The sequence below is a fragment of the Salvelinus fontinalis genome, chromosome 8 (genome assembly GCF_029448725.1).
Source record: "Salvelinus fontinalis isolate EN_2023a chromosome 8, ASM2944872v1, whole genome shotgun sequence".
NCBI lineage: Eukaryota > Metazoa > Chordata > Actinopteri > Salmoniformes > Salmonidae > Salvelinus > Salvelinus fontinalis.
Window position 1 is genome coordinate 11,146,919 of NC_074672.1, and position 72,089 is coordinate 11,219,007.

A 72,089-nucleotide genomic window follows, 5' to 3' on the forward strand; every position below is an offset into this window, starting at 1 on the left:
GCCGTTTTGTCATTGTGCTGTGGACATGAATGGCTGTCAGTTTATCAACCCTCCTACCAAATCATGTTAAACCTACTGGCAGGTCTCACTGGAGACCAAAGCTTACATCTCATCCTTTAATTCCAACACAAAGTTCCATCCTTCCCTCCAGCTATTTACACGTCCTCTCATTCCATGGCTCCTTTCATTTCTCTGTTTTTACATTTCTCTCGGCTTTTCTTCCTCACCCCCTCACCATGTGACGATGTGAGGCGCATGTGGATTTCTGTCTGTTTGTTTGTTTCCATCCAACATGCTAGGATTTCCTGTAGTTCCCCTTGAAGCTTCATATAACACATCAAGGGACACACATTATGTGGGCAGAGTTCAAATGGCTCTATGGGTATCAGCTCTGTTTGATACAAGCATGGCCTCATCTTCTTCATATGAAGTTAATTCTCTGAATCTGAGTTCACCCGCATTCACAATCGAAAACCACAGTCAGAACTCTTGGCTTGTGGAATCCAATTAAAAACTGGTCATACAAAATTCCTCTACTTTATGCCACGACTTGAGTACAGTAGTGAGGAACAGTTTTAAATATACACCAGAGTTGTTTCTACTCTATGATAAAGATAAACTAAGTGACTGGGGAGATCATTTTAGAGGGGATCAATCGAGTAAAAAAATACAACGCATACAGAACTTCTAGTAGTGTTCCCGAAATACATTATTATTATTATTAAATACCATTCTGAGACCAAACCCTTATCAGTGTGCCTACTCCTTGTCCAAATCCTTTATCCTATTTGACTAATTTGAACTTTACTGATTTTCAAAATGAACATCATAAAAATGTCAATAGTGGGTAGCTAACGATCAGCGTGGTTATACATTATTCTATAGGATTGAAATCCACAGCAAAAAACGAATACAATTTATTTATTTTTTAAACACGCAACAAGATATAGATTTATAAAAAATGGCTGTTAATGCAGATAAGGCTTTTGACAATCCTGATTTTTGTATTTTACCCCCTTTTCCCCGTAATTTTCTAGATCTTGTCTCATCGCTGCAACTCCCCAACGAGCACGGAAGAGGCGAAGATGGAGTCAAGCGTCCTCCGAAACATGACCCGTCTAACCGCGCTCCTTAACAACCGCCAGCTAACTGCACCAATGTGTCGGAGGAAACATCGTTCAAACTGGCGACCGGGGTCAGACAGCAGGCACCCAGCCCGCCACAAGGAGTCGATAAAGCCTACCCTAACCCAGACGACGCTGGGCCAACTATGCGTCGTCCTATGGGATTCCCGGCCACAGTCGGTTGTGGCATAGCCCAGGAAATGAACCCGGGTCTGTAGTAACGCCTCTAGCACTGCATGCGATTCAGTGGCTTAGACCGCTGTGCCACTCGGGAGGCTCCTGAATGGCCTTTTCTATTAAAAACTTTGGAAGCTTTCAACTTTCTAGCTGAAATAATACATTTGTGCCCAACCCGCTCAATTTGGTCTTATGTAGCAAAAAGTAGAGACTCAGAGCTAGAAAATTGTACAGTATATCATACACTACAGTTGAGGAACATTGGAAAAGTAATTCTGCTTTGAAAGTTGATAAACTGGTAACCTCACTTTTGAGGAAATGGTCTTGAATGTTTTGGTAAACCTACTGGAGAGCTCTTCCTTGTCTACACCCACTCAGCATAGTTCATACCCTCTTAAGAATGGGTGTAGACAAATAACAGCTCTCCACTAGCTAGCTAATAGTAACCTTTAACTTGAAATTAAAACTACTATTTGACAAAATTAGAAACGTATACTATCTGAAAATGTAGCTTGCTAGACTATCTTACTCGTTCGTATACATCAAATCAAATCAAATGTATTTATATAGCCCTTCGTACATCAGCTGATATCTCAAAGTGCTGTACAGAAACCCAGCCTAAAACCCCAAACAGCAAGCAATGCAGGTGTAGAAGCATGGTGGCTAGGAAAAACTCCCTAGAAAGGCCGAAACCTAGAGAGGAACCAGGCTATGAGGGGTGGCCAGTCCTCTTTTGGCTGTGCCGGGTGGAGATTATAACAGAACATGGCCAAGATGTTCAAATGTTCATAAATGACCAGCATGGTCAAATAATAATAATCACAGTAGTTATCGAGGGTGCAGCAAGTCAGCACCTCAGGAGTAAATGTCAGTTGGCTTTTTTAGCACGTCCGGTGAACAGGTCAGGGTTCCATAGCCGCAGGCAGAACAGTTGAAACTGGAGCAGCAGCAAGGCCAGGTGGATTGGGGACAGCAAGGAGTCATCATGCCAGGTAGTCCTGACGCATGGTCCTAGGGCTCAGGTCCTCCGAGAGAGAGAAAGAAAGAGAGAGAAAAGGAGAGAATTAGAGAGAGCATACTTAAATTCAACAGGACACTGGATAAGACAGGAGAAGTCCTCCAGATATAACAAACTGACCCTAGCCCCCCGACACATTAACTACTGCCACATAAATACTGGAGGCTGAGACAGGAGGGGTCAGGAGACACTGTGGCCCCATCCGATGATACCCCCGGACAGGGCCAAACAGGAAGGATATAACCCCACCCACCTTGCCAAAGCACAGCCCCCACACCACTAGAGGGAAATCTTCAACCACCAACTTACCATCCTGAGACAAGGCCGAGTATAGCCCACAAAGATCTCCACCACGGCACAAACCATGGGGGGGCGCCAACCCAGACAGGAAGATCACGTCAGTGACTCAACCCACTCAAGTGACGCACCCCTCCTAGGGACGGCATGAAAGAGCACCAGTAAGCCAGTGACTCAGCCCCTGTAATAGGGTTAGAGGCAGAGAATCCCAGTGGAGAGTGGGGAACCGGCCAGGCAGAGACAGCAAGGGCGGTTTGTTGCTCCAGAGCCTTTCCGTTCACATTCACACTCCTGGGCTTGACTACACTCAATCATATGACCTACTGAAGAGATGAGTCTTCAATAAAGACTTAAAGGTTGAGACCGAGTCTGCGTCTCTCACATGGGTAGGCAGACCATTCCATAAAAAGGGAGATCTATATGAGAAAGCCCTGCCTCCAGCTGTTTGCTTAGAAATTCTAGGGACAATTAGGAGGCCTGCGTCTTGTGACCGTAGCATACGTGTAGGTATGTACGGCAGGACCAACTCGGAAAGATAGGTAGGAGCAAGCCCATGTAACGCTTTGTAGGTTAAAAGTAAAACCTTGAAATCAGCCCTTGCCTTAACAGGAAGCCAGTATAGGGAAGCTAGCACTGGAGTAATATGGTCACATTTTTTGGTTCTAGTCAGGATTCTAGCAGCCGTATTTAGCACTAACTGAAGTTTTTTTAGTGCTTTATCCATGTAGCCGGAAAGTAGAGCATTGCAGTAGTCTAACCTAGAAGTAACAAAAGCATGGATTCATTTTTCTGCATCATTTATGGACAGAAAATGTCTGATTTTTGCAATGTTACGTAGATGGAAAAAAGCTGTCCTTGAAACAGTCTTGAAATGTTCGTCAAAAGAGAGATCAGGGTCCAGAGTAACGCCGAGGTCCTTCACAGTTTTATTTGAGACGACTTTACAACCATCAAGATTCATTGTCAGATTCAACAGAAGATCTCTTTGTTTCTTGGGACCTAGAACAAGCATCTCTGTTTTGTCCGAGTTTAAAAGTAGAAAGTTTTCAGCCATCCACTTCCTTATGTCTGAAACACAGGCTTCTAGCGAGGGCAATTTTGGGGATTCACCATGTTTCATTGAAATGTACAGCTGTGTGTCATCCGCATAGCAGTGAAAGTTAACATTATGTTTTCAAATGACATCCCCAAGAGGTAAAATATATAGTAAAAACAATAGTGGTCCTAAAACGGAACCTTGAGGAACACCGAAATGTACAGTTGATTTGTCAGAGGACAAACTATTCACAGAGACAAACTGATATCTTTCCAACAGGTAAGATCTAAACCAGGCCAGAACTTGTCCGTGTAGACCAATTTGGGTTTCCAATCTCTCCAAAAGAATGTGGTGATCGATGATATCAAAGGCAGCACTAAGGTCTAGTAGCACGAGGACCAATGCAGAGCCTCGGTCTGACGCAATTAAAAGGTCATTTACCACCTTCACAAGTGCAGTCTCAGTGCTATGATGGGGTCTAAAACCAGACTGAAGCATTTCGTATACATTGTTTGTTTTCAGGAAGGTAGTGAGTTGCTGCGCAACAGCTTTTTCAATTTTTTTTGAGAGGAATGGAAGATTCGATATAGGCTGATAGTTTTTTATATTTTCTGGGTCAAGGTTTGGCTTTTTCAAGAGAGGCTTTATTACTGCCACTTTTAGTGAGTTTGGTACACATCCGGTGGATAGAGAGCCGTTTATTATGTTCAACATAGGAGGGCCGAGCGCAGGAAGCAGCTCTTTCAGTAGTTTAGTAGGGTCCAGTATGCAGCTTGAAGGTTTAGAGTCCATGATTATTTTCATCATTGTGTCAAGAGATATAGTACTAAAACACTTAAGTGCCTCTCTTGATCCTAGGTCCTGGCAGAGTTGTGCAGACTCAGGACAGCTGAGCTTTGGAGGAATACGCAGATTTAAAGAGGAGTCCGTAATTTGCTTTCTAGTGATCATGATCTTTTCCTCAAAGAAGTTCATGAATTTATTACTGCTGAAGTGAAAGACATCCTCACTTGGGGAATGCTGCTTTTTAGTTAGCTTTGCGACAGTATCAAAAATACATTTTGAATTGTTGTATACATGGATGGACGCTTCTCCCTGCCATGGTTGCCCTTAGTTTGAAGAAGTAATCCAGAGACAGGTGTTTTATAAACAGCCTTCTGTGTGTTCTCTTTTCAACTCCCTCTGCACATTTGCAATCAAACGCCAGAATCTTCTCCATCTCCTTAGCTATCATACTCTAATTCCACCGGCCGTTCCACTGATTTCTAAAGTCGGTCCTCCTTGAGGGTATCTTATTTGAGCCAGAAAATGTTCATATGATAGGTAAGATATACAAAACCTTGCAGAGAGCATATCCAACTGACAATCTCTAAGAAAGAAATATAAACTATTGGAACCAAGACTTCAAAATAACTGATGTTGGCACAAGATTGAAGGAATGTTGAAGCATAACTAACTGTAACGGTTTTCTTCCTGGGATGAAGGAGAGGACCAAAACGCAGCGCGGCTAGTGTTCAACATGTTTAATAACAAAGAGACGATAACTTGAACACTATACAAAATACAAAATAACAACCGTGAAAACCGAGACAGTCCTATCTTGTGCAGAACACAAAGACAGGAAACAACCACCCACAAACCCCAACACAAAACAAGCCACCTAAATATGGTTCCCAATCAGAGACAATGACAAACACCTGCCTCTGATTGAGAACCATATCAGGCATACATAGAAATAGACAAACTAGACACACAACATAGAATGCCCACCCAGCTCACGTCCTGACCAACACTAAAACAAGTAAAACACACAAGAACTATGGTCAGAACGTGACACTAACAAAATTACAGTTAAGGAAAATGTATGCTTAATCCAGTATAAACTAATGTATAGAATTTATTATACAAGAGACAAAATTCACAAATTCTACAGCACAATGGCAGAGTCATGTCTTATTAAGTGTAAAACTAAGAATGACTCAATAATCCATGCATTCTGTGAATGCTATAAAGTCTAAAAGTTATGGGCAGAGTTAGAAAGTTGTCTGTCATAAGTTTTACGACGTAAACTTACTTTTATTCCGTCTGTCTGCATATTTCAAGACATGGTATATGGTGGTGTAGTGTCATATGGGGTTGTAGTGAGACACCCAATGGGCTGGACGATTCTCTTCTCATCACTCATATTTTTAAACGTATACTAACAACCTGGAAATCAATCACTCCGCCATCATTAACATAATGGAAAAATTAAATGATTTATTATTTAAATATTGAAATAGAATGGGGGGAAAAAACGAATTAGTACAATTTAAGGCCAAGTGGCAAACAATCATACAGGCACCAGGGATGGAGGGTGAGATCATGTGGGTCTGGGCAGATGAGACGTAGTCATTGTTTGTGTGCGTCTGTAAGTTGTTGTTCATATGTATACGTTTGTATCTGGTGTAAATAATATATATGTATATAAATATATAGCGTTCAGAAATATAAGTATTCATTATACATTATACTTTTTTTGTAAAGACAATGCGGCAGTAAATTATGTCGTATAAATAGGAAAGCTTTAAAAATTCAAAATAAATTACCAAAAATGTATGTGGACTTAAAGAGAGAGAGAGAGAGTAGAACATCCCTCAGTATGCCTGACCATGTCTCAGAGCTTGGAATGGAGGAAGAGGGGGAAAGCAAGGGATAACTGGACAGACCAGGAGGGAGACAGGGAGCGATTGAAGAAAGAGGAGTTAAAAAAACAGAGTGAGAGACCGAGACCAAGAGAGAGTGAAAGTGAGAGCGAGAGTGGAGCATTGGACAGGTGACAAATAGTGATTAATAAATGTGGTCTGGGCCAGCAGTGTGTAGGGAGGAAGGGAGAGAGAGAGAGAGAGAGAGAGAGAGAGAGAGAGAGAGAGAGAGAGAGAGAGAGAGAGAGAGAGAGAGAGAGAGAGAGAGAGAGAGAGAGAGAGAGAGAGAGAGAGAGAGAGAGAGAGAGAGAGAGAGAGAGAGAGAGAGAGAGAGAGAGAGAGAGAGAGAGAGAGAGAGAGAGAGAGAGCAGGGCGTGTAGCTGGTATTATTAATAGGGAGAATGAGAGTGGCTGTGCAACTCAATCTGCACACTGTCACTCTGCATCAGGCCTCCTAATCAAAGTCTAATGGAACAGCACAGCACAAACATGTTGTACACACACACACACACACACACACACACACACACACACACACAAACACACAAACACACACGTGCTGTGCGGGCAAGTGTATACCTTCCCTTTTCCTGCCTTAAGAATTCTCTTTCCTTCCATACCGTTGATCTCATTGTTGAGAGGCCATACCAAACTGGGAGGTATTGACCCTATTTCTAACTAACACCATATCAAAGTTAGGCAAGACATCCTCTCCATCTTTATTTGGAGGTCAGGTCATGCCTTCCTGACTTACTTTCTTTTGTCACTAACCACTTGTAGTATAGATGTCCCACGTTCTGTTTCTTTCTCACCCCCGTTCCCACAATCGTTATATTGAGTAATAACTCTCTCCTGTCCGTCGTTTGGTTTGTGTGTGCGTGCATGTGTGTGTGTCGTTCTGGCCTGTCCTCAAACAACCCTGTAGAAGCCGTTGTATCCCCTGTATCCTAATGACCCCCAGATTGATTGCTATCTGTCCCCCTGGCAGTGGATGAGGATTAGATAGTTGGATCTGTGTTTAGTGGTAGTGTGGGTCGAGCTGTGGGTAGCTGTGTTGCTGAGGAGTGGGACCCTAGGGAGTAGCAGTGGTGGCCATCAGACATCCAGCTGTGACCTGCCTCTAGGGGATCCAACAACCATCCTTCTGATGTTATCACTCCACCCTTCACCATCCCCTTCACCCATCTCTCCAACACCATCCGTACATCCCCCTCAGACTGGAACTCACAGTGATGCTGATCTAATATGTGGAACGTTCTCGCTGAAATCTACCTCGTGCTGTATCGTCAAGCAGGTTTGCATATTTTGACTTTACAATGCAAGTTGTAAGACTATTGCATTCTGTGGCCTGCTTCTTTGAAATTGAGGTTCTGATATCGTCTTCAATTAAATATTAAACGAGCCTTGAATTCTCACAATGTCTAAATTCAAATCGTGATACGGTAGTGTAGTCAAGAAAGCACACACAGACAAATGCGAGAAATATTCCATGAGTTATGTGACCATAAAATAGGTTCCTGCTCTTTCTCTTTAGACAAAGAGGAGAGAAACGACTGAGCCTAAATCATTGGTTAGAGGGAGAGAGAGAGAGAGAGAGAGAGAGAGAGAGAGAGAGAGAGAGAGAGAGAGAGAGAGAGAGAGAGAGAGAGAGAGAGAGAGAGAGATTCTCCTTGTTGCACCACGATATATGAGGCCGATTAAACAAACAACTCAAAATGTCTTCCGACCCTAGCTACAGTAAATGGAATGTCCTGTTCACACCTCTGCTACCAGAAGCATGGATGCACACTGCTCAATAACGCAAATAAAAGGAACTCTTCTCACAATAAATACAAATCTAACAAGGACAAGTAAGGGTAGATAGAGCATGGGAGAGAGAGAGAGAGAGAGAGAGAGGGAGGAAGGGAGGAAGAGAGATGGAGGGAGGGAGAAATACAGAAGGAGGGAGTGAGAGAGAGACAGACAGCTCAGAGACATATGCAAATTTCAATATTAATGAGCTCAGTAATATTTTAACAGCCCCTAAAAATCCAATTCGGACTATATTGCCTCTCACTGCTGGCCATGATTATCTATCTGTTGTCCTGTCTGTGACTGAGACTGCCTCTAGAGCTCTGAGGAGTGTTCTATTATGTTGTAATGTTCTAGAATTCTAATGGTTTTAATGGCACTGGCAGACTCCCCAAGCCACAAAATGAGACTGACACACCATTTAACACAACACATACCTGTGTTGGATAGGACTGGGCTGCACATGTTAAGATCTCAAACGTTACCCCATGGAGCCCTAGGAACCTAATCTAGCTTAGTCTCACACCCACCCTTTTCCTTCTCTTAACGTTCCATCCGAATCTAGTCTCACGTTGTCATATGTTCTAGACTTTGACATATTCAGTAGGCTAATAGCGAGAAAGCTTAACGCTTGTTAGGCACAATTTTTACCTTCTGTTTTTTTCTCTCTGCTTCTCCCTCGCTCCCTTGACAGTGGTCATATCTAAAGAAAGAGGGATAGAGGTAGAACGATTGGCAATTGATGAAAAAGAGTCATCATCAATATGTATTTCCCCAGAGCCTCCCACCAGCTCCCATCTCAGTCAATAAACTTTAAACATGCAGAGGTGTGATTACGCCTGTCATGGAGAGAGACACAAATCTCGGGGGATACAGAGGTAAAACCTGCATTTAAAAACAAGTTATTAAAGCCATTAAATATACGAATACCTTTATAATTATGCATACATTTATTTTACAACTATATCCCTATACTGTTTTGACCACAATTGTTTAGTGAATGAATTGGGCAATTGAGATGCAGTTACTGTAAATTACTATTATTGCAATTATTTGAAGTTATTTCTTTTATTATCATATAACTATAATAACACCTGATAACAAAAAGAACGGAGAGCAAAAACATGTATCTTGGAAAACAGTGTGTGTTTGTGTGTATGGGTGTATGCATGTGTGTGTGTAAGAGAAGAACAGTTCTCTGTGTGGCTCAGTATCTCTTCCTAATGAGGCCTGATAACGACAGAAAGCGACTCACACAGACAGACAATAGTCTAGGCATGCGTGCGTGCGTGCGTGTGTGTGTGTGTCACTCAGACAAAAGTCTAGGGAACATTTAGTGTCTTCTCTCCATTCCTTACCCATACGTACAACAATAATTATACTTAGTCATCCTCGCCTTGTTTCTTCCTCCTTCTACCTCTCTTTCTTGCAGGATTGTGCCTACCATTTAATGGTTTTGCCACAGAAGTCTTACCAACAGGTAACAACAGGTGGGTTAAGGACATGTGATGTAGTTGTAGAGAAGCATTAACAAGTAGGCAAATTATAGGTATTTATTTTGTGTCCTATTTGAAAAGAAAAATGGTTAAAAACTATGGAAGCCCATCTCTGCCACCATTTTTTTTTATGTCGATACTATCTCAACATTTCAAGATAGTTAGTAAAAATGTTGAGTAACGTAAGTACAAATTTAACTTAATTTGTAACATTTTGTGGTGATTTCAGAGGCGGTACCACAGGAGGGTTTTCCCGGGGCCCAGAGTTTTCCCTAATCTGGTAGGTTAACATAACCAGGTAAAACTCAGAACCCTAGCTGTAGGGTGTGACATGGTAATAAAGCAGCTGTAAAACGGTTTTATATGGGCTATGATGGGACCAGATTTTTCTAATCAGGTCATATTGTAAAAAAATAAATAAATAGACAACAACTGTGAATGGATAAAGTAACTAACAGAGCTGAGCTTGATTTATGCAGGGTTAGTTCTATTGTCCATTGCAGTTGTTTTCTAGTTTTTTTTAACGTAGTGTCCACTGTTGGAACATTGCAGAGGGGACTTGCTTCCATTCAGCCACAAAAGCATTGAGGTCAGGCACTGATGTTGGGCGATTAGGCCTGGCTCGCAGTCGGCGTTCCAATTCATCCCAAAGGTGTTTGATGAGGTTGAGGTCAGCGGTCTATGCAGGCCAGTCAAGTTCTTCCACATTGATCTCGACAAACCATTTCTGTATGGACCTCAATTTGTGCACAGGGTTATTGTCATGCTGAAACAGGAAAGGGCCTTCCCCAAACTGTTGCTACAAAGTTGGAAGCACAGAATCGTCTAGAATGTCATTGTATATTGTAGCATTAAGATTTCCCTTCACTAGAACTAAGGGGCCTTGACTGAACCATGAAAAACAGCCCCAGACCATTATTCCCCCTCCACCAAACTTTACAGTTGGCATTATGCATTCGGGCAGGTAGGTAGCTCTAGCAGGACAAAAATTTGACGAACTGATTTGGAAAGGTGGCATCCTATAGCGGTGCCATGTTGAAAGTCACTGAGCTCTTCAGTACGGGCCATTCTACTGCCACAGTTTGTCTATGGAGATTGCATGGCTGTGTGCTCGATTTTATACACCTATCAGCAAGGGAGTGTGGCTGAAATAGCCAAATCCACTAATTTGAAGGGGTGTCCACATACACTATATATACAAAAGTATCTCAAACTTTGAACTTAGTATCTTGACATTTTTAGATAGTATCTCGACATTTTTATATAGTATTGACATAAAAAATTATAATTGGAGGTGGGAATGGGCTTCCATATAAAAGACATTTCATTATTTTCCCCTATAATAGCCCAAGGGCTATATTTTGTAATAAAATGCTTGCAATCAAAAACATAAGGATAGAGAGAGAGCGAGAGTGGGAGAGAGAAAGAGAGAGAGAGAGAACGAGAGAGAGAGAGAGATCTTACAGGTGTTGCCTACACAGGGAGGGAGTGGGAGCTTTTTTAACCCGGTTTGTTGGAGATAGAACAAAATCAGTTCCTCAAAGTAACTCGGTTCTTATAAACAAAAGGATGCTCAGTGTTCAACACTCAACAGCAACTTGGACAAGCTAACGAGGGCGACAAAAAAACATTTCTAGCAACTTCGGGTTGGTTATTTCCCTAATTAATTGAGATCTATGTTGGACTTCATAAGTAACCGCACTGTACTGATCTCAGTCGAAACGGGAAATTACCGTAGAAGTGGTGGTGAGGAGTGATTTTTTATTCCTTCTCTTCACTTCCCGGGCTTCTCCTGCTTAAAAGTGCGCGCGCCCTCGGCTATTTATTTGACACGCGAAGTTGTTCGCGGAGTCTCATCGCACCGGGAGGATTCGTACCTGGATACACTCGATTCAAAAACGCCTGGTGGAGAAATCTTCTTGACTCCAGTTTCATTACAGTAGGAAGACAGAGAGTGAGTAACAATACGGTGCAGTGCATGCTTTTTGATTTTATGTGTCCGTTCCCCAGATTTATCATGGAGAGAGTGAGACATATTTTGAACAGGGATAAAAACGAATACAAATACTGTAGGCTACCTATAAGCTACTAATAATTCGATAAGTATATAACAAATATCATTACTTGATAATTGGAAGTGAATTAAATTCCTTTAAAAAATGCTGTTAATTAAGTATTTAGGGATTTCTTGGGATAAACATAAAACTACATTTTGTCAGATTTTGTAAGATTTTGACCTAGTAAGATCTCATAAACGATTTCAATAATTGCCTTATTTGTGCATTTATCTTATCAAATCTGAAAAGAGGACCGAAAATGAATCAGTGTCATCCATGTAGAAAGAACCAGTTGTTTTAAATGAGAGTGGTCAGTGTCAAACCTCAAGGAGCGTTTGATTTGTAGCTTGCATAATTATATTAATTGGATGGTATAATATAAAATAATAGAAATATAAACACTATATGAATGTATTTTTTTCCCTTCATCTTTCCACAGACTTTGTGCGTCCCAGAATAGAGGAATATACCTTGGATCACAAAATAAAGATTTTATTGGTTTCTCTCCCCGGACCCTCCAATTAGACCAGGACACCCTATAATACCACTACCATCCTTTAAACACAGAGGACTAAAATTATTCTGACAGGAAGGGAACTCTGAACACATCAACTTTATTTTTTCCTTCTCTTCCCATCTTTTCCTTCTCAGCCATGACACATATAGTGCAGACACCTCTATTAGGTGAGATGCAGTCCTTCTTAGGGGGACATTAAGTAAAGCAGAAGCGTTCTATTTAAGAAGAGACTGTGAATGACTCTTTATTAAACAAAAAACAATTGCCAACATAATTAGCACATAATTAGCTGAATTTGGCACCTGATGTAGAATCAGTGAGCTCTGGATAAGTTCTGATGCCATAAGTTTAACTATTGTACCGTCTCTTGGGCTGGGTTTAGTTGATGTTTGATGCACAGAAAAGAGAAGGAATTTGATCAAAGCAGAGACTAGAAGAACTCAGGAAGACAAGAACTGGGGGAAAAACGGGTGAAAGAGGCTTAATGAAATAAATGATGTTTTCTGTAACCTATCCAACACAATCCAAGCCAGATCTTTGTCCAGATGAACTACAACACAGTGTTGTCTGAACACTGATTTTAAAAGAGTTAAATCCTGCTCCTTCAACGGCCCTTTCCCTTCGTCATCCCCCTGTCCCCTGTTGTTCCTCTCTTCCCTTCGTCACTGATCTCTCCGTCCGCCATCTTCCTTTTCTCGCCCACATTCTACTCATGGTGTCTCAACGGACCCTCTCTATTGGCTGCCTGTGGTCCTAGTCTGAGCGCACCACATTCATACAGCAGCCAAACCTCTCTATACACTCCTTCTAGTCTTTCATTCACCCATCCCTCCTTCCACTCTTTCATATTCTGTCTCTCTGTAGTCCAACCTGGCACCCGGCACCATTCCGTCTAAAGGGGAGGAGGATTTTCTGACCCTGGCCGCCTCTCGGCTCAGCCGCTGGAAGTGTGTCATCGGAGCCGCCGTGGGTGTGGCCATGGTCCTACTCCTCCTGATCGCCATCCCTCTATTGGTCCACACCGCCAAAGGTGGAGGAGCTAACCCAGGAAGTGGCGGAGGGGGGACCCATTATGAGATGCTGGGGAGCTGCAGAATGGTCTGTGATCCATATAGTACTGCCCAACCAGGTCAGGAGCTGACAGCCGTGTCTCCCCAACCGGACTACCCTGGGCGGAAGAAAACGGGGTACCGCGGGGTCCCTGGCATCTCTGGTCCTCCGGGCAACCCAGGGCCCCCTGGGGAACCAGGCAAGCCAGGCCCACAGGGGCCTCCCGGCCCTGGACCTAATGGTTACGTCCCCTCCTTCTACAGCCCTAAGATTGCCTTCTATGCAGGGCTAAGGAAACAGCATGAGGGCAGCGAGGTGTTGAAGTTTGATGATGTGGTGACCAATGTAGGGAACTACTATGAGCCTAGTACTGGGAAGTTCACCTGTCCTCTACCAGGTATTTACTACTTCACCTACCATGTTCTGATGAGAGGTGGAGACGGGACCAGCATGTGGGCCGACCTGAAGAAGAACGGACAGGTAGGAGAGATAGAGAGTGTGCGTGTGCGTGCATGTGTGTTTGTCTGAACAACACATCTCCACTGACCATTACCTCAGAGTCACTAATTGACTCACTTTCACCTTTGCTATACAAAATCGGTCACTTTCAATTCACATCACATTCCCATGTACCTATAGGCCGCAGCAATACGGCAGCAAAATATAGCTAAGAAAATATTTTCCCTCATTAAAGAGAAGTCGTGCTTTAAAATCACCATTTACACTTTCAAATCACAGCTACTAATATTTGTATTCCCATAAGCCGTAGCCAAATGACAAGTGGCAGTGTGCTGCCGTCGGTCTTCGCCAAAGGAAAGTAAAATTAGTCGATATCATAGACCAGAATTCTGTCCCAAATGACACCCTATTCTCTATATAGTGCACTATATAAAGGGCCCATAGAAATAGGGTGCCATTTGGTATTATACTCCAGGACTTAAATATCTCCTAAATGTAAATGCTAAGGAGCACTGGAGAAATGTCTGTCCTCAGTGTGTGTACCAAATGGCACCCTATTCCCTACATAGTGCATTACTTTTGACCAGAGCCCTTTGGGCCCTGCACTGATCAAAAGTAGTGCACCATAAAGGGAATAGGGTGCCATTTGGGATACAGACTGTCACAACGTGGACTAGTCAGCTTACACGTCAGATAGATAAATAAATAATGAAAGTGAAACTGACAGGCCACTCATCCACTCATCCCTCGTTCCCTGTTCTCTCGTTCCCCTGGTACTAATTAAAGATAGAGGGCCTGATGGTGGATTGAGGAACAAAAAATTGGAGAGAAAAATAAGAGGTGTGGGATAAATCACAGGGATTTAATTTGAGGACTTTAACACTGCTATGTTTTCATCTTAATTAATCAGACAGTCACCACACTCTTTATTTTAGAAATGTGGCATTCAGTCCTTTAAATATGTCCAAAGCCTGAGTGAATGTATTTGGCTACCAGTTAGCGATATCAGATATATTGTCATTCTAGTCATCTCATCACCCTGTTAAATCATTCATAACTCCTAGATTAGATCCCCTGAAACACCACCCCCACCCCCCACTTCTGCCTCCGCTCTACCCCCGTATGCCCCTCTCCTGCCTCTACCACCCTCTACACCCTCCTCTCTCTACCCCTCTCCTCCACTCCTACCCCCCTCTCCCTCCTCTCGTCATTGTCCATTGATTGTCCATAAATTATAGTTTCACTCAATTCAATTATTTAACGTCACAGAGACCCACGTCCATCTCACAACCATCAGGTGGCCCCATTTATTTTAACAGTTTATATAGAGATCAGATCTCATAATAGAAATCGGTTTAAAGGGACACTTCACCACTTTTTACCCTCTTATTCATTATCTCCAGCACAATATCAGTGTTTATGTTCCACTCAAAATATCGAATTACCTCGACTGCAGCCTAGTCAATTTCCAAAACAGTTTGTCGGGATATGTATTTTGCTTACTTAATCTCGGAAACACAGAACTAAAATATTGCCTAGTTGCGTCTGATGCTCAAGTCCTGTGGGGAGATGTGTTATAAAAGTTACCAGAAAGAGGGGCGAAAGCAAGGCGCTTGCCCCACCCTTCTCTCTCTCCGCAAGTTGCTGGCAAGTCTATGGGCCAAATGTCCCCTCCTCTTCTGAGATTGGAAAGATGCAAGTACCTGCGAAATCATGATTTGTCCAAATGGTCAGTGACGAAAAACCAACGCACCAGGACAATCTTCCTTGTTAGTCGTTGCTTCCCACAGTTTGTTGACAGATGCTATGATACCAGTTATGGTACGTGCATCTGTCCACGCAAGAGATTAGATGTATGTAGATAGTAGTGTTTAGTGTAAATGAATCACTACTGTTTTGCTGCATGGTCTTATTCTTGTAAGAGTTAAAATTAGAGTTGATGATCATTGATTAGTAATGCCTGACCTGTGTCTATATATTCCTCTTTGTAACGTAAACTGATTGAGATGGTGGTTGCCTGACCAAGAGTAAAGTAATGTCCTGTTGAATTCCGTATGCTGTCTCGTGTCCAAGTCTTATCTTTCATTTACCTGATGTTAACTCTTCGTACCCTCCAAACGGTGCATTACATTCTGAACACCTGAGGCAGAAGAGCTCTATGCCTGAGGCTATATCCCTATCAGTGATGGTACAGTATCTACAAAATGGCCGCTGTGTCCAACATGCTGTATTCCTCCTGACTTTAGAGTCAAAGGACCTCTTCTTCTGTTGCCGCAGGTGCAGCAGTATTGCAACTTTGTGAGAAAGTTGTGTCCCCCAAATGGCAACCTATTATCTCTATAATGCACTTTTGACTGCAGCCTATAGTGCTCAAGTAGTGTCCTATAGGGCTCAAGTAGTGTCCTATAGGGCTCAAGTAGTGTCCTATAGGGCTCAAGTAGTGTCCTATAGGGCTCAAGTAGTGTCCTATAGGGCTCAAGTAGTGTCCTATAGGGCTCAAGTAGTGTCCTATAGGGAATAAAGTGACATTTGGGACACGCCCCACAGTGTCTGTCTATAGCTGTGGCTTTAAAGGGTTATAAACACAAAATATCAAAGTCGTGGAAATTACTTCTTCATAGCCACAAAGGCATTGAGTTGGTCTGACTAATAATGAAATGAATCAAGTAAAAATATAAACTTGGAGAAAATGTGTTCCATCCTGAAAATCTATGTGAACGCCCACACCCCCACCATGCTTCTCTCATTTGTGGTGCTACATTAGAACTACTTCTTACTCACCATTTACATAGTTATATTCTGTTTCCAGACATCAATCAATGCCTCAGTTATTTTCCATGCTCTGGTCAGCGTCCGTATGGTAGTTGTTTCTAAATGAGACGCAGGTCACGGAGTCCACACAGGACATGAAGCATGTCTATAGCCAGCCAGCCAGCTAGAGGTGCAGCTAAGCCCTGTGTGTCTGCCCAGTGTCCACTTTAAGGCAGATTGATTAAGTGTGTGTGTGTGTGTGTGTGTGTGTGTGTGTGTGTGTGTGTGTGTGTGTGTGTGTGTGTGTGTGTGTGTGTGTGTGTGTGTGTGTGTGTGTGTGTGTGTGTGTGTGTGTGTGTGTGTGTGTGTGTGTGTGTGTGTGTGTGTGTGTGGCATAACTTTATTAGATCTTAGACATGTTATAGAGTCAGCGACTGTATGTGGCTGTTAGTAGTGGTTCTAAATGTGGTGGTTAACAGTTTAAAAACCCATCAGATTAATTCATTGATTAATTTACTCCTCTGGAGTGGTATTATCTTGTGTTACCATAACATAACCATTTTGACCAAGGTAATGATATAGACAAAAGTAATATAGGCTATATATATTTGCTCTTAGCAATGTGTTTTCTCGTAGATCATTTAAAAAAACAACAACAACGATTGATTGTCATCTGGAAAGGTTAGCTTGTCATTCTGCTAGACGTCCGTAGTGACAAGCCAATATTACATTAGCATCTCATGTTGCTGATGACAGTGATGCTGTGTTGCTGTGACTTCCCATTGACACCCAGCATATGTCATCCTCCTCATTATTTTGGGCAAACTGTGAAGGGGTGCTTTTTTCCCTCAGGCATATAGTCGGAGGGAAGCTCAAGTTAAAAACGCTGGCATGTGGCCACTTTTGATTTCCCCAATTATTCAAAGAAGGAGCATTCAACAGTATGAGTCTATTATTTTGTAAGATTTTTTAACATAATTTATTATGCATGTATAAAGCATAGTATTTGGGTGCAGGGGCTTTTATGGTATAAATATTGCTCCAATATGTGAAATTATTATTTACGTAGGTCTGCTATTTTTGCAGGTAATGGTGAAATGACAGAGAGACAAACAGTTGTGAGGGAGGCATGGTAGGATTATGAAGGAGATTAATGTGGAGGTGGGGGTTGAGTGGGAGCAAGAAAGAGAGAGTCAGAGCAGAGAGAGAGTGGGAGTGAGAGAGTGACAGAGTGAGTGACAGAGAGAGAGAGAGAGAGAGAGAGAGAGAGAGAGAGAGAGAAACAGGGAGATGGAGATGGCCAGGAGAGGGGGAGTGAGCTCTTCCATGTGAGGCCGCCACACTGAGCTGATCCTGGGGCTGCGAGGAGCAAGGGGGCCCCTGGGGCCAGCCTAGAGCCTGGGGCTGTCTCTCTTCCTGTGTCTGGCTGGGCCTGGCCCTTTCAACACAGAGTCTGTGGTAAACGGTCCTGGAAAGGAGTGAGGGAGGCAGCTGCACTGTCATTTCATATACAACCTGGGATGTGTGAACGTGTGTGTTGAAAGAGTCAGGCAAGGGTAGACAAAAGGAGAAACACAAAACAGAAGGACCAGAGGGATGAGAGGAGGAGAGTGGTGGTGAAGGAGGGCCGGGGGGGCTAGGGTAACTAACTGATCAAGCACAGCTATTCTGTGAGACCAGCAGGGAGATGTGAGGGTATACAAAGCCTTGTTTTTATCTGTAGTGCCTTGGTCCAGTGGTAATAAAACTGACAGGATTCATTGGCTGTGATATACTGACCTATTAGAGCGAAGCCAATAGAAAAGTAGCTCTTAAGAGAGGGGACTCTCTCTCTCTCTCTGCTGCACATGGCAAGACAAGACAGGCAGGCAGAGAGCGAGAGAGGGGTGAGGAGAAAGCAGTAGAAATAGAAGATTTATTGAAAAGGTTTTTGTTGCCCCAAGAGGACTCTTGGTTGAGTTTTACAGGGAAACAAGCTACTTTAGCATTGCATTGTTTTCTAGAGTTTTGTTGGCATTTTACATGAATGAGGGTGAGTGCTAACAACATCTAATGGGCTACCTTCTTATAAATACAGTTTACTATGTTAGTGGCATTACTGTGATATGCAAAAAATTTAATTTACAAGATATTATACTTTGGGCTAAATTGTACATTTTGATAACATATGTCAAGGTTTCTCTTCTTCTCACAGTTTGTTTTTGGCGTTTTACATAAACAGTCTTATACAATAACAGTCTAGACTACAAGGTCTGTATATGTAATTAAAATCAAATCAAAGTTTATTGGCTGCGTACACAGATTTGCAGATAAATGTGCATTCAGAAAGTATTCAGACCCTTTTCCTTTTTCCACATTATGTTATGTTACAGCCTTATTCTAAAACAAATTAAATTAATTGTTTTCCTCATCAACCTACACAATACCCCATAATGACGAAGCGAAAACAAGTTGAGACATTTTTCCAAATGTACAACATTTTTAAAACAGAAATACCTTATTTACATAAGTTTTCAGACAGTTTGCCATTGATCCTCCTTGAGATGTATATTTGTATTATTATAATTTTTTTAGGGGGTAAATCAGCTTTTATATTGCAGATAGATTGTAGCTTCCATCAATGTAATGTCTGAATCATTTCCAATCCCTCATATATATTTTTGTAAATTTATACAGTACAGTTTCATTCAAAAGTTTGGACACACCTAATCATTCAAGGGTTTTCCTTTCTTTTGAGGGAGTCACCTGGAATACTTTTCCTTGTTGGCTGCTTTTCCTTCACTCTGCGGTCAAAGTCATCCCAAACCACCTCAATTGGGTAGAGGTCGGGTGATTGTGCAGGCCAGGTCATCTGATGCAGCACTCCCACTCTCCTTCTTGGTCAAATAGCCCTTACCTAGCCTGTAGGTGTGTTGGGTTAGTGTCCTGTTGAAAAACAAATGATAGTCCCACTAAACGCAAACCAGATGGGATGGCGTATCGCTGCAGAATGCTGTGGTAGCCATGCTGGTTAAAAGTGTGCCTTGAATTCTAAATAAATCACTGACAGTGTCATCAGCAAAGCACCCCCACACCATCACACCTCCTCCATGCTTCACGGTGGGAACCACACATCCGTTCACCTGCTCTGCGTCTCAGAAAGACACGGCGGTTGGAACCAAAAATCGGACATTTGGATTTGTCAGACCAAAGGACAGATTTCCACTGGTCTAATATCCATTGCTCGTGTTTCTTGGCCCAAGCAAGTCTCTTCTTATTATTGGTGTCCTTTAGTAGTGGTTTCTTTGCAGCAATTCGACCATGAAGGCCTGATTCACACAGTCTCCTCTGAACAGTTGATGTTGAGATGTGTCTGTTACTTGAACTCTGTGAAACATTTATTTTGGCTGCAATCTGAGGTGCAGTTAACTCTAATGAACTTATCTTCTGCAGCAGAGGTAACTCTGGGTCTTCCTTTCCTGTGCCGGTCCTCATGAGAGCCAGTTTCATCATAGCGCTTGATGGTTTTTGTGACTGCATTTGATGAAACTTTCAAAGTTCTTGAAATTTTCCGGATTGACTGACCTTCATGTCTTAAAATAATGATGGATTGTCATTTCTTTTTGCTTATTTGAGCTGTTCTTGCCATGATATGGACTTGGTCTTTTACCAAATAGGGCTATCTTCTGTTGTCACAACACAACTGATTGGTTCAAACACATTAGAAAGAAAGAAGGAAAGAAATTCCACAAATTAACTTTCAACAAAGCACACCTGTTAATTTAAATACATTCCAGGTGACTACCTCACGAAGCTGGTTGAGAGAATGCCAAGTGTGTGCAAAGCTGTCATCAAGGTAAAGGGTGATTTTCTTGGAAGAATCTAAAATAGAAAATATATTTTGATTTGTTAAACACTTTTTTGGTTACAACATGATTCCATATGTGTTGTTTTGATGTCTTCACTATTATTCTACAATGTAAAAATTAGTAAAAATAAAGAAAAACCCTTGAATGAGTCAAACTTTTGAATGAGTCAAACTTTTGACTGGTACTGTACATACAGTGCATTCGGAAAGTATTCAGACCCGTTGACATATTCCACATTTTGCTATGTTACAGCCTTATTTTAAAATTGATAAATTGCTTTTTTCCCCTCAACAATCCACACACAAAACCCCATAACGACAAAGCAAAAACAGGTTTTCCTAATTGTTTGCAAATGTATAAAAAATTAAATAATGAAATATCACATTTCCATGTTCTATGTTGCTCTGTCTGTATGCTATGTCTTGCTTGTCCTATGTTGCTCTGCGTGTGCTCACTGTCACGTCCGTCAAAAGGAGGAGACCAAGGCGCAGCGTGGTATGCGTACATTCTTCAATAAAATGCAAATGAATTACTTAAAAATCAAACAATGTGGCCTCCCGGGTGGCGCAGTGGTCTAGGGCACTGCATCGCAGTGCTAGCTGCGCCACCAGAGTCTCTGGTGTCTCTGGTTCACACCAGGCTCTGTCGCAGCCGGCCACGACGGGGGGCGACGCACAATTGGGCTAGCGTCGTCCGGGTTAGGGAGGGTTTGGCCGGTAGGGATATCCTTGTCTCATCTCGCTCCAGCGACTCCTGTGGCGGGCCGGGCGCAGTGCGTGCTAACCAAGGGGGCCAGGTGCACGGTGTTTCCTCCGACACATTGGTGCGGCTGGCTTCCGGGTTGGAGGCGCGCTGTGTTAAGAAGCAGTGCGGCTTGGTTGGGTTGTGCTTCGGAGGACGCGTGGCTTTCGACCTTCGTCTCTCCCGAGCCCGTATGGGAGTTGTAGCGATGAGACAAGATAGTAATTAGTAGCGATTGGATACGACAAAAATTGGGGAGAAAAGGGGAGAAAAAAAAATAAAATAAAAAAAATAAACAAATCATACAATGTGATTTTCTGGATTTTTTTTATTTTTAGATTCCGTCTCTCACAGTTGAAGTGTACCTATGATAAAAAATTACAGACCTCTACATGCTTTGTAAGTAGGAAAACCTGCAAAATCGGCAGTGTATCAAATACTTGTTCTCCTCACTGTATGTATACCTAGACCTACAAAACCCCTAGATATACAAAAGCCCTAGACAAGACAAAACTAGCATACCCACCCTAGTCACACCCTGACGTAACCAAAATAATAAAGAAAACATAGATAACGAAGGTCAGGGCGTGACACTCACTGCCCAATGATTGTCTGTATTGTAATTATTAATTTTTAATAACCTGCCCAGGAACTGCGGTTGAAAATTAGCCAGCTGGCTAAAACCGACATTTTAACTGAAACGTTGATTAATGTGCACTGTCCCTGTAAAAATAAACTCAACTCAACATTAGTATTCAGACCCTTTACTTTGTTGAAGCACCATTGTCAGTAATTACAGCCTTGAGTCTTCTTGGGTATGACGCTACAAGCTTGGCACACCTGTATTTTGTGAGTTTCTCCCATTCATCTCTGCAGATTCTCTCAAGCTCTGTCAGGTTGGATGGGGAGCGTTGCTACACAGCTATTTTCAGGTCTCTCCAGAGATGTTCGATAGTGTTCAAGTACTGGCTCTTGCTGGGCCACTCAAGGACATTCAGAGACTTGTTCCGAAGCCACTCCTATGTTGTCTGGCTCTGTGCTTAGGATCGTTGTCCTGTTGGAAGGTGAACCTTTGCCCCAGTCTGAGGTCCTGAGCACTCTGGAGCAGGTTTTCATCAAGGATCTCTCTGTACTTTGCTCCGTTCATTTTTCCCTCGATCCTTACTAGTCTCCCAGTCCTTGCTGCTGAAAAACATCCACACAGCATGATGTTGCCACCACCGTGCTTAACCGTATGGGTACGGGTCAGGTTTCCTCCAGACGTGACGCATGGAATTCAGGCCAAAGAGTTCAATCTTGGTTTCATCAGACCAGAGACTCTTTTGGCAAACTCCAAGCGGGCTTTCACGTGCCTTTTACCTAGAAGTTTCTTCCGTCTGGCCACTCTACCATAAAGGCCTGATTGATGGAGTGCTGCAGAGATGGTTGTCCTTCTGGAAGGTTCTCCCATCTCCACAGTGAAGGTCTGTCAGAGTGACCATTGGGTTCTTGGTCACCTCCCTGACCAAGGCCCTTCTCCCTCGAAGAAGGGTCTCTGAAGAGTCTTTGTGGTTCCAAACTTCTTCCATTCAAGAATGATACAGGCCACTGTGTTCTTGGAGACCTTCAATGCTGCAGAAATGTTTTGGTACCCTTCCCCCGATCTGTGCCTCGACACAATCCTGTCTCGGAGCTCTACGGACAATTCCTTCAACCTCATGGCTTGGTTTTTGCTCTGACATGCATTGTCAACTGTGTGACCTTATGTAGACAGGTGTGTGCTTTTCCATATCCTGTCCAATCATTTTAATTTGTGGAAAACAGAAAGGAAAACGCCGCCCACTGCTGCTCATGCTTGTCAAGAGAATTATGTTCTCATGTTCATTAACCAATTCAATTAAACTACTCAGTCTGCTATATCAGGATTTGTAGGATACTGATAGAAATGAAAACAGACAGATGCCAGTCTACAATAGTCAGAATGTTTATTTACGAGAGCTCTAACCATCCTTTCATGTACATTGGTTTATATACCTCTCATTTCATCATAACTGTCCCTCCTCCTCTAAGACAATAACAATATAGTTCACAAGTCTTCTCATTCTCATACATTGTCTGCCACCTGTTATACAATCTACTACAAGCCCAAGGTCTCTCCCCTCCCTGGGTGGGGACAGAATGTCCTGAAAGGAACATAGTAGTAGAGCTTGTCTGTCGATAGCTCCTCTTATCATTTGTTTCACACTTGCACCCTGCTTACATACTAAAAAGGAACAAAAAGTCATTGTTCTAATTCTGACTAAAACTACACACATCAGATGTATAGATTTATGATTCTAATAAATATCATACAATCATACAGTGACAGGGTAGAATTCTGTTAGTTATAGTTCTACGTTAAATGTATACATAATTTAGTCATTATTCATAAAATTCATAACAATGCTCCCAGATGATATTTATTTACGACAAAGTTTCGACCCTTAGGTCTTCATCAGGTATCAATGTCCCAGGTGGGGGTTGAAGGTCCTATATATAGGGGCAGTACTCAGTGACATCACTTCCTAAAACAGGAGGTAAGAAAAATGTATAACATAGTTTCCCAATATTAACATTCAATGTATCAAAATACACTGCTCAAAAAAATAAAGGGAACACTTAAACAACACAATGTAACTCCAAGTCAATCACACTTCTGTGAAATCAAACTGTCCACTTAGGAAGCAACACCGATTGACAATAAATTGCACATGCTGTTGTGCAAATGGAATAGACAAAAGGTGGAAATTATAGGCAATTAGCAAGACACCCCCAATAAAGGAGTGATTCTGCAGGTGGTGACCACAGACCACTTCTCAGTTCCTATGCTTCCTGGCTGATGTTTTGGTCACTTTTGAATGCTGGCGGTGTTCTCACTCTAGTGGTAACATGAGACGGAGTCTACAACCCACACAAGTGGCTCAGGTAGTGCAGCTCATCCAGGATGGCACATCAATGCGAGCTGTGGCAAGAAGGTTTGCTGTGTCTGTCAGCGTAGTGTCCAGCACATGGAGGCGCTACCAGGAGACAGGCCAGTACATCAGGAGACGTGGAGGAGGCCGTAGGAGGGCAACAACCCAGCAGCAGGACCGCTACCTCTGCCTTTGTGCAAGGAGTAGCACTGCCAGAGCCCTGCAAAATGACCTCCAGCAGGCCACAAATGTGCATGTGTCAGCATATGGTCTCACAAGGGCTCTGTGGATCTCATCTCGGTACCCAATGGCAGTCAGGCTACCTCTGGCGAGCACATGGAGGGCTGTGCGGCCCCACAAAGAAATGCCACCCCACACCATGACTGACCCACCGCCAAACCGGTCATGCTGGAGGATGTTGCAGGCAGCAGAACGTTCTCCACGGCGTCTCCAGACTCTGTCACGTCTGTCACATGTGCTCATGTGCTCAGTGTGAACCTGCTTTTATCTGTGAAGAGCACAGGGCGCCAATGGCGAATTTGCCAATTTTGGTGTTCTCTGGCAAATGCCAAACGTCCTGCACGGTGTTGGGCTGTAAGCACAACCCCCACCTGTGGACGTCGGGCCCTCATACCACCCTCATTGAGTCTGTTTCTGACCGTTTGAGCAGACACATGCACATTTGTGGCCTGCTGGAGGTCATTTTGCAGGGCTCTGGCAGTGCTACTCCTTGCACAAAGGCGGAGGTAGCGGTCCTGCTGCTGGGTTGTTGCCCTCCTACGGCCTCCTCCACGTCTCCTGATGTACTGGCCTGTCTCCTGGTAGCGCCTCCATGCTCTGGACACTACGCTGACAGACACAGCAAACCTTCTTGCCACAGCTCGCATTGATGTGCCATCCTGGATGAGCTGCACTACCTGAGCCACTTGTGTGGGTTGTAGACTCCGTCTCATGTTACCACTAGAGTGAGAGCACCGCCAGCATTCAAAAGTGACCAAAACATCAGCCAGGAAGCATAGGAACTGAGAAGTGGTCTGTGGTCACCACCTGCAGAATCACTCCTTTATTGGGGGTGTCTTGCTAATTGCCTATAATTTCCACCTTTTGTCTATTCCATTTGCACAACAGCATGTGCAATTTATTGTCAATCAGTGTTGCTTCCTAAGTGGACAGTTTGATTTCACAGAAGTGTGATTGACTTGGAGTTACATTGTGTTGTTTAAGTGTTCCCTTTATTTTTTTGAGCAGTGTTTATGATCATACACAGAGAACGTGCTCAATATTTACAGTAATATACAGACACATACAATATTAAATTAGGATAAAAAAAAAAAACACAATTTGGACATATTGAAACTATAAAAACGGTTTCAAGTCAAACTCCTCGTTAAGGCCAAGAGGAGACAGTGTGTTCAGCCTGTGGATCCAGAAAGATTCCCTTTGAAGAAGTTTCCTCTCAATGTCCCCTTCCCTGCGTGACATCTTTACCATTTCTATTCCAATGTATATCAGAGAACTAATAGGATGTCCAGCTTGTACAAAATGAACAGCAACCAGATTTTTTGTCTCACTTGTTGCGGTGCTCACTGATCCGTGTCTTAAGGCTTCTATGGGTTTTCCCTATGTAAGACAGACCACAAGGACATTTCAACATGTAAATAACAGTGGTGGTAATCAGGCCCTTGATCTTAAATCGTTCTCCTGTGCGGGGGTGGGTAAGCTGCATTGAGAACATTGGCCACATTGTAATTACCTTCCGGAACCTTGTCCAAGAAAGTTTCCTTTTTCTCTGGTGGCTAATCCGATTTAAACACAATATCTCACACGTTTGGGGGTCTTTTAAAAACCATACGTGGGGGATATTTAAAAATGTGTTTCAATTGTGGGTCAGTATCAATAATGTACCAGTGCTTCCTGATAATGTCCTTAAATGCCTTCCCCAATGGTGAGAATTGGGTAATGCATGATGGGACATGTTCTGCTTTTTCTTTGACTTTTGGTTGAAGGCTTTCCAACTGTGTTAGTCCTTCAAAACGATCATTGGCATGTTTTACCCAATTGTCGTTGTACCCCCTTTGCTTAAATCTTTGCGTGAGGTCCGTGGTCTGTTCCTGACAAGAAGCATCAGAACTGCATATTCTTCTGATACGACTGAATTTACTTATAGGGAGACTTTTAATAAGTGGACGTGGATGAAAGCTGTCACCTCTAAGAAGGGTATTCCTGTACGTAGGTTTCCTAGTGGTTAGAGCGTTGGGCCAGTAACCGAAAGGTTGCTGGATCGAATCCCCGAGCAGACAAGGTAAAAATCTGTCGTTCTGCACCTGAGCAAAGCAGTTAACCCACTGTTCCCCGGGTGCCCGAAGACGTGGATGTCGATTAAGGCAGCCCCCCGCACCTCTCTGATTCAGAAGGGTTGGGTTAAATGCGGAAGACACATTTCAGTTGAAGGCATTCAGTTGTACAACTGACTAGGTATCCCCCTTTCCCCTATAGAGATCTGTAGAGAGGGAGGTTTTGTCCTTAATAACCATCACATCAAGAAGACTGATTTGTGATCGGTCATAGTTATTGGTGAAGTGAAGGTGTTCATTCATAGAGTTTAGATAAGCATGGAATTCCAAAAGTTCTTCCTGGGTGCCTAATATAGATCACGGAAATGTCATCCAAACATCTCCGAATGAGGAGAATGTTGAAGAGAAATGGGTTACGGTCTGGATTCAACATCACCTGTTTCTCAAACATTCCTAGATATAGGTTAGCATAATGAGGAGCCATAGTGCTCCCTGTCACTGTCCCTTTGGTGTGGAGGAAAAAGGCTCCTCTGAAGATAAAATAGTTGGAGGTTAGTACAAGTTCAGCCAAGTCCACAATGCAATTGGTGCTGGGTAGAGCATTAGGGGTAGAACTTGAGGGCCTCTAGGCCGCCCTGATGGGGGATGTTAGTATATAGACTGGTAACATCAAAAGTACACAGAATATAATTTTCAGGTGTATGGTCCACTGATTTAAAAAATATATATAAATTCAATAGAGTCTCTAGTATACGTGGGGAGGGAGATCGCCCAGGGTTTCACAAAATGATCTACAAATGTAGAGATATTCTCTGTCAGAGATCCGTTACTACTCACAATGGGCCTGTCTGGTATAGGTGGTGTCATGCTCTTGTGAATTTTGGGTAGAGCGTATATGACAGGTGTGGTTGGGCAGTCAACTTTCATAAACTCATATTCTGTCTTTGTAATTTCCCCTTCATTCCACATTTTTGACAATTTATAATGGATCAGAGACTTGAATTGATTAGTAGGGTCCTTTGGGAGTCTTTTGTAAAATTCATCACCACTAAGTTGTCTCAGAATTTCCTTTTCATAGTCTACTGCATTTAGTATCACTATTGCACCTCCTTTGTCGGCAGGTTTTATAATGCTTTTTCGGTTCCATAAGAGTTCCATAATATATTCTTTCTCTGCTTTGGACATATTGTGGAATAACTTGTATTATTTATTCTTAGCCAGGAGATTATGTACATCTTTCTCAACTAGGCGGCAATATGTTTCAAGAGAGGGATTTATTTTGGGTGGTAAAAACGTGCCTTTCCTCTTAAAATATGTATTTTCCCTTGTCATGTCCTCAGGGCGAGAGTCAGGTTCATTGTCATTCAGGTTATCAATGGGAAAAAACTTTAGCACTGTTTCCTGTCTGGTTGCTAATATATTCAATAGATTAACATTGGCAGGTGCATAGGGAGCAACCCCATTACCAAAAAACTCAGTCAATCTCAAACTCATACCAAAGGCTCTGAATACTTATGTAAATAAAGTATTTCAAGTGTGCAAAAATTTCAGTATGGGGTATTTTGTGTTTTTATTTTATTTAATCCATTTTAGAATAAGGCTGTAATGTAACAAAATGTGGAAAAAGTCAAGGGGTCTGAATACTTTCCGAATGCACTGTATACAGTTTATATATATAATGATGTGTATAGACAGTATGGACTGTATATACATATAAAAGATGTGTACAGCAGTAGTTATATAGGATGAGCCATGAGTAGAATACAGTATATACATTGAGTTAACAAAACATTAAGAACATTTTCCTCATATTGAGTTGCACCCCCTTTTGCCCTCAGAACAACCTCAAGGCTTACAGACCCTTCTTTAACCTGTCTCCTCCCCTTCATCTACACTGATTCAAGTATATTTCACAAGTGATATCAATAAGGGTTCATAGCTTTCACCTGGATTCACCTCATCAGTCTATGTCATGGAAAGAACAGGTGTTCCTAATGTTTTGTGTACTTAGCTTAAATTTAAAGTGGGTAAAACAATACGTAAACATTATTAAACTGACCAGTGTTCAATGATACTATTTACATAGGGCAGCAGTGTCTACGGTTCAGGGCAGGGTACTGGGCTGGGTAGAGGCCGGCTAGTGGTGACTGTTTAACAGTCTGATGGCCTGGAAATAAAAGCTGTTTATCAGTCTCTTGCTCTTAGCTTTGATGCACCTTTACTGTCTCCGCCTTTTAGATGGTAGCGGGGTGAACAGGCCTTTACTGTGTACATACCTGATCACTAATTACTCTGGCGTGAAGGATCAAAAGATCTCTATTTTGAGAGATTTATATTACATAATCATGAACTCTTTTATTGGTTGCCTTGAAGGCTCAAACACAAACAGTCTCAAACATCACTTCTTCAAAGAGTCAGGCACCGTACATAGGCAGAGCTTCCTTCGCTATAGTACTCTGAAGGCTAATTATATTATATTTCAGTAGCTCTACCATACACCGTACATAGGCAGAGCTTCCTTCGTTATAGTACTCTGAAGGCTAATTATATTATATTTCAGCAGCTCTACCATACACCGTACATAGCCAGAGCTTCCTTCGTTATAGTACTCTGAAGGCTAATTATATTATATTTCAGCAGCTCTACCATACACCGTACATAGGCAGAGCTTCCGTCGCTATAGTACTCTGAAGGCTAATTATATTATATTTCAGCAGCTCTACCATACACCGTACAGAGCCAGAGCTTCCTTCGATATAGTACTCTGAAGGCTAATTGTATTATATTTCAGCAGCTCTACCATACACCGTACATAGGCAGAGCTTCCGTCGCTATAGTACTCTGAAGGCTAGTTATATTATATTTCAGCAGCTCTACCATACACCGTACAGAGCCAGAGCTTCCTTCGTTATAGTACTCTGAAGGCTAATTGTATTATATTTCAGCAGCTCTACCATACACCGTACATAGCCAGAGCTTCCTTCGTTATAGTACTCTGAAGGCTAATTATATTATATTTCAGCAGCTCTACCATACACCGTACATAGGCAGAGCTTCCTTCGTTATAGTACTCTGAAGGCTAATTATATTATATTTCAGCAGCTCTACCATACACCGTACATAGCCAGAGCTTCCTTCGTTATAGTACTCTGAAGGCTAATTATATTATATTTCAGCAGCTCTACCATACACCGTACATAGGCAGAGCTTCCTTCGTTATAGTACTCTGAAGGCTAATTATATTATATTTCAGCAGCTCTACCATACACCGTACATAGCCAGAGCTTCCTTCGTTATAGTACTCTGAAGGCTAATTATATTATATTTCAGCAGCTCTACCATACACCGTACATAGGCAGAGCTTCCTTCGTTATAGTACTCTGAAGGCTAATTATATTATATTTCAGCAGCTCTACCATACACCGTACATAGCCAGAGCTTCCTTCGTTATAGTACTCTGAAGGCTAATTATATTATATTTCAGCAGCTCTACCATACACCGTACATAGGCAGAGCATCCTTCGTTATAGTACTCTGAAGGCTAATTATATTATATTTCAGCAGCTCTACCATACACCGTACATAGCCAGAGCTTCCTTCGTTATAGTACTCTGAAGGCTAATTATATTATATTTCAGCAGCTCTACCATACACCGTACATAGCCAGAGCTTCCTTCGTTATAGTACTCTGAAGGCTAATTATATTATATTTCAGCAGCTCTACCATACACCGTACATAGGCAGAGCTTCCTTCGTTATAGTACTCTGAAGGCTAATTGTATTATATTTCAGCAGCTCTACCATACACCGTACAGAGCCAGAGCTTCCTTCGTTATAGTACTCTGAAGGCTAATTGTATTATATTTCAGCAGCTCTACCATACACCGTACATAGCCAGAGCTTCCTTCGTTATAGTACTCTGAAGGCTAATTATATTATATTTCAGCAGCTCTACCATACACCGTACATAGGCAGAGCTTCCTTCGTTATAGTACTCTGAAGGCTAATTATATTATATTTCAGCAGCTCTACCATACACCGTACATAGCCAGAGCTTCCTTCGTTATAGTACTCTGAAGGCTAATTATATTATATTTCAGCAGCTCTACCATACACCGTACATAGGCAGAGCTTCCTTCGTTATAGTACTCTGAAGGCTAATTATATTATATTTCAGCAGCTCTACCATACACCGTACATAGCCAGAGCTTCCTTCGTTATAGTACTCTGAAGGCTAATTATATTATATTTCAGCAGCTCTACCATACACCGTACATAGCCAGAGCTTCCTTCGTTATAGTACTCTGAAGGCTAATTATATTATATTTCAGCAGCTCTACCATACACCGTACATAGGCAGAGCTTCCTTCGTTATAGTACTCTGAAGGCTAATTGTATTATATTTCAGCAGCTCTACCATACACCGTACAGAGCCAGAGCTTCCTTCGTTATAGTACTCTGAAGGCTAATTGTATTATATTTCAGCAGCTCTACCATACACCGTACATAGCCAGAGCTTCCTTCGTTATAGTACTCTGAAGGCTAATTATATTATATTTCAGCAGCTCTACCATACACCGTACATAGCCAGAGCTTCCTTCGTTATAGTACTCTGAAGGCTAATTATATTATATTTCAGCAGCTCTACCATACACCGTACTTAGGCAGAGCTTCCTTCGCTATAGTACTCTGAAGGCTAATTGTATTATATTTCAGCAGCTCTACCATACACCGTACAGAGCCAGAGCTTCCTTCGTTATAGTACTCTGAAGGCTAATTGTATTATATTTCAGCAGCTCTACCATACACCGTACATAGCCAGAGCTTCCTTCGTTATAGTACTCTGAAGGCTAATTATATTATATTTCAGCAGCTCTACCATACACCGTACATAGCCAGAGCTTCCTTCGTTATAGTACTCTGAAGGCTAATTATATTATATTTCAGCAGCTCTACCATACACCGTACTTAGGCAGAGCTTCCTTCGCTATAGTACTCTGAAGGCTAATTGTATTATATTTCAGCAGCTCTACCATACACCGTACATAGGCAGAGCTTCCTTCGCTATAGTACTCTGAAGGCTAATTATATTATATTTCAGCAGCTCTACCATACACCGTACATAGGCAGAGCTTCCTTCGCTATAGTACTCTGAAGGCTAATTATATTTTATTTCAGCAGCTCTACCATACACCGTACAGAGCCAGAGCTTCCTTCGTTATAGTACTCTGAAGGCTAATTATATTATATTTCAGCAGCTCTACCATACACCGTACATAGGCAGAGCCAGAGCTTCCTTCGTTATAGTACTCTGAAGGCTAATTATATTATATTTCAGCAGCTCTACCATACACCGTACATAGCCAGAGCTTCCTTCGTTATAGTACTCTGAAGGCTAATTATATTATATTTCAGCAGCTCTACCATACACCGTACATAGGCAGAGCTTCCTTCGTTATAGTACTCTGAAGGCTAATTATATTATATTTCAGCAGCTCTACCATACACCGTACATAGGCAGAGCTTCCTTCGTTATAGTACTCTGAAGGCTAATTGTATTATATTTCAGCAGCTCTACCATACACCGTACAGAGCCAGAGCTTCCTTCGTTATAGTACTCTGAAGGCTAATTGTATTATATTTCAGCAGCTCTACCATTCACCGTACATAGCCAGAGCTTCCTTCGTTATAGTACTCTGAAGGCTAATTATATTATATTTCAGCAGCTCTACCCATGTTTGTGCCCCAAATGGCATCCTATTTCCCATGTAGTGCACTTCTTTTGACCAGAGTCCATTAGGGCTCTGGTCAAAAGTAATGCACTATGTAGGGAATAAGATGCCATTTGGGAAGCAATCCATGTCACTTGGAGTTAATACAGGTGCTGGTCATTACAAAATGGGCCAGGGGCCTGACATTTTAACACGGCCGTATGAAATCACTTGACCTTTCAGGTGATCTATTAAAAGATTACGGGATTAAAGATTAAAAAGACCCAGGGATAGCTTCAATCAGAGGGAGTGAAGGCAGTATGTCCATATTGCACATTGTATTGAGGTCCCTACCACTTTGCCCATTATTTCCAGATGATGTACAGATCGTCAGCGCGGGACTATAAATGAATAGATTAACGATAGCACCACCACAAAGTTAATGAGAGGTTAGGGGAGATGATGCGTTTAAGAAGTATAGCATGACATATTACCCCTCTGTGACACATTATAAAGCATAGCTGCATTAGTATAGACAAGACCATTGCAAACGTGGTGGAACGTTAAATACTAAATCTCTATTACTTTTGATGGCAAGGGCAGGGGAAAAACTGCTGTCACTATGTCACCCCCATAACCTCTAGCTCCAACCACATGTAATGTCCCCTAACAGCAATGAGGAAAACTACCACTAACACAGACACATACAGGTGGAGTTAACATGGGAAATATCCCCTGGATAAATCACGTCACATGATTCATTAATTAGTATACTGATTTCACTTAACTCAAACAGACATTGGCATGGTTTAGACCAGGGGTCTCCAACCCTGTTCCTGCACAGCTACACTCCTGTAGGTTTTCGCTCCAACCCCAGTTGTAACTAACCTGATTCAGTTTATCAACCAGCTAATTATTAGAATCAGGTGCGCTAGACTAAGGTTGGATCAAAAACCTACAGGATGGTAGCTCTCCAGGAACAGGGTTGGAGAGCCCTGGTCTAAACCCATTCTCTTTTTCTCTCTCTAATGCTTTGTTCACTTCTCTGGCCATCAAGACATGTTGCATGTCTTGTCTATACATCTGTCTTGTGGTGTGATCTCAGTCTGGCCCTCACACCACCCATCTCCCTATTGCCTCGTCCCTCAGCCCACACATCTATATTCCTCTCCTCTCATTCCCTGATTTCTTTCTCTCTCTCTCTCTGTCAACCAACGTGTCTTATTTTGTCATCCTTTTACTGTCATGTTTTTTCTAAGTGGTGCGTCTCTGTCATGTTCTTTTTCTTTCGTCCTCCATTCCCCTGGCTCACTGTAGGACTATCCTTCCATAATTCTATTCCTCTGACTGCCCACTGAGCATAGATGGTGCAACAAAAAAAATGACAAACAAGCCGGCATGATCTGCCGGTAGCCTAGCGGTTAAGAGTGTTGGGCCAGTAACTGAAAGGTTGCTGGTTTGAATCCCTAAGCTGACTAGGTGAAAAATATGTCCATCGTGCCCTTGAGCAAGGAACTTAACCCTAATTGATCCTGTAAATTGCTCTGGATGAGAGCATCTGGTAAATTTCTGTTGAGTATGCCTTATACAGAATGTGGGGCCAGTGTTCTCTTGTTAGTGTCTGTCCTGAGATTGGAAGGTTTGGGCTTCAATCCCCGGTTGAGTCATAATAAGGACTCTAAAAATGGGACCCGATGCCTCTCTTCTTGAAACTCAGCATTAAGGAGAGGGATTGGGGGTAAGGCCCTATGGGCCATTCTGGCTCAGACAAGGCTTACTTACTAATGATTACCCAGGTATGTACACTCTTAGAAAAAAGGGTTGCAAAAGGGTTCTACAGCTGTCCCCATAGAGAACCATTTTGTGTTCCATGTAGAACCTTCTGTAGAAAGTGTTCTACATGGAACCCAAAAGGGTTCTACCTGCAACCAAAAAGGGGTCTTCAAAGGGTTCTCCTATGGGGACAGCCAAAGAGACCATTTTTTCTTATAAAGCATTATTATACCTTTCAGCCTTAAGTCAAGTGTTATCAATGACACAGTACAGTGGTGGGATTGAGAGTCATGTTAGTTGAGCTGCAGATCATATTCTGAGCCTGTCGTGTGGTGCGGTGTCTTGGAGATGTGCGTCGGTTGTCTGGAGAGCTGACAGCGATTGAGTGGTCTGTGCTCAGAGCCGTGGCTGCCTGGACATGGAGCCTGATAGATCCAAGGACAGTTAGGCCACTGATGCCAGACAGACATATGACTACAGAGTTGAGATAGAAATCTTATATACTCACTCCTCTCTTTTTTTTAAGACTGTGATTATAAGATAATGTACTTTATTGTCCATTAACCCCCCCCCACGCACACACTGTTATTGGTCATCAAAGAGCTGCTGTAGCTGTGTATGGGGCACTCAGGCATGTGTAATGAAGCAGAAGGCTGATTGGCTAGTGTAGAATAGATGAAGAAGAGGTTCACATGGGACAATGGGTAGTCTATGGGGTTGGAAGTCATCCATTCAGGTAGTTAGATCCAGAAACAGCAACAGTATCTTCCACCACCAGCTATTGACCTGGGTACGGTTTCCCAATAACGATGGAACTTAGGCTTACGAGTGTTTTAACGATGCATCTTTCCTACAATGGCTGAAGATGTAACATACGTTTCCCAAAACACCATGCAGAGGGAACGTGCGCAAGTCCTTGAGGAATGTGTTGATACTGATAGGATCGAAAGAAAGGCAATGCTGCCCTCGGGTCAGGTTTCTCTATTTCAAATCTTACTTTAACATTAGAATTGTTCCACAATTCTGACGACAGATCAGCTCCTAGAAAGATATTCTAACCTATGGCTGCAAATATTGAGGAGGTTTATTCTAACCATAGACATTAAAACCAGTAGATAGTGATAGCGCTGACGTCATCCACGGATTCCTATAGTCGTGACGTGACTTTTCATTAATGTGAAGACTGTATATCTAATCAATTCTCTAGGTGTTAATATTATTACGTGATTAAACTTATCATGTAAACATTAAATAACTAAGAAGTCGGGGCACCACGGGAAAATGTTGTTTAAAGAGTTACTATTTCCCGTATTTAACTCTCTTCAGATATTTTCATATCTTATCGATTACAGTCACTTATTAATGTATTATTACCTCATCAGTCATTCTGAACGTCATCATTTCTTGTAGTCTGCACGAACCCTACTTTATTGATGAATCAGCGATACACAAATTGGCTCAATTATTTATTTACGAACTAATTAAACAATTACAGAATACACAAATACACACTAACATTATACAGTAAATAGTCTCTAGAAGACTAACAAAACAGGACAGTTTGGTTATAACACGGTGGTGAATTCAGAGAGAGGAGGGGGGAAGGGAGACAAAGGAGTTACTCTATTGGACTTTGGGAAGCTACGCTCACGAACATACCAAATCTTAAATCTAATAGCCACTCATTCAGAAAAGAGAATGCAATTTATGTATTTACGATTGAACTGTCCTTGATTGTCTAAATCCTTTGGTCACGGAGATGTTGGGTGTACGACTCTGCTTCGGCCACCAGAGATCACCATGTCCTTAAATGCTTCAGAGGTTGTCGGTGTTCTCGTCCTAGGCTACGTACGTTTCCATCTACAGATTGATAACGTGAAGTCTAGGATTTGCTTCTTCTGTAGTGATCGATAGTTTCAGAGTTTATAACCATTTTGCAACATTCGCCTTACACGTCAGTATGCTTGGTCTATAGAGTGGTAACCATTTCAACGTGGGGACCAGCGTCCTGGGGACCAGCGTTCATCAACTCATCCCTGACCGCTGGCTACGTCCCTTCCGTCTTCAAGAGAGCGAGAGTTGCACCCCTTCTGAAAAAACCTACACTCGATCCCTCCGATGTCAACAACTACAGACCAGTATCCCTTCTTTCTTTTCTCTCCAAAACTCTTGAACGTGCCGTCCTTGGCCAGCTCTCCTGCTATCTCTCTCAGAATGACCTTCTTGATCCAAATCAGTCAGGTTTCAAGACTAGTCACTCAACTGAGACTGCTCTTCTCTGTATCACGGAGGCGCTCCGCACTGCTAAAGCTAACTCTCTTTCCTCTGCTCTCATCCTTCTAGACCTATCGGCTGCCTTCGATACTGTGAACCATCAGATCCTCCTCTCCACCCTCTCCGAGTTGGGCATCTCCGGCGCGGCCCACGCTTGGATTGCGTCCTACCTGACAGGTCGCTCCTACCAGGTGGCGTGGCGAGAATCTGTCTCCTCACCACGCGCTCTCACCACTGGTGTCCCCCAGGGCTCTGTTCTAGGCCCTCTCCTATTCTCGCTATACACCAAGTCACTTGGCTCTGTCATAACCTCACATGGTCTCTCCTATCATTGCTATGCAGACGACACACAACTAATCTTCTCCTTTCCCCCTTCTGATGACCAGGTGGCGAATCGCATCTCTGCATGTCTGGCAGACATATCAGTGTGGATGACGGATCACCACCTCAAGCTGAACCTCGGCAAGACGGAGCTGCTCTTCCTCCCGGGGAAGGACTGCCCGTTCCATGATCTCGCCATCACGGTTGACAACTCCATTGTGTCCTCCTCCCAGAGCGCTAAGAACCTTGGCGTGATCCTGGACAACACCCTGTCGTTCTCAACTAACATCAAGGCGGTGGCCCGTTCCTGTAGGTTCATGCTCTACAACATCCGCAGAGTACGACCCTGCCTCACACAGGAAGCGGCGCAGGTCCTAATCCAGGCACTTGTCATCTCCCGTCTGGATTACTGCAACTCGCTGTTGGCTGGGCTCCCTGCCTGTGCCATCAAACCCCTACAACTCATCCAGAACGCCGCAGCCCGTCTGGTGTTCAACCTTCCCAAGTTCTCTCACGTCACCCCGCTCCTCCGCTCTCTCCACTGGCTTCCAGTTGAAGCTCGCATCCGCTACAAGACCATGGTGCTTGCCTACGGAGCTGTGAGGGGAACGGCACCTCAGTACCTTCAGGCTCTGATCAGGCCCTACACCCAAACAAGGGCACTGCGTTCATCCACCTCTGGCCTGCTCGCCTCCCTACCACTGAGGAAGTACAGTTCCCGCTCAGCCCAATCAAAACTGTTCGCTGCTCTGGCACCCCAATGGTGGAACAAACTCCCTCACGACGCCAGGACAGCGGAGTCAATCACCACCTTCCGGAGACACCTGAAACCCCACCTCTTCAAGGAATACCTAGGATAGGATAAAGCAATCCTTCTGCCCCCCCCCCCCCCCCTTAAAAGATGTAGATGCACTATTGTAAAGTGGCTGTTCCACTGGATGTCATTAGGTGAATGCACCAATTTGTAAGTCGCTCTGGATAAGAGCGTCTGCTAAATGACTTAAATGTAATGTAAATGTTCTCTGTTCTTGTCCTTTGGTTGTAGTTGTAGTTTTACGCCTTAGTCTGCATGGTCTATGGAGTGGTAGATTTCTGAACCATTTGTAACGTATTCAGCTGGTGCTGCACGTAACTGGTCTTTATTTACATTCTTCAGCGCGTCCTTTTAAACACTTTGGGGAAAAGGGCTTCCATTGCGTTTTGCATAATCTCTGTGCTCACGTGGGAGTGGTTACTGACTTGATAAACTTTACATGAAAAAACATTTTCTCATTTAGAAGACTAAAATCACATTTCTATTTTCTCAAAAGTATTCTGATACTTAATCATTCATTTGATACAACATTCAGATGCAAACCTCATAAATGAGAAGTGTAGACAAATAGATATAGTTATGTGGTTCTACCGTGAAAGACGTCACAACATCAAAACGAATTCAACATGAGGGTTCTTTTAGTCTCAAAAATAGAAATGTTGCTTAATTCAGAAATTTAGGGGAGGTAGGAGTTTTGGCGGGAGAAGGTACTTAGTTCTACTAAGGTCTCTCCCTCTATACTGCTTGGCAAGGGAAGGTATTACAAGTCATTACACTATGGAAAACTCCCGATGGCACATGAAACCAGAAGTATTTGAATTTTAAGGGCGCCATATTTCTGAATAGGGCTGAATGGCACCAAAAAATTGCTAGAGATCATGGTGAAAGTGGCCGTAAGTAGCAAAGGATCATAGTCAATGTAGTAATTTTCTTCCTGCCTGAGAGAGTAAATTTATGAGCACATCACACCCCCTTAGGTGCACTTGCAAAGAGCGTGCATGAGGGCGAGAGCCTCCACGAAGCCTGTCGGCCCATGATTGGTCTGTGTCAGCGCGTGGTCCTGTGTGACGGCAATGTAGTAGTCGGAATGGAAAGGGAAAGGGGCATACCTAGTCAGTTGTACAACTGAATGCCTTCTACTCAAATATGTCTTCCGCATTTAACTCATTTAACCCAACCCCTCTGAATCAGAGAGGTGCGGGGAGCTGCCTAAATCGACATCCACGTCTTTGGCGCCCGGGGAACAGTGGGTTAACTGCCTTGCTCAGGTGCAGAATGACAGATTTTTACCTTGTCTGCTCAGGGATTCAATCCAGCAACCTTTCGGTTACTGGCCCAATGCTCTGGATCACTATTAAATTAAATATCTAAATTTGTAGCGAACTTTAAAATAATTTACTGTGGGGATCGACCTTGATCATAATAAACACGTTTTAGAACCCAAAACGGCCTTCCAAAATGTTTTTGTTTGACTGTTCTGGCGATCGTAATTTACATAGGCTTTCTTGGGCAGACCTTGGCTTTTGGCACCGCGAGGTTGCTACACAGTAGGCAACCAGCAGAGCTCGTGACTTCACGATCCAGACCAGACACTGGGGGCCTGATTCTAATCCTTACCCTATATAGTAATGCACTGAATAAAGATTTGGCACATCATTGCGCACATGTTAGGCCATACATCATGAAATATAATTAGCCTACGGACAGTAGCCTACAAGTAGCAAAATAGAACACATTTGATTGAACATGAAATGTATTTCAATATAATTGAAATAGGCCTATAGCCTACTGTATTTTTATTTTAATGCAGTCATCTCGGTCTTAATTTGAAGCATTTTTTACAAGTCCCTGGTTTGTATCAATTGAAAGACATTGGCAGCTTTGTATTTCTAGTCAACTTTGTTCTGAAGTTATCAGTGGTGACAGAGATGTGATTCTATGTTTAGCGGAGATCTTCTGTGTATGAAGTGAAGTGGAAGGGCAAAGAAAACATCATAACGACGCACTTAGCTGTTCTACGAGTGGCCGGAGGAATGCGTTAGATTACGAGTGTTTTCACATGCCACGTTATTAACAATGCTTTTGGGAAACAGCTAGAAGATTTTACGATGCACCTACCAAGGTTCTAACAATGGACTTAGCCTTAAGATGCTTTTGGGAAACCGGGCCCTGTTGCTTTATGATGCTAGCCTAGTGCTAGTAGCAGAGCTCAAAATGCATGGTATTGACTGACTGGCTGGCTGCGTCTCAAATGGCAACCTATTCCCTTTATAGTGCACGGCGTTTGATCAAGGCAAGTATAACTGTGGTCAGAATGTGTGCAGGGAATAGGGTGCCATTTGGAGCGCATCGGCTGTGTCAGGCCCAGCCTGAGCGTCAGACAGTTTCTCATTTGCATGCTGTTAAGGAGCTCAGTCTGAATTGACCCGCAGGCAGTGGATCATTACTTGTTTGTTAACACATTTAATTGGGTTTACTCATGTGGACACGTAGACACACATGCATGAATTAAGTTACTGTTACAATTGCCTATTTTAAAGCTATAACCTTGATGGTTTTAACTGTATTTCAAGCCATGCCATTTGGCTCTGTCTGTTCTGTCCTTCCCCTAACTGTCCCTCTGTCTTGCCCTCTGTGTGTGCATGCGTGTGTGTAACAGGTGAAGGCCAGCGCCATAGCCCAGGATGCGGACCAGAACTACGACTACGCATCCAACAGTGTGATCCTGCATCTGGACGTGGGAGACGAGGTGTGTGTACAGCTGGATGGGGGGAAGGTCCATGGAGGAAACACCAACAAATACAGCACCTTCTCTGGGTTCCTCATTTACCCCGACTGACCCTGATCAACCATCCCAGCTTCATGATACCCCCCCTCCCCTCCCACCACACACTGATAGGATGAAAGGACAGACTGAGTGTGTGGTTTTTGAAATGAAGGAGTGTTTCATGGGTGTGTTGAGTGTTATTAAGCCAATCATGACCAAGTATGTTGATTGTGTGTGTGAACATATGAATATTACAACATGTACAGAATAGGTGCACATGGTTGCATTGAAAAATATACATCATATGCCATATGTACCGTCTACTAACATAGTGAGTTGGACATACAGTTGAACCAAGATAATCAGTTCTACCCATGTATTCAGCATCTTGAGTGTGACCAAAGTCGTGAGTGTTTTGAATCAAGACCAGGTTAGCACACTGAGCTAGAGCCAAGGAATTAGCTCCGAGAGCCATCACAGTTCTCAACTTTGCTACATTTAACCCCCCTCTAATCCAGTGGGCAGTTCAGTTAAGACCACTTGGATAGTTCCCAATCACATCCCCTAGCTAGCTGTTTAAAAAATAATAGCCCCTGCTGTTTCAAAATAAAAGTCCCCTGCTGTTTCAAAATAAAAGTTCAAAGTAAAGTATGATCCCTGTTGTTCATAATCTAGGACGGAACTGCTTTACTGTTATAGTATTATTTTTAATTATCAATTGTTTATTGATTTCAGTTATAAAAATACCAAACAAGGAAGGACATTAAAAAAATTATAACAAAATAAAATGAAGACAGCATTCAAAGTAAACCCAGCTGTTTAAGCACAGATGGTTGACCTTCTATAACCATCACACCATGGGGCTAGGGGAGGACGGAAGGAGAGGAGTGGAATACAAACACACACACAAAATACACACACATACAGTACACACACACACTGAAATGGCAACAAACACAAAAGACTGGACTGAGTGGGTGAGCATGTCATTTTACAATGAAGGGTTTTATGGGTGTGTGATGAGAGAGTTGTGTGTTGAAGCAATCATCATGACCAAGTGAATTTCTTAACCCCTCCTGTGTGTTTATATTTCAGAGTGTGTACAAGTAAGGATATCAGAAAATGTACAGGGCCCGACTTCCCAAAATCATCTTAAGTCTAAATTCATTGTTAAAACCTTCACGCTGTTTTCCAAAACCGTCGTTATTAACGTTGCACGTGAAAACGCTCGTAATCTATGGCATGCCTCAGACCACCCATAGAAAGCCAAGTGCGGCGTTAGATGCTTTTTGGCCTCCAGCGTAACTTTATACACAGAAGTTCTCCGCTAAACATAGAATCACATGGTTCAGCCGCAGATAACGTAAAAACACTACACATATAAAGTCGCAATTATCTTTGCAATTGATACAAACAAGCGAGGTATACAAGATATTCTTCAAATTAAAACCAGATGACTCCATTAAAATATTGATACAGTAGGCTATTGGCCTATGTCAATTGAGTTATATTTTGCTACTGTTGGGTGCTGTGTGTAATTTGTCTCAATATAGTTAATGATGTGTAGCCTAACGTGCTCAATGATGTGCCAAATCTTGATTTAGTGCATTATTATAGGGTAAGCATTAGAATAAGACGCCTCGATATTTGCAGCCGTAGTTGATAATATCTGTCTAGGAGCTGATCCGTCGTCAGAATGGTGGAATAATTCAAACGTTAAGGTAAGATTTAAATTGAGAAAGCTGATCTGAGACCAGCGTTGAATTTCTTTCGATCCTATCAGTATCGACACATGCCTCAACGACAGACAGCGAACGTTTTCTCCGCGTGGGGTTTTGGGAAACGTACGTTACATCTACAGCAGTTCTAGGAAACATGCATCTCTAAAACACACGTACGCCCAAATCCCATCGCTATCGGGAAATGGGGCGCAGTATAGGTGCACTAACACTTGGTACATTGAATTATACAGCATATTCCATGTGTCTCTTCTACTTACATTGTGAACTGTACATATAGTATAACCAAGATCATCAGTTCTACCCATTCCACATTCGGAGTGAGACGAACTGGTTATTAAAACCGGATTGTGAGTGTGTGATGCAAGATCGTGTTAGCCCACTGAGCTAAAGCCTGAGGCGTTAGCTTTGGGAGCTAGCGTGACTTTTCAGTATTATGTAAAACCATCTGATGTGTATAAACACTACTCTCTGTACCATTGGGATGAAAGCCTGACAAGCTGTTGCTTTCAAGTTGTATACAGAATTGCTATTAAAATATCTATAACAACAACACTGCTGTTCACGTCACTATTCTTCCATGTCTGGTTTGGATACCGGGGATGACATTCACCAGCAACTGTAAATGGACTGGAGACTGTGTTGTAGCCTACTGTGTTAACAGGATACATAAACAGCACATATATGCACAAACACACACAAACTGATTTGACATTCATTTGGAGCGACTGCTTGGTGCTTGAACTGTCTGTGTGGAATTGGAAATGTGACCTGTGAGATAGGTGGCTGTGTGCGGTTGTGTGTGTGAGAGAGAGAGAGAGAGAGAGGATTGGGATCGAACTCCCAACGGCTGGCCACTGCCTCAGACCAACCTTTCCTCCATGGATTTCCAATATGTCTAGTTAAGACACAGCCTTACAATGAAACATTAATACATTGACTTGTGTTGTAGATAATACACCCTGCTCTACAAAATCCACCCAATATCTTATTTTTAAAATTGCAAGGATATCTATCTTGACAGAACTAAACAGACGTGAAGTGTAACATTGGTTTAAAAGCATCAGGTATTTAAGGCATGTGGATTTGAAGCTCTATGAAGCTCTATTATGTCATCCTTATGACCTGTAACAACACGTATTAGCTGTCACAACAAACCACGTGTAACCTTCGGTAAATCTAGGATGTTATTTAAATGCTTCCTAAATAATTATGATAAGGATGAATAAGCTACATCACTCTCCACACATGTATGGAGAGCCTGGTAAATCAAAACATGTCAATACATTATATTTGAGGTGATCTTGATTTCTGTTTCTGTGCTTAACGTGTCATGTAAAACGCATGATTAGTTAGAGTTGAAATGTACACCATTAGAAGCAGATTATCGAACTGGCTTTTTTTTTTTTTAATCAATAGTCAGTCCCATGCCTCTGTCACTTTCTCAGAGAATAAATCAATATGTAAACCTGGTAATGACGGGAAATGAACATATACATGAATTATATGCATGGAGATTTTACCTCAAACTGTCATTGTTACTCTCTAACTGATTTAACTGTGTATATTTAGCCTATGCTTTTATCCAAAGCGATTTACAGTCATGGGTTGCGGCAATAGGAACCAGACCCTATGACCCTGGTGGTGCAAGAGCTGTGCTCTGCCGATTGAGTCCGAAAATCTGAACGTGGCTGAATGATAAATCTTCATCTTAATTTTCAATAATCATCCTAGTTTAGCTATAACTATTATTAGCATTGAGACAGCCTCGCAAGCAGCCTGATCTCACAAGTTCACATACATGTTCGACACACAGTGGTATTCAGTCTGGTAATTACTAGGCTATTTGAGACATTTATCTCTGGGATTCTCCAGTGATGTCTCCTACTTAGACAGATAAACGTTTTTTCCCCAGTATTTTCAAATGTGAGGTTGAACTAATTTATGCTTGTATGTAATCTTTGCCCTCTCCTTTTTATTGCAATTTCACTGTTGAAATATTTAGTCATCCAGAGGGCGATGTCTCCTCCTCCTTGATTGGTTCTTGAATACTACAGTACCTGTAGTATTGGCAGAGAGCAGAGGGAAACCTTTAATTAAAGGAGAGAGTTAATGGCCTCCTGGATTTAAAGGGCTTTGGTGAATCTGTTGCCTGTGGGAGCGAGTGGGGTGGATCTTTGCGTGTGTGAGAGGGAGAGTGTGCATGTGTGCGTGAGAAAAATACAGAAAGCAAAAGTGTGTGTGTGCTCAGCCCCCTTGCTTGCTCTCTCCAGTAGTCCTGGCAGATAGATTCCAGTGTAAAATTAATTGGTGGAGATGTTTTGAGGCAGGTTGCAGGCCATTAGAGGTTCCCCTGTCGAATGCAGAGCCACGAGGATCACACGCTCACAAATTGCAGGTTTAAAATAATCAATACACTTCACTTACATCCAACACAAACACAGGCCTGTGCACGTACGCTCAGTAATTAGTGGACAACCTATTCACCACTGTGCTATGATACCTTATCTTTTGCACGCACACACACCGATAGATCTCTTGGTACCTAATGAGAGGAAATAGTTGACTGGTTGTGAGGGGAATAAGGAAAAGGTCAGGAAGCCAGAGAGGAATCGGTCTTGGCACACTAAGCAACATAACATACAGGATTCTACTGGGAATGTTCCAGAACACTGTCATACAGTTTCATGTTCCAATCCAGAACACTGTCATACAGGATCACACACTGATCAATTAAACTGTAGTACAATCTCAACACAATAATTATCTTTTTAAAATTCAGTCAGCGCCGAGGAAAGTTGAGATTGAAGTGGTTGTAAAAGAAAAGCTCTCTTAAGAGTGTTAGAACAATTATATTACACTGGTTACAAGAGAACGTCGTAACTATAGAAACATGTTATATGAAGTGAAAACTATTCCCATTGATTTAGAGCATGCCTTTTCCAACAGTGCAAACTCATTATGCCAATATTTAATAAAAAGCAGACTGTTAGAATTGTAGTCATTCAATTAGTTTTGGTTTCATTGTGGGTTTATGGTTACCGCCTAACCTGTCATTCACAAAACATACAATAGACGTTGCTTGGATGTGCCGAGTACAATGGTCTTTTTGCAACAGACACAGCACTGCCCTCTTGTGCCCACTTAATAGATTGCAACACATTTTTGAGCACTAATTAAAAGAAAAAATTTGTCAGGTAAACAAAATTATTAAAAAAGTATTTTACAATAAACACTCATAGGTGTATTATGTTCACCCTGTCAAATCACGTTCTCACAATTTTAATTTGTTAGAAAAAAAACGAAGAATAAAATGTTTTCAGAAAAGCATTTTTTTTATTGGAACGCTGCAACAAATAAATGGAAGAAAAAATAAAAAAAAATCCACTGAACCACTCATGGATTTCTATGTCGTCATGATTGTATGGCTTCTTATACATATTGGTTAACTAACTGCATAGCTCTGGCAGCGATAGGAAGGGAGACATTCCCAGCTAAAGCAAGTCTTCATTAGCCTGGTCTCAGATCTTTTTGTGCAGTCTTGACAACTCCATTGCTGTCACTGTCATACCATTGACAGAGTTGGCAACAGGCAAGACAGCGCAAACAGTTGGTATGAAGTGCTCTCTCTCGGAATGTTATTGCTGGTCACGCCAGCAGCACACAAGCTTCTAATTACATGCAAGTTGGTCTTATTCTTAATTCAATGGACCAGGCTGACGCATTAAAACAATTTTAAAAAAGCTTGGGTCACTAATGGTCTTAACTTGGGAATGTAAAGGCACTTTCGAAAAAAAAAAGAAACGTGAAGATATAATAAGATTGCACAGGAAGCGGGCAGGACTGGAAACTAGTTGCAAAAAGGAGGGGAAATGTGTCACAGACATAAACAGGGTGAAAACGAAGAATAGGAAGGAATGTTCTTCCCGATCTTCAACCGCTCATGACCATCCGGACGAGTTCTGTGATGTAAAGAAAGAGGAAGAGAGAGAAAAAACAACATTAGAATCCCCATTCACAGCTAATTGGGGGAAATCCACTCCAAATGCAGCAACAATGTTGGTTGTTTTGAAAATGAACCCTTCGACCTCAACATTGTTGAGGGATGCTGTTGTAGGAGGTACATCCTTTGTTTCTCTACGTCCATGAGTAGAGGAAAGTGGGGGCGAGGGAGGAGGACAGAGGTTAAGAGATCATCTCTACAGTATCTCCTACTCAGCCAAAGTGGACGGATTTGGCCAGGATGACTGTTCTAGGATCCAAGAGACCGTTAAAGAAGAGAAACCATCTTTGTTTTCTCTATGAGGCACGGATCAGGGGGGGAAGAGAGAGATTGGGGGGGGGTCTACAGAGATCACAATAGCACTCAGCTATAATCAGTGTCCACAAGGAGAGAAGATATCGCCAGCAAAAAATAGCAAATTCACTGCAATTCTGGGGTTAGTAAAAGGGAGGAGTGACTGGTCTGTTGAGTCAGAGTTGGGGGAATATATAAGATATGCTCACATTGATTCAAATGGTCAATTTAGTGTTAATTCTCATGTAGGGGCTTCCACAGAGAGACTTCCAAAGCAAACTGCCTATTTGTGGCAGCATGGAATTCATGTGATGAGAGGCCCAAATGAGAAAATTGCATTGTGGGTAATAACCTGCTGCAAAAGGTGCTCAATTACATTATCCAGCCCAGCTCCGAACACAACATGGAGTACAACAACCACTCCTGCTAGAGTGCTCTGCATGTATAAACTACCCCTCTATAGGGTGAATATCAATTGTATTTCCTCTCTCCTCTTCTCCTTCTCAAAACGCATTGAAGGAAAAGGTCAGAGGAAGCGAGGAATACAAATGAGATTCCACTAATTCTTCAGACAGAGGGGATATCCAGACATGCAGAGGGGCCTGCTGTAGCAGCCAGGCTCAGGGTAGGAGAGAGAGACAGGGGGCAGCAGGAGAGAACAGGGAGTCTACCAACGAGTCAAAACCTCCAGTCCAAACTGCCCTACAACAGGGCTCTCTCTCACCAGGCTATCCCACTGCAAGATGTACAATGGGTTTACAAGGCAAATAACAGCTTTTGTGTGTATGTTTTGCAGGGATGCCTAAAGCAGGAGAGCCTGAGAAGAAGCCCGTTGTTCAAGTAGGCTCTACAGTATACCCTCTGCTGCCCTGCTCATACCGGCGCTCAGCCAGACATGATGGTACGCACAAACGCTGTGGAGGAAGAACAGTTACACAGCATGTTACCAATTCGGTTTGTATTCACAATCTGGTTCTCCCATCACCATGAACAGTTACTGTATACAAAACGTTGCAGAGCTACATCATTGTGCAGTGACACGGGAGATTGTAATCGCTGGTACTTTCACCGCCTCCGTCCAGTTCTTTAGCCAACTGCTTCAACGGTAAAGTTATAGAAAAACAAACTTGTCCACTTATTCAGCCATCGACATTGGCACTTGTCATTTAGCAGATGCTCTTATCCAGAGCGACTTAAGAGGAATTAGGGTTAAGTGCCTTGCTCAAGGGCAGAGATTCTTCACCTAGTCGGCTCAGGGATTTGAACCAGCGACCTTTCGGTTACCGTCCCAATGCTCTTAACCTAAAGGCTACCTGCAAGATTGCGCTATCAATATTGATCCCCGCATAAACAAACCTTTGCACCAAAACATCCATATCTTCATGTTGTACACACTGTAGCTCAGAAGTCCTCCCCCGCCACAACTTCTGCACTTTACCTCTCTCCACACAGCAAGGAAACATGCACGGTCATCATTGCATAACCAGGGTGTTGTGGTTAGAAGTAGAAGTCGTGGAAGGTCGGTGGGGTACTTACAACACATTATTAACCTAATCAGACCCAAAAACACATCAGTGTCTCCTCCATCTCTAATTCTCCGTTTCCCCTCCCTCCCTCCCTCATTCTCCGTTTCCCCTCCCTCCCTCCATCTTTCATTCTCCGTTTCCCCCTCCCTCCCGCTCACCTTCATAGTTAATACAGCCATTAGCGTCCTCGTGTCCGGCAAGAAGCGTCTCTACCTCCTCCTCCGTCATCTTCTCCCCTGAAGGACAGACAAACTCATATATTAGTAAAGTAATAGCTACACTGTTATGTTCAAAAGTTGTGTGTTCTCATTGGTGTTGAACTTAAAAAGAAAACACTTTAAAAATCGGTAATCTTCTGAAATCTGATGTTTGTGCTTTGACTAAAAAAATTAATTGTCACATTACAGAGATTATCTTTGCGACATTTGGGATTTATATTTTCTGAGTCAACTTCCAAATTAGATGACCTTTTGCTCAGGGATTTGCATTCTGCATTAAATACATGAAATGTCTTTCCTCAGATGTGGATGAGAGTAAAAGAATGGCGCTCCAGTAACCCACCTAGTGTGGTGAGGACGTGACGCAGCTCTGCCCCCATTACGGTGCCGTTGCCCTCCTTATCAAAGACGCGCAGTCCCTCAACGAAATCCTCAAAGGAGCCCTGGTCTTTATTCTTAGCGATGGCCTGCAGCATGGGCAGGAACTGCTCAAAGTCAAGCATCTTGTGGTTCATCTCTGAAGTAGAAATGGAGGAAATTAATGAATTGATGATATGAATGAACACAGGGGTCTAAACATTATAACCCTTTCAGCACAAGTGATCGCTAGGTCAAAGGCGGTTAGATCATTTTTGCATCAGATAACGCCTTCGCTTGTGAAAACTCAAAGAACCCTGGTCCAAACTAGTTCTGGTAGAGAGATATGTTTAGGGCACAGAATGAAATAGAACACTAGTATACAGTATTCTATTGTATCTCACCCTCACCCTCAGCCTTGGGGTTGCCCAGGACCTTGAGGACCTCTGCATTGACGGGGTTCTGGCCCAACGCCCGCATGACGTCGCCGCACTGACTGTAACTGATCTTCCCATCGCCGGTTCTGTCGAAGAGGAGGAAAGCCTCCTTAAACTCTAGAGGGTGGGAGGGAGATAATGGTTGAGTGTGAGGAGAGAATGATTGGGTGCGGGAGAGGGATGTTAAATGGTTAGGAGATGGAAAAAAAGAAATTCAAGACGGGAAGATGGTGAACAAGTTGGAAATGCAAGAGAGGTTGGATAAGTAAGACAGGCCAGAGAAAGACACCAATCAATATGATAACAACTGATAATGTGTGTATTACTTCAGGTAGTTTTTGCTAGAATAACAGGTTAGTGAACTTGGCATTGTTTAACATCAGCTTATTCCATTAATGAACGAATCATGGTCTCCCTTCACCTGACCAGCGGGATCAACACGGTGGCACGTAGGAAAGTAAAATGAGAGAGCACCAACTACAGTGGAGTGGGTAGCCTAAAGCCCAATTCAAACAAAGAGCTTTCTTTTTTTAAAGCGAGTGAACGAGTGTGCTCACACTGGAAATAGAACGCATATGAGTTAATGAGAGAAAATATATGGACCGCAAGCGTCAACTTAGAAAGCAAATCTGTTTAATAAGAAGATAAATTGTGTGGGTCGTGTGCAGAATAGGAATTGTTATGATCTTCCCTATGCTAAGTAGACTAAAGATGTAGTTTAAAATGTATTTGCCTGCAAGCTAAGGTTTATCAGTCAAATAGGCTACATTGTTTTTTTAAATGCAGCTTTGTGCTGTGTGTCACAGGCTTATAGCCTAAGCAAAACTCGAGGACTCCGATTTCAAGAGAGAATAACATCACTGTTTGTAGAAGAATGAGACTTGGTTGTTTACAACTCAGGTTAATTAGCTACAACATCCTTGTGATGTTGTGCTATGGGTTTTCAACCTCTGACATATTGTGGATTCAGAGCCATCTATCTAATAGAACTCAAATGGTTTTCTTTAATGGAAGCGTCTCTAATGTCAAACATGTAAAGTGTGGTGTACCGCAGGGCAGCTCTCTAGACCCTCTACTCTTTTCTATTTTTACCAATGACCTGCCACTGGCATTAAACAAAGCATGCGTGTCCATGTTTGTTTTATTCACTGCTTTAGCACACTCCGCCAACCCGGATGTCCTAGCCGTGTCTGAATCCTGGCTTAGGAAGGCCACCAAAAATCCTGAAATTTCCATCCTTACCTATAACATTTTCCGACAAGATAGAAATGCCAAAGCGGGCGAAGTTCCAATCTACTGCAGAGATAGCCTGCAGAGTTCTGTCATACTATCCAGGTCTGTGCCCGAACAATTCGAGCTTCTACTTTTATAAATCCACCTTTCTAGAAACAAGTCTCCCACCGTTGCCACATGTCTCTCACCGTTGCCACCCCCTTCAGCCCCCAGCTGTGCCCTGGACACCATATGTGAAGATCGATGGGGGACAATCAATTCAGAGTTCGTACTGTTAGGTGACCTAAACTGGGACATGCCTAACACCCTGGCCATCCTACAATCTAAGCTAATGCCCTCAATCTCACACAAATGATCAAGGAACCTACAAGGTACAACCCTAAATCCGTAACCATGTGCACCCTCTTAAATATCCTCCTGACCAACTTGCCCTCTAAATACACCTCTGCTGTCTTCAACCAGGATCTCAAAGATTATTGCCTCATGTCCTGCATGCGTAATGGGTCGCGGGCAAACGACCACCCCTCATCACTGTCAAACGCTCCCTAAAACACTTCAATGAGCAGGCCTTTCTAATCGACCTGGCCCGGGTATCCTGGAAGGATATTGATCTCATCCCGTCAGAAGAGGATGCCTGGTTGCTCTTTAAAAGTGCTTTCCTCACCATCTTAAAAAAGCATGCCCCGTTCAAAAAATGTGGAACTAAGAACAGATATAGCTCTTGGTTCATCCCAGACTTGACTGCCCTTGAACAGCACAAAAACATCCTGTGGTGTTCTGCATTAGCATCGAATAGCCCCCGCGATATGTAACTTTTCAGGGAAGTCAGAAACCAATATACTCAGTCAGTTAGAAAAGCTAAGTCTAGCTTTATAATACAGAAATCCTATAGCACTAATTCCAAAAAGTTTTGGGACACTAAAGTCCATGGGAATAAGAGCACCTCCTCCCAGCTGACCACTGCACTGAGGATAGGACACATTGTCACCACCAATAAATCTACGATAATCGATAATTTCAACAAGCATTTTTCTATGGCTGGCCATTTTTTCCACCTGGCTACCCATACCCCGGCCAACATCTCAGCACCCCCTGCAGCAACTTGCCCAAGCCCCCTCCCCACTTCTCCTTCACCCAAATCCAGAAAGCTGATGTTCTAAAAGAGATGTAAAATCTGGATCCCTACAAATCAGCTGGGCTAGACAATCTGTACCCTCTCTTTCTAAAATTACCCACCGCAATTGTTGCAACCCCTATTACTAGCCTATTCAACCTCTCTTTCGTATCGTCTGAGATCCCCAAAGATTGGAAAGCTGCCACGGTCATCCCCCTCTTCAAAGTGGGAGACACTCTAGACCCAAATTGTTATAGACCTATATCCATCCTGCCCTTCCAAAATCTCCAAAAGCCAAGTTAAACAGATCACCGACCATTTCGAATCCCACCGTACCTTCTCCACTATGCAATCTGGTTTCCGAGCTGGTCATGGGTGCACCTCAGCCACGCTCAAGGTCCTAAACAATATCATAACCGCCATCGATAAAAGACAGTACTGTGCAGCAGTCTTCATCGACCTGGCCAAGGCTTTCGACTGTCAATCACCACATTCTTATCGGCAGACTCAACAGCCTTGGCTTCTCAAATGACTGCCTCGCCTGGTTCACCAACTACTTCTCTGACAGAGTTCAGTGTGTCAAATCGGAGGGCCTGTTGTCCGGACCTCTGGCAGTCTCTATGGGGGTGCCACAGGGTTTAATTCTCGGGCCGACTCTCTTCACTGTATACATCAATGATGTTGCTCTTGCTGCTGGTGAGTCTCTGATCCACCTCTATGCAGACGACACCATTCTGTATACATCTGGCCCTTCTTTGGACACTGTGCTAACAAACCTCCAAACGAGCTTCAATGCCACACAGCACTCCTTCCGTTGCCTCCAACTGCTCTTAAATGCAAGTAAAACTAAGTGCATGCTCTTCAACTGATTGCTGCCTGCACCCTCCCGCCAGACTAGCATCACTACTCTGGACGGTTCTGACTTAGAATATGTGGACAACTACAAATACCTAGGTGTCTGGTTAGACTCTCCTTCCAGACTCACATTAAGCATCTCCAATCCAAAATTAAATCTAGAATCGGCTTCCTATTTCGCAACAAAGCCTCCTTCACTCATGCTGCCAAACATACCCTCGTAAAACTGACCATCCTACCAATCCTCGACTTTGGCGATGTCTTTCACTAAATAGCCTCCAACACTCTACTCAGCAAACTGGATGCAGTCTATCACAGTGCCCTCTTTTTTGTCACCAAAGCCCCAAATACTACCCACCACTACGACCTATATGCTCTCGCTGGCTGGCCCTCGCTTCATACTCGTCGCCAAACCCACTGGCTCCTGGTCATCTATAAGTCTATGCGAGGTAAAGCCCCACCTTATGTCAGCTCACTGGTCACCATAGCAACACCCACCCGTAGCACGCGCTCCAGCAGGTATATTTCTCGGGTCATCCCCAAAGCCAACACTTACTATGGCCGCCTTTCCTTCCAGTTCTCTGCTGCCAATGACTGGAACAAATGGCAAAAATCACTGAAGCTGGAGTCTTATATCTCCCTCTCTATCTTTAAGCATCAACTGCCAGAGCAGCTTACCGATCACTGATATATGATATATCAGCTGATGTAAGAAGGGCTATATAAATAAAAAAAATAAAAAAAATCTAAATCTGGTAATGAATGGTGTGGCTGTTGAACAGGTTGAGGAGACTAAATTACTTGGCGTTACCTTAGATTGTAAACTGTCATGGTAAAACATATAGATTCAATGGTTGCAAAGATGGGGAGAGGTCTAGCCATAATAAAAAAGATGCTCTGCTTTTTTGACACAACACTCCAAAAAGCAAGTTCTGCAGGCTCTAGTTTTGTCTAATCTTGATTATTGTCCATCATGTGGTTCAGTGCTGCAAGGAAAGACCTAGTTAAGCTGCAGCTGACCCAGAACAGAGCGGCACGTTTTGCTCTTAATTGTAATCAGAGGCCTAATATTAATACTATGCATGCCAGCCTCTCTTGGCCAAGAGTTGAGGAGAGACTGACAGCATCACTTATTTTAATAAGAAACATGAATGTGTTAAATCCATAAATCGTTTGCATAGACAACTTATACACAGCTCTGACACACACACCCACCAGACATACCACCAGGGGTCTTTCCCCCAAATCCAGAACAAATTCAAGAAAACGTACAGTATTATATAGAGCCCTTATTGCATGGAACTTCCTTCCATCTCATATTGCTCAAATAAACAGCAAACCTGGTTTCAAAAAACAGATTAAGCAACACTTCTCCCCTATTTGACCTAGACAGTTTGTGTGTATGCATTGATATGTAGGCTACGTGTGCCTTTTTAAAAATGTATGTAGTTCTGTCCTTGTCTAATGATGTTCTGTATTATGTCATTCTGCATTATGTTTCATGTGGACCCCAGGAAGAGTAGCTGCTGCTTTTGCAACTGCTAATGGGGACCCTAATAAAATACCAAAAGCTAGCAAAGCAACAAGACTTTAGCATAGGTACGGCGGCAAATTTTGCGCCGTTGACGGGGGTCTCTCCGTGTGTTTTCGACAGAAGCCAGCTCATTTTACACGAAGGCGCATATCAGACTCTACCCTGGATAACGGGGTCTGTTGTTTAGGTTAATTGAGGCCAGCGGCGTAGATGGGGGAAGAAAACACCTGAGCAGAATGACATTACCTAAGCAAGGCTGGGGAACATTATCCAATGTAGCCACATATGAGAACGGTTCCCCTTTTAATGGCACAACACCCAGTTCACTAAGGGAATTAGCCTAGTCCGCATCCACATTAACAAGTAATGACAAACAAGTCAAACTAAACAGCCACAAGAGGCTCACCTGCTACAGCCTACACTAACTACCATGAGCTTTGTAAATGTGCCTAATTAGGCTAACACCGTAGACTCAAATATCAACAAGGGGGGGAAAAAATCTGATATGAATTCCTATGTAACCAACACTTGAGTCTTCGCACAGGTAAGTTCTCAGATGTCGTAATCTCTTTTGTGCATTTACTTCCATCTGAATATTTGATGACCTTAAATAGGTCTGCGTAATATAAGGTCGGGAGATGTTATCTAAGCCTTCCAAGGAGGCATGCAGGTTTCTACTGAGTGTTAGTGTAGGGCACAGAAAACACTAAATCCATAGCAGACAGTGCAGAAGCAATGACAATGCCAAAGCATCTCAACCATAGGTTATTGAGATCAGTCTATTTGGTTTCAATTTTTTTTTTTACTATTCAGCTGAACATTTCCTTAAAACAAACAAGTTGATTAGTAGTAGCAAAGTCTTATAAAGAAGCTGGCCGAACTAACTAGAAAGGGCCCATAAGCCACTAAAAGGCCTAGAAGGAGAAATTATGTAAGCGCTTGGTGGCGGTCTCTCGGTTCTAGGACCACTTATCAGACTAGGGGCCAATTCCTGTTCAATTCTGTGAAATCAGGAAGTAAACTGAAAATGATGTATATTTAAATTAAGTGTCCATATACTTCCCAAATTGACTGAATTGAAGTGGAATTGACCACAACCCTGGCCTGCAGAGTATGGGATATCCCTTCAGAACTACAGGCAAACACAGCACTGCTGTAATTTTTCCTGTTCTCAGGAATGTACCTCCCTCTTCCCTCATGGCCCGCTGAGTTCCATTTCCCAACACCATATTAGGTCATGGAGGAGCGAGGGACAGAGAGCTGTATTGTCAACCATGATTAAACAAGCCAGGGAGTGGAGAAGACTCATATACTAGTCTGTGTCTAACTCCAAAAAAGGAAAGGGAACACTCCAGGGGAGATGACAAGCTACTAAGATAGCATGCAAACTTTTATGGTACATGGGAACGGGACAATTGGGAATGTATGTAGTTTGATGCAAACACAGAAAGTGGAGTGATGACCTATGGTATGCAAAAGGTTTCCTGTCTATAGAAATGCACTAACAAACACACCAGGAGCCTATTACTACCTTGTATACTGGATCTGAGCTAACGAGGATGAAACTAGCTATAAAACAGACTTTCTACTGACAGTAAAAAACAGGAAACAGACATGACACAATGGGCTAAAATAACAGGTAAGACTCAGTCTGTCATAAAATAGACCAGTGACACTTTGTAACATAATATCCATGGTGTGACTGGCTATCACAGCCTTCAGCAACTGTATCAGACCAACAACATGCCTTAAACACGGTTAGATTCAGGTCCAAGACTTAGGGGCCAAATTTTAGGGTCATTCGCCAGTAACTCACCGTGTATTTGATCCAGGTTAAACTCAATCTGGAAAGAACAAGCAGTAAGGAAAGAGTGGTAACTTTGCTACTATAGGAGGAATGACAGACAAGGCATAAAGCAGATGATAGCCAGTAAAGAAAAAGTAAGACAAGCAAGAAAGAAAAATAAGTGGCATTTGTCTCTGAGTTGAGGATGGCAACATGCAAGTTGGTCAAGTTTGGGAAAATTAGCTAGCTAACTAATCTAGTTAGCAAAATGTGTAACTCACCCATAATTTGATCTTCTGAGAAGTCAGACTGTTCAAAGAAAGATAAAGTTAGCTAGCTACTATGATTTTGTAAAATCCTGTTGCGAAATATCTGTGGCTAGCTAGCTAGGCAGACAACTTTCTATCACACCCTTATCTAGGAACTAGCTAGCTAACGTTACTAGTCAGTGAGAAATACTAACATCTGGGTGACATTTGGAGACAATGGCAAATTATATTGAGATTTAGCTACTGGTATACCACTTTATATCGATAAACTAGGGTTGCTAAACTGGCGAGTAAGCGACTAACGTTAGCCAGTAAGCTAATTAGCTACGATAACGCTAACTTGCTAGTTGGTTCTGCTCAATTAAACTGGCTAACGTTAGCTAGTAAAGTTAACGAACTGTTAGCTAATTCGACATAGCTACAATTCCCGAAATAAGAATAGGATTTCGAATAGATAGCTAGTTAGTTAATACAGGTTATTGAAGAACCCACCATATCTGTGGCTGTTGGAGTGTGTCGAAGACGTCGGGAGCTGGAGGAATGTGAGGGGTCGTCAGCAAGGAAAAGCCCTACTAGTACTAGCACAGCCCCAGCAGTGTTTACTTGCTTGTCATAGCTCCTCTGTGCTGCATCTGCGCAGTGCGCATAACCATGGACAGGTGCTATGCCAGGGTAGAGTGGCCCCTGCCCTGGCCCTTTTCCATGGTAAAACCAAAGATATATATACAGTATATATATATTTCTTTTAATTGAACCTTTATTTAACTAGGGAAGTCAGTGAAGAACAAATTCTTATTTACAATGACGGCCTACCCCGGCCAAACCCGGACGACGCTGGGTCAATTGTGCGCCGCCCTATGGGACTCCCAATCACAGCCGGATGTGATACAGCCTGGATTCGAACCAGGGACTGTAGTGATGGCTTCCACTGAGATGCAGTAATTTAGACTGCTGCGCCACTCAGGAGCATTATTAGATATATAACTAGATCTTCTAATTTCCTCTTTTATCCGTGGTAAAACATTTTTAAACTGTCATAGGCCTAGCTACATTATACTGTGAATGTATGTTTCATTTTGGCCTGTTCTAGAAATGGTGTTGGATTCCTTAGGTTCTGAGACTAGCTCATTGACTAGGCCACAACCTGTCTAGTCCTCTGATCAATGAGGACAAAGTGCCAAGGAGTGTTTACAGTCTATGGGTATATTGACCCCTTTATAAACTCTCGTCACACAGACATGCAGCAGACCACTAATTCTATTGCAAAGTAACACACAAAGCATTGATGAGAGCAAAGCTATGGATGTTTCATAACAGAGTGACAGGCCTAATGTGGATGAAACACAAATATGTCTTTTTTACATTTTACATTTCTAACCAAACATTTTTATAAAGGAAAGAAAACGAGTTTATTTCATTTCCCTTCACTAACCTTCCCCCCCAGGATATGAATATGTAAATGTTTGCTGCGGAAGGCTCAAGGTTATAGCAGAGTATCTCCTGGAGAGAAATAAGCACACTCCCTCCCAGAGGAGGTCAGTCACAGACAGCTTCTATAGCAGTGCCCTAGTTCTCAACTCATCTTTATCCCAGAATGATACTGGTAGTTTGGTTCCTACTAGTCTCTCATAAAACAATAGGAAGATTATTTGGAAGAGGATTTGTGGAGTCATCATGCTATTGACGAAACATAATTTGAGATGCTTTGAGCCTCGAACATTTCCCAGGACAAAACAATAGTAGTAAACTGCATATTTCAAAATGGATTGAATGCTTGCATCTCAAGAAACAGCCTATCGCTCTGCCTACTTTCCAGTCTATTATGACATAGGAGCATTGGGCTATTTTCAGCATGCCCTATTAGTCATAGTAGTTATTCAGCACTGTATCGATACATTTTGTAAAAAGACTTCCACTGATCTAGATTTTAGGAATGCGATCCACATTAGCTCTGTCATTGCTGTGCACAGACACACACACACACACACATCACACACACACAACACACACACACACACACACACACACACACACACACACACACACACACACACACACACACACAAAGAGTTGGGTGCTGTGGGAGGCACCTCCACTCACCTCCATGGTGCTGGGGTCAAATGGAGAATCAGAGGGTCGGAGCATCCTGGGTTTCTGTTCTGGAGCTGACCTTGGCTGGGCAGGGTTAGCTGAGGGGAGGCAAGGGAAAGGAGGCCCTAGTCTGGGCTGCTGGGCCACAGGCGATGGAGTCTTCTTAATAGATGGTTCTCTTTTAGGGGCCATTTCTGGAGTTCGTAACAGTACTTCTGTCGCCCTCACACTCTGTTCCCTGTACTGGTTACTAATGTGGTTGCTGAGAGGAGTAGAGGCAGAAAAAGAGAAAGTGTGTCAGATGTGTACGGGAGCGAAAGAGAGAGAGAGAGAGGAAAAGAGGGAGGGAGAGATGGCGAGAGAGCTAGAGAGAGAGAAATGGAGAGGGAAGTCTATAAATAGAGGGAGATAGTGGAGAGAGATAGTGGAGAGAGAGGGATATATTTAGAGAGAGGGAGTGAGAGACGGATAGAGAAGAGAGAGAGATAAAGAGGCCGAGAGAGAGGGATGAGTATAGTTGCCTGGGGGACAGGCAGGTGGATCAGGCAGAGAGAGGTGGTTGTATAGAAGAGAAGAGCATGTAAGTGACGTTGAGATTGAGCCGCGTAGGAGTGGAGAGTCGAATGAGGAGGGGGCGCAGCTATAGAGAGAAAGCACACATTTTATATGGGTCAGAAAGGCAGGTGGGTGAGTCAGTGAGTATGCTTGTTTGTGTAAGTGAGCTCAGTATTCATGTATTATTATACACATCATCACCTATACACCTGCCACTAATTATACTGTGAAGTGGTTTGGGTGTGTGTGTCGTGTCTATTTGTGTAACAATAAGACTTGATACAGCCAGTAAAGCTAAAAATATAATGTTCTATTTTGGAATCTGGAATAATAAACATTCTCTTTTATCCCCAGATATTTCCTTCCTTCCTTCCTTCCTTCCTTCCTTCCTTCCTTCCTTCCTTCCTTCCTTCCTTCCTTCCTTCCTTCCTTCCTTCCTTCCTTCCTTCCTTCCTTCCTTCCTGTGGTGATTTTAGAATCAGATCTGCCATGCACAGAAACTGAGGACACTCAATTAAATTTCAATGTAAATTTGCTTCATTGGCATGACATGTTATGCACATTTCTCGCTCTGTGTTTCCTAGTGTGTGTTTCTCTCTCTCTATTTCTGTCTCTCTCACTCTCTCTCTGTTTCTGTATCTCTCTCTCGCTGTCTCTTTGTCAATTCAATTAAATTTCAATTCAATTTCAATTCTCTCTCTCTCTCTGTTTCTGTGACTCTCTCTGTTTCTGTGACTCTCTCTCTGTTTCTGTGACTCTCTCTCTGTTTCTGTGACTCTCTCTGTTTCTGTGACTCTCTCTGCTTCTGTGTATCTCTCTCTGTTTCTCTCTCTCTGTTTCTATGTATCTCTCTCTGTTTCTGTGACTCTCTCTCTGCTTCTGTAACTCTCTCTTCTCCTGTGTATCTCTCACTCTGTTTCTGTGACTCTCTGTTTCTGTGACTCTCTCTGCTTCTGTGTATCTCTCTCTGCTTCTGTGACTTTTTCTCTCTCTCTGTTTCTGTCTCTCTGTTTCTCTCTCTTTCTGTTTCTGTCTCTCTCTCTCTCTCTCTCTCTGCTTCTGTGTATTTCTCTCTGTTTCTCTCTCTGTGTTTCTCTCTCTCTCTCTCTCTCTCTCTCTCTCTCTCTCTCTCTCTCTCTCTCTCTCTCTCTCTCTGTTTCTGTCTCTCTCTGTTTCAATTCAATTCAATTTGCTTTATTGGCATGACGTAACAATGTATATATTGCCAAAGCTTATTTTGGATATTTACAATATAAAAATAAAAATGAGAATCAAAATTGTCAATGGGACAACAGTAACAACAATAACTAAGTGTCAAAATAACCATACGTTCAACAATAACAATAAGCATACAGTAGAGTACATGTGCAGGTTGATTAGTTTGTCAGACACTGTCCCTCAAATTATGGCAGGCAGCAATGTAGTGCGCTGCCAACCCACAGCTCTCTGCGTCCTCCCCCAACAGGACTGGTAGCCTACTCTCATCAGAGAGGTCTTTGAAACCTTGAATAAGGGTTTCAAATTTGGGGAAATGACACTCTCTAATTGTTGTATATCTTTGACATTTTGCAGCTCCGTCTGGTTGCACAGCCTTTCCTCTACAGGGAGCCAGGTTTTCCTGTGTCTACCCTTCTCAATTTCAAGGCTGTGCTCACTGAGCCTGTACTTTGTCAAGGTTTTTTAAGGTTTTGATCAGTAACCATGGTCAAATATTTAGCCACAGTGTACTGTCAATTTAGGGCCAGATAGCACTGCATTTTGCTTTGTGTTTTTGCTTGTGCTTCCCTATAAACAATATAGTTTTGTTTTGACTGTGTTGTAATTAGGTTTATTCTGATTGATTGGATGTTCTGGTCCTGAGGCTTCAGTGTGTTAGTAGAACAGGTTTGTGAACTCAGCCCCAGGACCAGCTGGATGAGGGGACTCTTTTCTTTGCTCAGCTCTTGGCATTGCAGGGCTTGGTAGTGATATGATATCACTGTATTTTTAGATGTTTCCAAAACTTAATTGCTATTTTTTGAGTTTTTATTATAAGTGGATATTGGCCTAATTCTGCCCTGCATGCATTGTTTGTAGTTTTCCTCTGGACATGTAGGAGAATCTTACAGAACTCTGCATGCAGGGTTTCAATGGGGTGTTTGTCCCATTTGATGAAATCTTGTTTTGCAAGTGGACCCCACACCTCGCTGTCATAAAGTGCAAATGGTTCAATTACATATTAAATTAGTTTTAGCCAAATTTTAATCGGTATTTCAATTTGAATTTGCTTTTTAATGGCGTAGAATGCCCTGCGTGCTTTCTCCCTCAGTTCATTCACTGCCTCATTAAGGTGTCCAACTTATTTTTAAACCTAAGTAATTGTAGTGTGTGCAGTACTCTATATATTTTGTACCAATTGAGAACTTTGGTCTAATTCCCTGAGATCTGGATCTTCTCTGGAAAATCATTATTTTAGTATTTTTGGGGTTTACTGCCAGGGCCCAGGTCTGGCAGTACTGCTCTAGCAGGTCCAGGCTCTGTTGTAGGCCATGTGCTGTGGGTGACAGCAGGCATAGGTCATCTGCGAAGAGTAGGCATTTAACCTCTGAATTGTGGAGACTAACACCAGGGGCTGAGGATTTTTCTAGAATAGTGGCCAATTCGTTGATGTAAATATTGAAGAGTGCAGGGCTCAGATTGCAACCCTGGCGAAGGCCCCGCCCCTGGTTAAAGAATTCTGTTATTTTCTTGACAATTTTAATGCTGCACGTATTGCCAGTATACATTGATTTAATTATGTCATATGTTTTACCCCCACTTTCAATAACTTTGTAGAACAGTCCTGTACGCCAAATAGAATCAAATGCTTTTTGGAAGTCGATAAAGCAAGCGTATATTTTGGTATTTTGGTATTGTCTCTCTGTTTCTGTGTCTCTTTCTCTGTTTCTGTGTGTGTCCCTCTCTCTCTATTTCACTCTGTTTGTGTCTCTTTCTCTCTCTCTCTCTCTGTTTCTGTGACTCTCTCTCTGTTTCTGTGACTTGCTCTCTGTTTCTGTGACTTGCTCTCTGCTTCTGTGTATCTCTCTCTGTTTCTTTCTCTCGCTCTCTGTTTCTGTGACTCTCTCTGCTTCTGTGTATCTCTGTTTCTGTCTCTTTCTCTCTCTGTGTTTCTGTGTCTCTCTCTCTCTGTTTCTGTGGCTCGCTCTCTTTTTCTGTCTCCCTCTCTCCATTTCTATGTATCTCTCTGTCTGTTTCTCTCTCTCTCTCTCTCTGCTTCTGTGTATCTCTCTCTCTGTTTCTGTAGCCTGCTCTCTCTCTCTCTCTCTCTCTCTCTCTCTCTCTCTCTCTCTCTCTCTCTGTGTTTCTGTGTGTGTCTCTCTCTCTGTCTCTTTCTCAATAGCAAGGCTATGCTCACTGAGTCTGTATAATAGTCAAAGCTTTCCTTAAGTTTGGGTCAGTCACAATGGTCAGGTATTCTGCCACTGTGCACTCTATGTTTAGGGCCAAATAGCATTCTAGCTTGCTCTGTCAAGTAATTATCTTTTTGTTTTCTCATGATTTAGTTGGGTCTAATTGTGTTGCTGTCCTGGGGCTCTGTGGGGTCTGTGTGTGGTTGTGAACAGAACCCCAGGACCAGCTTGCTTAGGGGAGTCTTCTCCAGGGTTATCTCTCTGTAGGGGATGGCTTGTTATGGAAAGTTTGGGAATCACTTCCTTTAACTTCTTATGGCTGAGATCCCGTTAACGAGATTGACTTGACAACAGCCAGTGAAAGTGCAGGGCGCCAATTTCAAACAACAGAAATCTAATAATTAAAATTCCTCAAACATACATGTCTTTTACACCATTTTAAAGATAAACTTGTTGTAAATCCAGCCACAGTATCCGATTTCAAAAAGGCTTTACGACGAAAGCACACCAAACGATTATGTTAGGTCAGTACCTAGTCACAGAAAAACACAGCCATTTTTCCAGCCAAAGAGAGGAGTCACAAAAAGCAGAAATAGAGATAAAATGAATCACGAACCTTTGATGATCTTCATCAGATGACACTCATAGGACTTCATGTTACACAATACATGTATGTTTTGTTCGATAAAGTTCATATTTATATCCAAAACCTTAGTTTACATTGGCGTGTTATGTTCAGTAATGTTTTAGAGAGCCACATCAATTTACAGAAATACTCATAATAAACATTGATAAAAGATTACACATGGAACTTTAGATAAACTTCTCCTTAATGCAACCGCTGTGTCAGATTTAAAAAAAACTTTACATAAAAAGCACACCATGCTATAATCTGAGTACAGCGCTCAGAGCCCAAACAAGCCATACAGATATCCACCATGTTGTGGAGTCAACAAAGTCAGAAATAGTACTATAAATATTAATTTACCTTTGATGATCTTCATCAGAATGCACTCCAAGGAATCCCAGTTCCACAATAAATGTTTGCTTTGTTCGATAACGTCCATAATTTATGTCCAAATACCTCCTTTTTGTTCGCGCGTTTAGTTCCAAAACCCAAATTGATGACGCGCAGGTCAGACGAAAAGTCAATAATTCCATTACAGTTTGTAGAAACATGTCAAACGATGTATAGAATCAATCTTTAGGATGTTTTTAACATAAATCTTCAATAACGTTTCAACCGGAGAATTCCTTTGTCTTTAGAAATGTGATGGAACGCAGGTTGCTCTCACGGGACCTCATTATTCACAGTAGAAGCATCAAACAAGGTCCTAAAGACTGTTTACATCTAGTGGAAGCCTTATGAAGTGCAATATGACCCCAAATACACTGTATTTTGGATAGGCAAACCTACAAACCTCAGATTTCCCATTTCCTGGTTGGATTTTTTCTCAGGTTTTTGCCTGCCGTATGAGTTCTGTTATACTCACAGATATCATTCAAACAGTTTTAGAAACTTCAAAGTGTTTTCTATCCAAATCTACTAATAATATGCCTATCTTAGCTTCTGGGCCTGAGTAGCAGGCAGTTTACTCTGGGCACCATATTCATCCAAGCTACTCAATACTGCCCCCAGCCATAAGAAGTATTTTTAGCCAGATCCTAATTGGTATGTCAAGTGTTATGTTCCTTTTGATGGCATAGAAGGCCCTTCTTGCCTTGACTATCAGCTCGTTCACAGCTTTGTGGAAGTTACCTGTGGCGCTGATGTTTAGGCTGAGTTATGCATAGTTTTTTGTGTGCTCTAGGGCAATGGTGTCTAGATAGAATTTGTATTTGTAGTCCTGGCGACTGGACCTTTTTTTGGAACACTATTATTTTTGTCTTACTGAGATTTACTGTCAGGGCTCAGGTCTGACAGAATCTGTGCAGAATATCTAGATGCTGTCAGGCCCTACTTGGTTGGTGACAGAAGCACCAGATCATCAGCAAACAGTAGACATTTGACTTCAGATTCTAGTAGTTTGAGGCCGGGTGCTGCAGACTGTTCTAGTGCCCTCGCCAATTTGTTGATATATATATGTTGAAGAGGGTGGGGCTTAAGCTGCATCCCTGTCTCACCCCACGGCCCTGTGGAAAGAAATGTGTGTGTTTTTTTGCCAATTTTAACAGCACACTTGTTTGTGTACCTGGATTTTATAATGTTGTATGTTTTTCCCCCAACAATACTTTCCATCAATTTGTATAGCAGACCCTCATGGCAAATTGAGTCAAATGCTTTTTTGAAATCAACAAAGCATGAGAACTTTTTTTTAGTCAATTAGGGTGTGCAGGGTGAATACGTGGTATGTCGTACTGTAATTTGGTAAAAAGCCAATTTGACATTTTCTCAGTACATTGTTTTCACTGTGGAAATGTACGAGTCTGCTGTTAATGATACAGTAGAGGATTTTCCCAAGGTTGCTGTTGACGCATATCCCACAGTAGTTATTGGGGTAAAATTTGTCTCCACTTTTGTGGATTGGGGTGATCAGGTTCAAAATATTGGGGAAGATGCCAGAGCTAAGGATGATGTTAAAGATTTTAAGTATAGCCAATTGGAATTTGTTGTCTTTATATTTTAGCATTTCATCGACAATACCATCAACACCACAGGCCTTTTTTGGTTGGAGGGTTTGTATTTTGTCCTGTAGTTCATTCAATGTAGTTGGAGAATCCAGTGGGTTCTGGTAGTCTTTAATAGTTTTCTATTTTGATCATGTTTATGTTTTTGCATTTTTTTCTTTGTTATAAGGCCAAAAAGTTTGGAAAAGTGGTTTACCCATACATCTCCATTTTGGATAGATAACTTCATGTTGTTGTTTGTTTAGTGTTTTCCAATTCTGCCAGAAGTGGTTAAAATCTCTCTCTCTCTCTCTCTCTCTCTCTCTCTCTCTCTCTCTCTCTCTCTCTCTCTCTCTCTCTCTCTCTCTCTCTCTCTATTCTATTCTATTCTATTCTATTCTATTCAATTCAATTCAATTCGCTTTCTTGGCATGACATAACAATGTACATATTGCCAAAGCTTATTTTGGATATTTACAATATAAAGATGAGAGTCAAAATTGTCAACGGGACAACAGTAACAACAATAACCAAGGGTCAAAATAACCATGCATTCAACAATATCTCTCTCTGTTTCTGTGTCTCTCTCTCTGTGTGTTTCTGTGGCTCTCTCTCTGTTTCTGTGGCTCTCTCTCTGTTTCTGTGGCTCTCTCTCTGTACCTGTGTGTCTTTCTCTGTTTTTGTTTCTCCTATGCTTGCATGTACATGCACACACACACTTGCAACTCTCTCATACACACATGGACGCACGCACGCTCGCACACACACTCTCTCTTTTTCTCTTCTCCTCCTCTCTCTCTCTCTCTCTCTCTTTCTCTCTCACACACACATACAGGCATACTGGAGGTGTGAAAAGGCATTGTGTCAAACCAAACAGATTTTTGCCAGATTTAGATGCTCTCAAAAACAAAGTTCACCCTGTGTGGATTATTCATCCTGACAGTGGCTGGGTATTATTCCATTGGAGAAGCAGATCATATGTCAAACATGAATATGGTAATAATCAATCATTTTATGTACAGCAAGGTGTTCGGGCCACCTGTAATAATGTAATATAAATGGAACATTAAACTCTTGAAGTCTAATATTTCGAGAAATTTGAAAAAAAAGAGTATATGTTTGTAGAATTCCAATATAAATTAATTTACTAAAAGGTTATTTTATATGACACATGGAAGCACCTTATGAATTACGACCCATGGAGCTGACTGCGATCCTGCAAGTTGTGAAGGTTTTGGCGACGGCTAGTCTTACTGGGGTGCGACACCACGAAAAAGAGATTACAGACAAAATAATTTACAATTTACATATATTTAAAAGCATTAACATGTAGTGTGCATGTATCTATTAGTTACACATAGATGGCAGTACATACACACAACAAGTAGGACACATGGAGGAGAGGCGTTGTGCCGTGAGGTGTTGCTTTATTTGTTTTTTTTAAACCAGGTTTGCTGTTCACTTGCGCTATATGAGATCGAAGGGATTTCCATGCACTCATGGCTCTGTATAATACTGTACTGTTTCCTTGAGTTTGTTCTGGACCTGGGGACTGTGAAAAGACCCCTGGTGGCATGTCGGGTGGCGTCACGATCATCTAAGGTGGAAACAGTAGACCAAGGTGCAGCGTGGTGAGCGTACATACTTCTTTATTATAAGATGTCGCCAACCAAACAATAAACATCAAAACGAAAACGTGACGCCAACGTAGTGCTCACAGGCAACTATACATGGACAACTACCCACAAATACAGGTGGGAAAAAAGGCTACCTAAGTATGGTTCTCAATCAGAGACAACGATAGACAGCTGCCTCTGATTGAGAACCACACCCGGCCAAACACCAAGAAATACAAATCATAGAAAAATGAACATAGAATGCCCACCCAAATCACACCCTGACCAAACCAAAATAGAGACATAAAAAGCTCTCTACGGTCAGGGCGTGACAGGTGGAGTACATTTTTTGTCAGAGCTGTGTTAGAAACAATTTGGAATTTCCAACACATTAATGTTTCTTATAAAAACAAGAAGCGATGCAGTCAGTCTTTCCTCAACTCTTAGGCAAGAATGACTGGCAAGCATAGTATTAATATTAGCCCTCTGATTACAATGAAGAGCAAGACGTGCCATTCTGTTCTGGGCCAGCTGCAGCTTAACTAGGTCTTTCTTTGCAGCACTTGACCATATGACTGGAAAATAATAAAGATAAAACTAGACCCTGCAGGACTTGTTTTGTGGAGTGTGGTGTCAAAAAAGCAGAGCATCTCTTTATTATGGACATACCTCTCCCCATCTTTACAATCATTGAATCTATATGTTTTGACCATGACAGTTTACCATCTAAGGTAACACCAAGTAATTTAGTCTCCTCAATAGCCACACCATTCCTTACCAGATTCAGCTGAGGTCTAGAATTTAGGGAATCATTTGTACCAAATACAATGCTTTTAGAGACGTTCAGGACCAGTTTATTACTGGCCACCCATTCCAAAGCTGACTGCAAAACTGACTTCATTACCTATGGCTGCTGATGCGTATATGGTTGAATCATCAGCATACATGGACACACATGCTTTCTTTAATGCCAGTGGCAGGTCATTGCTAAAAATAGAAAAGAGTAGAGGGCCTAGAGAGCTGCCATGCGGCACACCACCCATTACATGTTTGACATTAGAGGAGCTTCCATTGAAGAAAACCCTCTGAGTTCTATTAGATAAGCCATAACACATACGTTTTCTCAACGACAGGTTATGGTCAATAATATCAAAGGCTGCACTGAAATCTAACAGTACAGCTCCCACAATCTTATTATTATCTTTCAACCAATCATCAGTCACTTGTGTCAGTGTAGTACATGTTGAGTGCCCTTCTTAATTTTCTTTACAGAAAAATAGCATTGTATTTGGTCGTGCATATGTATTCACCCCTTTGCTATGAGGCCCCTAAATAAGATCTGGTGCAACCAATTACCTTCAGAAGTCACATAATTAGTTAAATAAAGTCCACCTGTGTGCATTCTAAGTGTCACATGATCTGTCACATGATCTTAGTATATATACACCTGTTCTGAAAGGCCCCAGTCTGCAACACCACTAAGCAAGGGGGACCACCAAGCAACTGGCACCATCAAGACCAAAGAGCTCTCCAAACAGGTCAGGGACAAAGTTGTGGAGAAGTACAGATCAGGGTTGGGATATAAAAAATATTGAAAACTTTGAACATCCCACGGAGCACCATTAAATCCATTATTAAAGAATGGAAAGAATATGACACCACAACAAACATGCCAAGAGAGGGCCACCCACCAAACCTCAGGGACCAGGCATGGAGGGCATTAATCAGAGAGGCAACAAAGAGACCAAGGATAACCCCGAAGGAGCTGCAAAGCTCCACAGCGGAGATTGGAGTACCTGTCCATAAGATCACTTTAAGCCGTACACTCCACAGAGCTGGGCTTTAGGGAAGCGTGGCCAGAGAAAGCCATTGCTTAAAGAAAAAAATAAGCAAACACGTTTGGTGTTCACCAAAAGGCATGTGGGAGACTCCCCAAACATTTGGAAGAAGGTACTCTGGTCAGATGAGACTAAAATTGAGCTTTTTGGCCATCAAGGAAAACTCTATGTCTGGCGCAAACCCAACACCTCCCATCACCGCGAGAACACCATCCCCACAGTGAAGCATGGTGGTCAGAGCATGCTGTGGGGATGTTTTTCATCGGCAGGGACTGGGAAACTGGTCAGAATTGAAGGAATGATGGATGGTGCTAAATACAGTGAAATTCTTGAGGGAAACCTGTTTCAGTCATCCAGGGACTTGAGACTGGGACGGAAGTTCACCTTCCAGCAGGACAATGACCCTAAGCATACTGCTAAAACAACACTCAAGTGGTTTAAGGGGAAACATTTAAATGTCTTGGAATGGCCTAATCAAAGCCCAGACCTCAATCCAATTGAGAATCTGTGGTATGACTTAAAGATTGCTGTACACCAACGGAACCCATCCAACTTGAAGGAGCTGGAGCAGTTTTGCCTTGAAGAATGGGCCAAAATCCCAGTGGCTAGATGTGCCAAGCTTATAGAGACATACCCCAAGAGACTTGCAGCTGTAATTGATGCAAAAGGTGGCTCTACAAAGTATTGACTTTGGGAGGGTGAATACTTATGCACTCTCAAGTGTTCTGCTTTTTTGTCTTATTTCTTGTTTGCTTCACAATAAAAAATATTTTGCATCTTCAAAGTGGTAGGCATGTTGTGTAAATCAAATGATACAACCCCCCCCCCCAAAAAAATCTATTTTAATTCCACGTTTTAAGGCAACAAAATAGTAAAAATGCCAAGGGTGGTGAATACTTTCGCAAGCCACTGTACCATCCTCAGTAGCTTTCCATCTAAGTTGTCAATGCCAGGTTTGTCATTATTGATCGATACCAATCATTTTTCCACCTCTCCCACACTAACTTTCCAAAATTCTAACTTAGTGCTTTTCTTTCATTATTTGTTTTTTTTAATGCATAAGGACTATGGCTCACTGTTCGTTGTTGGCATTTCCTGCCTAAGTTTGCCCACTTTGCCAATGAAGTAATCATTAAATGTTTTTTTTGATGAATAAGCCATTTGATTAGATGAAAGACGGTGTTGAATGTCTTTCTGCCCATCATTTCATTTAAATTACTGCCCCAAAAATGTATGTCATTCATTCTATCATTGATCTTGGCTTCATAATATTAATTAAGTTTTGTCTTCTTTTTGTGGAGTTTAGTCACATAATTTCTCAGTTTGCAATAAGTGAGACAGTCAGATGTGGAGCCTTAACAGTTGTAACAGCTGCATGTTTATCAATAATCGGAAGAAGCAATTTCATAAATTCATCAAGTGCAGCATCTGTCTGCTCCTTATTAACACATATTTTGAACATCATCCACATAAGAGTGACAGCAAAAACTTTTGTATGATCTCTTATACACTATTTTAGGGTATGGCTCTGGTTGCTCATTTGAGCCGTGGCACTCACCACTGTTACCTGTCCATACAACTAGATGTCAGTATTGCTCAACCAGTACTTATTGCCCATAGGTGAGAGAAGTTAGGAATTTGAATAAATGCATAGATCCCTCAAACTCGACTCTGGACCTCGAAGCCAGTTCCACTGATTTAGACCTGGGACACCAGGAACTATTAATTAATGACTGCACAATGAGTTATCAGGTAGAACAGAAAACCAGCAGGCTCTGGACCTCATAGGGTAAGAGTTGAGAACCCCTGGTATAGATCATAGAGATCTTACATAATATATAACGTAACCTTAATCATGGTTTAAATTATCAATTTAAATTATGATGCCAATCCAGCTATTCATTCGGTGGTTCAGAAAACGGCGAGAGACGATGACTGTTGTGATCTGTTTAACAGATGTGAGCTTATCTCCGAAAATTCACATCAATTCCACTGTAAGCGGGAGAGGTTCAAGGAAATTATGTCTGTGTATTCCCAATCATTTGGCTATATTCACAACCAATTCTAATAGGCAAAATGCAACTTCGTAGTGAATGACTTTAAAAAATATATATGGACAGAAAAGCACTTCCCACTGGGCACAAACTGGTTGAATCAACATTGTTTCAACGTAATTTGTCAACATATTGTGACATGGACTCATACATAGAAAATACATTGGATTTGAAAAAAGTCATCAACTGTTGTTTTGAGGATGAAATTTCAACCACAGGATTATGTCATCATGGTAACCATTTCAACATAGCAAACCTTTAAAACAATGTCAGATCTTCAACATTGTATCCACTATCAGAAAAAAACTACAGGCTGGTCAGCACCTCCTACTGAAGAATGTATCTATCTACAGCTACCATTTGGTGTCTTACCCAGGGTTTTAACCACAACCAACCCCGCTTACCTATGATATTTGTCACTGGCTATTACCAATGTGCTTTTGTGAGAATGATTGCTGAGAGACCACTTAAAAATGAAATAGATTCACTCTTGCTGTCAAAGTAATTCCAAAAGGTAAATTTAACAGAGCAAATGAAATGTGACCATACTTTATCATTCATATATCATCAATGAGACTATTTAGGCCTGTATAGCATTTACAACAGCTGTTGTTTCAATTTAACCCAGGGTTCAACTAAAAATAGACACTAAACTAGGCATAGGGTTTCAAGCTTTGGTTGATTTCAAATGTAAACATATTTAGTGATATTGAATTGTGTTTGGTTGTCAACACAACCAAATATCAACATTTGAAGGAGATGTATTGTATCTTCTGCTTGGATAGTTTCATCAATTCCGGTTTGTCTACAAATTAATAATTGATATGTTGGATTCACTTCTCCATCTCAACCAAAAATCTAAGTTTTTAAAGAATAGGACTAAATTAAATCTAACTTTATTTCAAGTGCATTTAAAGTTTGGCTTGATTTGATGTGGTCCTATTATTTAACCCTTGTGTTGTCTTAAGGGTAAAAAATGACCCGCCACTCTGTTTAACAGCAGAGAAAACCCCTAAATTATATTTTTTCAACTTAAAATTGTATGACTTTTTCTAGAGGGACCCCAACATTAGAAAAAAGTGAAACATCGCCTTTGTTCATATTTCCATGAAAGCTGTACACCACCAGAGTACAAAGATTGTCTTAGGGTCATTTTTGACCCGGCAGTTATAAAATAATTTACACACCACAAAAACCACAAAGACACACACACACACACACACACACACAATGAGAAATGGAGATTATGTGTGCTAATGATTGAACTCAGACAAAACTAAGACTTTCTTGTGCAGCATGTGCAGCATCTCCCCTCCACGACCCCACGACCCCAACGACCCCACGACCCCATGCATAACTCAAGTTCACAGACAAAATAAAAACCATTTCAGACAAAATAAACAACATTTCAGACAAAGTAAACATTTATTGAAAGCATTGTTTACTAATGGGTAATGCAGTCAGGGTCTATAAAGGTGCTGCAGATGATAGTCCCCTCAGTTCTCTCTTTGCTGAAGCCATGAGTGCAAGTTTCAGTTCCCAACAGGTCAAGATTAACAACAGAACAATGATTTAGAAGAGGAGGAGGTATCTGAAGAAGAAGGGGAAGAATACAAACCAGAGCAGGATGCATCATCTTCAGATGAGTAAGAAATCCCCCAAGCTGAAAGAGAGACATTTTTGTCAAAAAACAGCAACATAACATGGTCCTTGTCACCATATGACAACCAGGGCAGGATGGCAGCACAAAATGTCATAAGGATGACCCCAGGGCCCACAAGACATGCAGTTGCCCATGCCCAGGACATCGCCTCAACATTCTACATGTTCATCACACCAGCCATCGAAAAAAATCATCCTGGAGATGACAAATTTGGAGGGTTTCTGTAAATATGGAGACAACTGGAAAAGGATAAATGAGATTGACCTGCGTGCCTACATAGGGCTGCTAATCTTAGCGGGTGTGTATAGGTCCCGAAGCGAAGCTGCATGTTGTCTCTGGGATCCAGAGAGTGGAAGGGCGATTTTCCGTGCCACGATGCCACTGAAAGTCTTTCACACTTTCTCAAGAATGCGTGAGTCAAAACCTGCAAGACGTGTGAGAGACAAACTGACGGCCATAAAAGAGGTCTGGGAGAAGTGGGTGGAGCGTCTACCATACTGTACCTCTACAACCCTGGGCCTGAAGTAACAGTGGATGAGCAACTGATTCCATTAGAGGTAAATTTTTATTTTCAAATCTGTAATGTAAGTGATTTTCACTGTTCATTGTATTATGTGTTGCTGTTATATCATTGATTCATGTGATTGTTTTCTGTGGCAATGATACTAATTACTGATAGTAATCTCTTTTGTCAAAAGGTCTCTGTCCTTTCTGGCAGTATATGCCCAGCAAGCCAGCAAAGTATTACATCAAGAGATGGGTGGCCTGTGACGCACAATCCAGCTACGCTTGGAAGATGCAAGTCTACACAGGGAAGCCGACCAGTGGAGGCCCGGAGAAGAACCAGGGGATGTGGGTTGTGCTTGATGTGACAGATGAACTGAGGGAGCACAATGTCACGTGTGACAATTTCTTCACATCTTATGAACTCCACTCTAGTTTCTTACCTCCCAAAGAGGAACAAGAATGTGGTCCTCCTGA

General features: G+C 42.2%; 2 protein-coding genes across 6 annotated transcripts; one reads left to right on the plus strand and one right to left on the minus strand.

The window, feature by feature from the left end:
- The first annotated feature begins 11,376 nt into the window (after positions 1-11,376).
- On the plus strand, positions 11,377-42,222 carry LOC129860538 (complement C1q-like protein 4). 2 transcript variants are annotated; one of them, XM_055931018.1, is made up of 3 exons: positions 11,377-11,577; positions 13,062-13,727; positions 39,823-42,222. In XM_055931018.1, exons 2-3 carry the CDS (start codon positions 13,176-13,178, stop codon positions 40,000-40,002), a joined length of 732 nt encoding a protein of 243 aa, XP_055786993.1. In that variant the 5' UTR covers positions 11,377-11,577; positions 13,062-13,175; the 3' UTR covers positions 40,003-42,222. The 2 variants fall into 2 exon arrangements, with proteins under 2 accessions (XP_055786993.1, XP_055786992.1); XM_055931017.1 differs by having other exon boundaries at positions 11,487-11,577; positions 12,120-13,727.
- Positions 42,223-44,983: 2,761 nt separating this feature from the next.
- On the minus strand, positions 44,984-57,914 carry zgc:153867 (uncharacterized protein LOC337226 homolog). 4 transcript variants are annotated; one of them, XM_055931019.1, is made up of 6 exons: positions 57,396-57,914; positions 55,057-55,084; positions 48,472-48,621; positions 48,054-48,227; positions 47,651-47,728; positions 44,984-45,631 (listed from the first exon to the last, which is right to left on the minus strand). In XM_055931019.1, exons 1-6 carry the CDS (start codon positions 57,576-57,578, stop codon positions 45,603-45,605), a joined length of 642 nt encoding a protein of 213 aa, XP_055786994.1. In that variant the 5' UTR covers positions 57,579-57,914; the 3' UTR covers positions 44,984-45,602. The 4 variants fall into 4 exon arrangements, with proteins under 4 accessions (XP_055786994.1, XP_055786998.1, XP_055786995.1 ...); XM_055931023.1 differs by lacking the exon at positions 55,057-55,084 and adding an exon at positions 55,308-55,335 and having other exon boundaries at positions 48,478-48,621; positions 57,396-57,910; XM_055931020.1 differs by having other exon boundaries at positions 48,478-48,621; positions 57,396-57,909.
- Between the last annotated feature and the right edge of the window lie 14,175 nt (positions 57,915-72,089).

Bases quoted from the DNA above. Each gene is read 5' to 3' on its own strand.
- LOC129860538 (XM_055931018.1), top strand. From the start codon at position 13,176: ATGGTCCTACTCCTCCTGATCGCCATCCCTCTATTGGTCCACACCGCC. The intron at 13,728-39,822 runs GTAGGAGAGATA...TGTGTGTAACAG, and splicing joins ACCTGAAGAAGAACGGACAG to GTGAAGGCCAGCGCCATAGC.
- zgc:153867 (XM_055931019.1), bottom strand. From the start codon at position 57,578: ATGGCCCCTAAAAGAGAACCATCTATTAAGAAGACTCCATCGCCTGTG. The intron at 55,085-57,395 runs GTGAGTGGAGGT...TGTTCTTTCCAG, and splicing joins TTGACCCCAGCACCATGGAG to ATTGAGTTTAACCTGGATCA. The intron at 45,632-47,650 runs GTGAGCGGGAGG...TTTACATCACAG, and splicing joins TGGCTGTATTAACTATGAAG to AACTCGTCCGGATGGTCATG.